The 72,089-nt window shown below is 36.5% G+C and overlaps 1 protein-coding gene across 7 annotated transcripts; it reads right to left on the bottom strand.

Moving 5' to 3' along the window:
* Window positions 1-20,705: 20,705 nt before the first annotated feature.
* CHIC1 (cysteine rich hydrophobic domain 1) lies at window positions 20,706-69,053 on the bottom strand. Of its 7 annotated transcripts, XM_086388934.1 has the most exons (8): window positions 67,264-69,053; window positions 53,289-53,343; window positions 47,447-47,602; window positions 41,313-41,345; window positions 28,800-28,856; window positions 28,500-28,559; window positions 28,342-28,390; window positions 26,498-27,189 (listed from the first exon to the last, which is right to left on the bottom strand). In XM_086388934.1, the coding sequence occupies exons 1-7, from the start codon at window positions 67,560-67,562 to the stop codon at window positions 28,364-28,366; spliced, it is 687 nt and encodes a 228-aa protein (XP_086245060.1). In that variant the 5' UTR covers window positions 67,563-69,053; the 3' UTR covers window positions 26,498-27,189; window positions 28,342-28,363. The 7 variants fall into 7 exon arrangements, with proteins under 7 accessions (XP_086245062.1, XP_086245059.1, XP_086245063.1 ...); XM_086388933.1 differs by lacking the exon at window positions 28,342-28,390 and having other exon boundaries at window positions 25,384-27,189; XM_086388937.1 differs by lacking the exon at window positions 41,313-41,345 and having other exon boundaries at window positions 25,384-27,189.
* Window positions 69,054-72,089: the final 3,036 nt, after the last annotated feature.

Genomic DNA, 72,089 nt, shown 5'->3' with positions numbered 1-72,089 from the left:
TGAGAGAGCTAACGTGAGATAGCAATGCAAAACATGGGCTAGCCAGAGAGAGGGGAAAAAAAATAAAAGAAAGAAAGAGGAGAGACAGAGAACTTTCCCACGAAAAGCACTAAGCTAAGGCACTGCCAGGCCCACTCACTGAACAAAGGACTGAGCAAATACCAGAGGAGAGCTAGCCTGCAGCGGACCGGCCCATCCCCCACCAGAGGCAGGGAGGCAGGCAGGTGACAGACAGAGCCAGAAGGCAAGGGGCAAACTCGGCCCCAGAGATGCCATCCTCTACCAAACTGCGAGCAGGCTCACAGTTGCTAACCAAGTCTTCCTGGGATAGAGGATGGTTGACACCTGCCACGGGGGTCGCAGCCAGAGATCAGCTCCCCAGAGGAGACACATGGCACACCTGAGATGGTGCTCCCACTGCACGCCCGGGACACTGAGCAGCTGGGGCAAGGGAGGTGATAAGACACACCACCCCACCTGGGGAGTGTGTGCTCACCAAGCACCTGGTCGCCTGAGCTGCTTGGACCTGAGAAGGGCACAAAATGCAGGCCCAACAGAGTCTGTGCTTTTGTGGGGTACTCGAGAACCTAAACCTGAGCGGTTTAGACCTGGGAAGTTCATGCAACCCAGGGCCTGCCTTAGACAGTTCTCTGCAGAGCAACCTGGAGACTGAGCAGCATAGATAGGGAAAGCACACACACCTATGAGCAGGGGCAAACCCAGTGTGGCCCAGATACTGCAAGCACTCCCCCCACATGCCAGTGATATTTGTTTGCAGTGTTCCTCCCTCCCCGCAGCACAATTGAACAAGTGAGCCTAAATAAATGACCACCTTCGCTCCCTTGTGTCAGGGGAGAAGTTAGATACTGAAGAGACTTGCAAACAGAGGAAGCCAAAATAAACAAAGAAGAGGGAACCGCTTTGGAAGTGACAGGTGTAATAGATTAAAACCCTGTAGTTAGCATTGGCTACATTGGAAGGGGCCTATAGACCTTGAGAAGAAGTATAAGGTGGAACAAGGAACTATCTGAAACTGAACTGACCCCACACTGCCCTCAACAGCTCCAGAGAAATTCCTAGATATATTTTACTATTATCATTTTTTAATTATAAAATTAAACAATTAAGTCCTTTATTACTCCTTTAATTTTCATTTTTAAAACCTATTACCTTGCAAAAAAAAGACCCTATTTTTAAAGCAAATTTCATATTTTTTATAACTTTTGTGATTTTGTTTTGTTAATATTGTATTTTTGAGAGTATAACCTCTACTCTAGATTTTTAATCTTTGCTTTTTGGTATTTGTAAACAATTCTGTACCTTTAAGAATCCAATCTTCAGTACCCATTTTTACTTAGGAGTGTGATTACTGGCTTAATTGCTCTCTCCCCTTTTGACTTTCCTTCCCCCCCCCCCCCCCCCAGGTCACTTCTATCTCCTTCCTCTCTCCCTTCCCTTCTCTACTTAACTCTGTGAATCTCTTTGGGTGTTCTGGGCTGTGGAGAACACTTAAGGAACTGATCTCAGGCTAGATTGGTCTCTCTCCTTTTGGCTCCCTCTACTCTCCTCCTGGTCACCTCTATATCATTCCTCCCTCTTCTCTTCTCTATGGAACTCCGTGAACCTCTCTGAGTGTTTCAGACTGTGGAGAGCAAATAGGGAATTGATTACTGGCTAGATTGTGCTCTCCCCTTTTGATTCCTCCTCTTCTCCTCTTGGTCACCTCTATCTCCCTCCTCACTTTTCTCTTCTCCATGTAACTCTGTGAACCTCTCTGGGTGTCCCCCACTGTGGAGAATCTTTCCACCATTAACCTAGATGTTTTATCATCGGTGCTGTATGGATGGAGAAGTCTTGAGACTACTGTAATAATAAGACTGAAAGCCACAGGCAGGAGGCTTAAATCCAAAACTTGAGAACACCAGAAAACTCCTCACTCCAGGGAACATTAATCAACAAGAGCTCATTGAATAGCCTCCATAGCTACACTGAAACCAAGCTCCACCAAAGAGCCAACAAGTTTCAGAGCAAGATATACCAAGATAATTCTCCAACAACACAGGGACATAACACTGAGCACAAAAATACAGGCGGCCAAAAGTCACACCAAACCCATAGACCTCTCAAAACTCACTACTGGACCCTTCATTGCACTCCAGAGAGAATAGTTCCAGCTCCACCCACCAGAATGTGGACGCAAGCTTCCCTAACCAGGAAACCTTGACAAGCCACTTGTCCAATCCAACTCACAGGGAGGAACCTCCTCTACAATAAAGAGGAACCACAAACTTCCAGCATACAGAAAGGCCACCCCAAACACAGCAACCTAAACAAGATGAAAAGGCAGAGAAATATTCAGCAGGTAAAGGAATATGGTAAAAGCCCACCAAACCATACAAAACAGGAAGAGATATGGAGTTTACCTGAAAAAGAATTTAGAACAATGGCAGTAAAAATGATCCAAAATCTTGAAAACAAAATGGAATTACAGATAAAGAGTCTGGAGACAAGGATTGAGAAGATGCAAGAAAAGTTTAACAAGGACATAGAAGATATAAAAAAGAGTCAATAAATAATGAATAATGCAATAACTGAGATCAAAAGCACTCTAGAAGGAACCAACAGTACAATAATGGAGGCAGAAGATAGGATAAGTGAGGTGGAAGAAGATAGAATGTGGAAATAAATGAAGCAGAGAGGAAAAAAGAAAAAAGAATTAAAAGAAATGAGGACAACCTTAGAGACCTCTGGGACAACGTTACCCCAACATTTGAATTATAGGAGTCCCAGAAGAAGAAGATAAAAAGAAAGGCCATGAGAAAATACTTGAGGAGATAATAGTAGAAAACTTCCCTAAAATGGAGAAGGAAATAGCCACCCAAGTCCAAGAAACCTAGAGAGTCCCAAACAGGATAAACCTAAGGTGAAACACCCCAAGACACATATTAATCAAATAAACAAAGATCAAACACAAAGAACAAATATTAAAAGAAGCAAGGGAAAAACAACAAATAACTCACAAGGGGATCTCCATAAGGATAACAACTGATCTTTCAATAGAAACTCTTCAGGTAAAAAGGAATGGCAGGACATACTTAAAGTGATGAAAGAGAAAAACCTACAACCCAGATTACTGTACCCAGCAAGGATCTCATTCAAATATGAAGGAGAAATCAAAAGTTTTACAGACAAGCAAAAGGTGAGAGAAATCAGCACCACCAAACCAGCTCTTCAACAAATGCTAAACGATCTTCTCTAGACAGGAAACAGAAAATGTTTATAAACTCAAACCCAAAACAATAAACTAAATGGCAATGGGACCATATTTATCAATAATTACCTTAAATGTAAATGGGTTGAATGCCCCAACCAAAAGACAAAGACTGGCTGAATGGGTAAAAAAAACAAGACTCCTATACATGCTGTCTACAAGAGACCCACCTCAAAGCTAGGGACACATTCAGACTAAAAGTGAAAGGCTAGAAAAAGATATATCACACAAAGAAAGAAAGAAAAGAAAGAAAGTGAAGTCACTCAGTCATGTCTGACTCCTTGCGACCCCATGGAGTGTAGCCCACCAGGCTCCTCCACTCATTGAATTTTCTAGGTAAGAGTACTGAAGTGGGTTGCCATTTCCTTCTCCAGGGGATTTTCCCAGTCCAGGGATCGAACCCAGGTCTCCCGCATTGTGGGCAGATCCTTTACGTCTGAGCCACCAGGGAATCCCATTATCATGCAAATGGAGACCAAAAGAAAGCAGAAGTAGCAATACTCATAATCAGAAAAAATAGACTTTGAAATAAAGGCCGTGAAAAGAGACAAAGAAGGACACTATATAATGATCAAAGGATCAATCCAAGAAGAAGATATAACAATTATAAATATATATGCACCCAACATAGGAGCACAGCAATATGTATGGCAAATGCTAACAAATATGAAAGGGGAAATTAACAGTAACACAATAATAGTGGGAGACTTTAATACCCCACTCACACCTATGGATACATCAACTAAACAGAAAATTAACAAGGAAACACAAACTTTAAATGATACAATCGACCAGTTAGACCTAATTGATATCTATAGGACATTTCACACTAAAACAATGAATTTCACCTTTTCCTCAAGTGCACACGAAACCTTCTCCAGGATAGATTACATCCTGGGCCATAAATCTAGTCTTGGTAAATTAAAAAAAAAAATTGAAATTATTCCAGCATCTTTTCTGAACACAATGAGGTAAGATTAGATGTCAACTACAGGAAAAAAAAACTATTAAAAATACAAACATATGGAGGCTAAACAATGCACTTCTGAATAACCAACAAAGCACAGAAGAAATAAAAAAGAAATCAAAATATGCATAGAAATGAATGAAAATGAAAACACAATAACCCCAAACCTATGGGATTCAGTAAAAACAGTACTAAGGGGAAGGTTCATAGCAATAGAAGCCTACCTCAAGAAACAGGAGAGAAATCAAATAAATAACCTAACTCTACACCTAAAGCAACTAGAAAAAGAAGAAATGCAGCATCCCAGGGTTAGTAGAAGGAAAGAAATCATAAAAATTAGGGCAGAAATAAATGCAAAAGAAACAAAGGAGACCATAGCCAAAATCAACAAAGCTAAAAGCTGGTTCTTTGAGAAGATAAATAAAATAGACAAACAATTAGCCAGACTAAACAAGAAAAAAAGGGAGAAGAATCAAATCAACAAAATTAGAAATGAAAATGGAGAAATCACAACAGATAACACAGAAATACAAAGGATCATAAGAGACTACTATCAGCAACTATATGCCAATAAAATGGACAACTTGGAAGGAATGGACAAGTTCTTAGAAAAGTATAACTTTCCAAAACTGAATGGCTGCTCTCAAAAAGTCTACAAATAATAAACATTGTAGAAGGTGTTGAGAAAAGGGAACCCTCTTACACTGTTGGTGGGAATGCAAACTAGTACAGCTACTATGGAGAACAGTGTGGAGATTCCTTAAAAAGCTGGAAATAGAACTGCCATATACCCAGCAATCCCACTGCTGGGCATACACACTGAGGAAACCAGAATTGAAAGAGACACATGTACCCCAGTGTTCATTGCAGCACTGTTTATAATAGCCAGGACATGGAAGCAACCTAGATGTCCATTGGCAGACGAATGGATAAGAAAGCTGTGGTACATATACACAATGGAGTATTACTCAGCTATTAAAAAGAATGCATTTGAATCAGTTCTAATGAGGCGGATGAAACTGGAGCCTAATATACAGAGTGAAGTAATCAGAAAGAAAACATCAATATAGTATATTAACACATATATATGGAATTTAGAAAGATGGTAATGATAACCCTATATGTGAGACAGCAAAAGAGACACAGATATAAAGAACAGACTTTTGAACTCTGTGGGAGAAGGCGAGGGTGTGATGATTTGAGAGAATAGCATTGAATCATGTATATACCATATGTGAAATAGATGACCAGTGCAAGTTTAATGCATGAAACAGGGCACTCAAAGCCAGTGCACTGGGACAACCCAGAGGGATGGGAAGGGGAGGGAGGTGGGAGGGAGGTTTGGGATGGGGGACACATGTACACCCATGGCTGATTAATGTCAATGTATGGCAAAAAAACACCAAAATATTGTAAAGTAATTAGCTTCCAATTAAAATAAATAAATTAATTTTTAAAAAAAGAAAAGACAGAGGAACCAGAGATCAAATTGCCAACATTTGTTGGATCATAGAAAAAGCAAGAGAATTCCAGAGAAACATCTACTTCTTCATTGACTATGCCATAGCCTTTGATAGTGTGGATCACAACAAAGTGTGGAAAATTTGTAACGAGATGGGGATATCAGACCACCTTACCTACACCCTGAGAAACCTGTATACAGGTCAAGAAGCAACAGTTAGAACTGGACATGGAACAACATACTGGTTCCAAATTGGGAAAGGAGTACATCAAGACTGTATATTGTCACCCTGATTATTTACCTTATATGCAGAGTGCATCATGTGAAATGCTGGGCTGGATGAAGCACAAGCTGGAATCAAGATTGCTGGGAGAAATATCAATAACCTCAGATATGCAGATGACACCACCTTTATGACAGAAAACAAAGAGTAACTGAAGAGCCTCTTGATAAAAGGTAAAAGAGGCAAGTGAAAAAGCTGGCTTAAAACTCAACAGTCAAAAAATGAAGATCATGGCATTCAGTCCCATCACTTAATAGATAGGAAAACAACGGAAGCAGTGACAGAGTTTATTTTCTTGGGCTCCAAAATCACTGCAGATGGTGAATGCCGCCATGACATTAAAAGATGCTTGCTCCTTGGAAGAAAAGTTATGACCAAACTAGATGGTGTATTAAAAAGCAGAGACATTACCTAGCCAAGAAAGGTACATATTGTCAAAACTATGTTTATTTCAGTAGTCAGGTATGGATGTGAGAGGTGGACCATAAAGAAGGCTAAGTGCCAAAGAACTGATGCTTTTGAACTGTGGCGTTGGAGAAGATTCTTGCAAGGAGATCAATCCAGTCAATCCTAAAGGATATCAGTCCTGAGTATTCATTGGAAGGACTGAGCCTGAAGCTGAAGCTCCAATACTATGGCTACCTGATGCGAAGAGCTGACTCTTTAGAAAAGACCCTGATGCTGAGAAAGATTGAAGGCAGGAGAAGGGGCCGACAGAGGATGAGATGGTTGGATGGCATCACCAACGCAATGGACATGAGTTTGAGCAAGCCCTGGGAGTTGGTGATGGACAGGGAAGTCTGGCGTGCTGCAGTCCATGAGGTCGCAAAGAGCTGGACACAATTGAGCGACTGAACTGAAATGACTTGACTTAGGTCTATTTAGCACCAAAGCTCATTATTTTCATAATTACACCACAGTGTCTACAAATAGTAAACTGTACTTGAAACTGCTCAGAATCATTAGAAATAAATGCAAACTGAATTATTAGATAAATTTCACTTGTCTTAAGTTACTAATAGTGATAAAGCTGCTTAATGCTGGTCAGGCATCCAAGAATCAGGAATATTTATGTATTGCTGATAGCTATATAATTAGTATAAATCTTCATAGAGAGCAATTTGGCGTTATGCATATGGAATTATACAGGAATCTAGAAAGATAGTGCCGATGGTCCTATGTGCAGACAGCAAAAGAGACACAGACATAAAGAACAGACGTTTAGACACAGTGGGAGCAGAGGGTGGGATGATTTAAGAGAATAGCACTGAAACATATACATAACAATATGTAAAATAGATAGCCAGTGGGAGTCTGATGTATGATGCAGGGAACCCCAAACTGATGCTCTGTGACAACCTGGAGGGATGAGATGGAGAGGGAAGTGGGAGAGGGGTACAGGAGAGATGAGAAACATGTGTGCCCATGGCGAATTCATGTCGATCTATGGCAGAAACCATCACAATATTTTAAAGTAATTATTCTTCAGTTAAAAAAAAAAAAAAAGAGTTATATGAATGTAAGCCTGCCTTTTAACCTAGCAATCTCACTTCTGGGATGTATCCTAAGAATATACTTTTATGTTAAAAGCTATTTGTATAATACTGCTGATATTTCTATTAGTGGAAAATTGGGAATTGTTCAAAAGCCTCCAATGAGGAAATGTTTAAATTCTATAATCATAGAATGTTGTCACTAGAATCTTTGAGACAATTTTATTCAAACACCATTTTTATGCTCCCCCACCTTATTTTTTAGATTAAGCAGCTGAACTCAAATAAACTCTGATATCAACCGGAGTGACTATTCTGTAGGCATTAAACATGACAAAGACCAAGAAGTATATAAAAAGATACAAATAAAATATTGTAGTCACAGCCTCCTATGAAAATGTAATTAAAAGGGGAAGAAAAAAGATAACCAGTGAAAAGTTAAATTTTTAGGCCCACTCCTTGACAGTCTGGTATCTCTAAATTATTGAAGTTTGCAATATCTGCCTGATTCACAGACCATTTTTCTATAGATGGAGGGAGAGAAAGGACATAGTCCTGTTCTTCACAATGCAAAGGTAATCCAAAGAAAATAGGATTTTAAAGGCAAGAATAATGTAGTAGTATTCATTTCCTCCTCCAGGGGATCTTCCTAACCCAGGGATTGAACTCGCATCTCCAGTGAATTTTGCATTGCAGGCAGAGGATTCTTTACCATTTCAGCCATCCAGGAAGCCCACAAAAGACATATAAGTGCTATAGGAAAAATTTAGAGAAGAGCTAACACCTATCCTACTCAAACTCTTCCAGAAAATTGCAGAGGAAGGCAAACTCCCAAACTCATTCTATGAGGTCACCATCACCCTAATACCAAAACCAGACAAAGTTGCCAAAAAAAAAAAAAAGAGAAAACTACAGGCCAATATCACTGATGAACATAGATGCAAAAATCCTCAACAAAATTCTAGCAAACAGAATCCAACAACATATTAAAAAGATCATACATCATGACCAAGTGGGCTTTATCCTAGAGATGCAAGGATTCTTCAATATTCACAAATCAATCAGTGTGATACACCACATTAACAAATTGAAAGATTAAAAACCATATGACTATCTCAATAGATGCAGAGAAAGCCTTTGACAAAATTCAGTGTCCATTTATGATAAAAACTCTCCAGAAAGAAGGCATACAAGGAACATAACTCAACATAATAAAAGCCATATATGACAAACCCGCAGCATACATCATCCTCAATGGTGAAAAACTGAAAGCATTTCCTCTAAATTCAGGAACAAGACAAGGGTGCCCACTCTCACCACTACTATTCAACATAGTTTTGGAAGTCCTAGCCACAGCAATCAGAGAAGAAAAAGAAAAAAAAGGAATCCAGATTGGAAAAGAAGAAGTAAAACTCTCACTGTTTGCAGATGACATGATCCTCTACATAGAAAGTCCTAAAGACACCACCAGAAAATTATTAGAGCTAATCAATGAATATAGTAAAGTTGCAGGATATAAAATTAATACACTGAAATCCCTTGCATTCCTATATGCTAACAATGAGAAAACAGAAAGGGAAATTAAGGAAACAATCCCATTCACCATTGCAATGGAAAGAATAAAATACTGAGAATATATCTACCTAAAGAAACAAAAGACCTATACATAGAAAACTATAAAACACCGATGAAAGAAATCAAAGATGACACAAATAGATGGAGAAATATACCATGTTTGTGGATCAGAAGAATCAATACAGTGAAAATGAGTATACTACCCAAAACAATCTATAGATTCAATGCAATCCCTATCAAGCTACCAATGCTATTTTTCACAGAACTAGAACAAACAATCTCACAATTTGTATGGAAACACAAAAAACCTCGAATAGCCAAGGTAATCTTGAGAAGGAAGAATGGAATTGGAGGAATCAATCTGCCTGACTTCAGACTACACTACAAAGCCACAATTATCAAGACAGTATGGTAGTGGCACAAAGTCAGAAATATAGATCAATGGAACAAAATAGAAAGCCCAGAGATAAATCCACACACATATGGACACCTTATCTTTGATAAAGGAAGCAAAAATATACAATGGAGAAAAGACTATCTCTTTAACAAGTGGTTCTGGGAAAACTTGTCAACTACCTGTAAAAGAATGAAACTAGAACACTTTCGAACACCATACACAAAAATAAGTTCAAAATGGATTCAGTTCAGTTCAGTCACTCAGTCATATCCAACTCTTTGTGACCCCACAGACTGCAGCACGCCAGGCCTTGCCATTCATCACCAACTCCTGGAGTTTACTCAAACTCATGTCCATTGAGTCCATGATGCCATTCAACCATCTCATCCTCTGTTGTCCCTTTCTCCTCCTGCCTTCAATCTTTCCCAGCATCAGGGTTTTTTTCAAATGAGTCAGCTCTTCACATTAGGTGGCCCAAGTATTGGACATCAGTTCTTCCAATGAACACTCAGGACTGACCTCCTTCAGGATGGACTGGTTGGATCTCCTTGCAGTCCAAGGGACTCTCAAGAGTCTTCTCCAACACCATAGTTCAAAAGCATCAATTCTTCGGTGTTCAGCTTTCTTCACAGTCCAACTCTCACATCCATACATGACCACAGGAAAAACCATAGCCTTGACTAGATGGACCTTTGTTGGCAAAGTGATGTCTCTGCTTTTTAATGCTGTCCAGATTGGTGATAACTTTCCTTCCAAGGAGTAAGTGTCTTTTAACTTCATGGCTGCAATCACCATCTGCCGTGATTTTGGAGCCCCGCCAAAATAAAGGCTGCCACTGTTTCCCCATCTATTTGCCATGAAGTGATGGGACTGGATGCCATGATCTTCTGAATGTTGAACATTAAGCCAACTTTTTCACTCTCCTCTTTCACTTTCATCAAGAGGCTCTTTAGTTCCTCTTCACTTTCTGCCATAAGGGTGGTGTCATCTGCATATCTGAGGTTATTGAGATTTCTCCCGGCACTCTTGATTCCAGCTTGTGCTTCTTCCAGCCCAGCGTTTCTCATGATGTACTCTGCATATAAGTTAAATCAGTAGGGTGACAATATACAGCCTTGACATACTCCTTTTTCTATTTGGAACCAGTCTGTTGTTCCATGTCCAGTTCTAACTGTTGCTTTCTGAGCTGCATACAGGTTTCTCAAGAGGCAGGTCAGGTGGTCTGGTATTCCCATTTCTTTCAGAATTTTCCACTGTTCATTGTAAGCCACACAGTCAAAGGCTTTGGCATAGTCAATAAAGCAGAAATAGATGTTTTTCTGGAATTCTCTTGCTTTTTCAGTGATCCAGTGGATGTTGGCAATTTGATCTGTGGTTCCTCTGCCTTTTCTATAACCAGGTTGAACATCTGGAAGTTCACGGTTCATGTATTGTTGAACCTGGCTTGGAGAATTTTGAGCATTACTTTACTAGCATGTGAGATGAGTGCAATTGTACAGTAGTTTGAGCATTCTTTGGCATTGCCTTTCTTTGGGATTGGAATGAAAACTGATCTTTTCCAGTCCCATGGCCCTCCTGAGTGCAGCACTTTCACAGAATCATCTTTTAGGATTTGAAACAGCTCAACTGGAATTCCATCACCTCTACTAGCTATTTTCATAGTGATGCTTCCTAAGGCCCATTTGACTTCCCATTCTAGGATGTCTGGCTCTAGGTGAGTGATCACACTATCATGATTATCTGGATTATGAAGATCTTTTTTTTGTACAGTTCTTTTGTCTATTCTTGCCATCTCTTCTTAATATCTTCTGCTTCTGTTAGGTCCATACCAGTTCTGTCCTTTATTGTGCCCATCTTTGCATGAAATGTTCCCTTGGTATCACTAATTTTCTTGAAGAGATATCTAGTCTTTCCCATTCTATTGGATTAATGATCTAAATATAAGTCCAGAAACTATAAAACTCTTAGCAGAAAACGTAGGCAGAACACTCTCTGACATAAATCACAGCAAGATCCTCCATAATCCACCTGCCAGAGTAATGGAAATAAAAACTAAAATAAACAAATGGGACCTAATTAAACTTAAAAGATTTTGCACAATGAAGGAAAGTGTAAGCAAGTTGAAAAGGCAGCCTTCAGAATGGGAGAAAATAATAGCAAATGAAACAACTGACAAAGAATAATCTCCAAAATATACAAGTAGCTCATGTAGCTCAATACCAGAAAAAAGAAAGACCCAAGCAAAAAGTGGGAAAAGAACTACACAAACATTTCTCCAAAGAAGACATACAGATGGCTAACAAACACATGGAAAGATGCTCAATAGCACTCATTATCAGAGAAATGCAAACCAAAACCACAATGAGGTACCATCTTATGCTGGTCAGAATGGCTGCCATCAAAAAGTCTACAAGGAATAATTGATGGCAAGCATCTGGAGAAAAGGGAACCCTCTTACACTGTTGGTGGGAATGTAGACTAGTGCAGCCACTATGGAGAACAGAGATAAGAATCCTTAAAAAACTGGAAATAGAACTGCCATATGACCCAGGAATCCCACTGCTGGTATACACACCAAGGAAAGCAGAATTGAAAGAGACACATGTACCTCCATGTTCACTGCAACACTGTTTACAATAGCTGGAACATGGAAGCAACCTAGATGTCCATCAGCAGATGGATAAGGAAATAGTGGTACATATACACAATAGAATATTACTCAGCTATAAAAAAGAATGTATTTGAGACAGTTCTAATGAGGTGGATGAAACTGGAGCCTAGTATACAGAGTGAAGTAAGCCAGAAAGAGAAACACCAATATAGTATATTAATGCACATATATATGGAATTTAGAAAGATGGTAACAACCACTTTATATGCAAGACAGCAAAAGAGACACGATGTAAAGAACAGACTTTTGGACTATATGGGAGACGGCGAGGGTGGGACCATGTGAGATAGCACTGAAAGATATATATTACTATATGTAAATAGATGACCAGTGCAAGTTTGATGCATGAAGCAGGGCACCCAAAGCTGGTGCTCTGGGACAACTCAGAGGGATAGGGTGGGGAGGGAGGTGGGAAGGGGTTTCAGGATGGTGGGACACATGTACACCCATGTCTAATGTCGATGTATGGTAAAAACCACCACAATATTGTAAAGTAACTAGCCTCCAATTAAAAAAAAAAAAAGAGCAATAAAGACTTCAACTCTGAGCTTCCAATTCAAGATAGTGGAGTAGAAGGACTTGTGCTAATCTCCTCCTGAGAACACCAAAATCTCAACTAACTGTTGAACAGCTGTTGACAGGAGGCTGCTGGAAACCACCAAAAAAAAAAAAAGCTAATCCAAGTCCAAAGACAAAAAAGAAACTCCAATGGGATGGTAGGAGGGGGTGCAGACATGATAAAATTAAAATCGGCTGCCAGGTGGGTGATCCACAGTCTGGAGAACAATAATACCAAGTAAGTTTTCCCACTGTTGTGAGGGTTCTGAACCCCCATGTCAGGCTTCCCAGCCTGGGAATCCAACAAAGGGACTGGGAATCCTCAGGAAATCTGACCTTGAAGACCAGACTTCCACACGCCTGGGGGAAGCAAGAGACTCCATTATTGGAGGGCACATACAAAATATTGTGCAAACCAGGACCCAGGGGAAAGGAGCAATGATCCCACAGGAGATTGACTTAGGCCTACCTGTGAGTGTTGGAGGGTCTCCTACAAAGGTGTGTGTTGGCAGGTATGATAGAGAAATCAAAAGTTTTCCAGGTAAGCAAAAGTTAAGAGAATTTAGCACAACAAACCAGCTTTACAAAAAATAATAAAGAAACTTCTCTAGGCAGAAAACACAGAAGGAAAGACCCACACAAAATAAATCCAGAACAACTAAGAAAATGGTAATAGGATCATCAGTTCAGTTCAGTTGCTCAGCTGTGTCCTGCTCATTGTGACCCCATGAATTGCAGAACACCAGGCCTCCATGTCCATCACCAACTCCCGGAGTTCACTCAGACTCACGTCCATCGAGTCAGTGATGCCATCCAGCCATCTCATCCTCTGTCGTCCCCTTCTCCTCCTGCCCCCAATCCCTCCCAGCATCAGAGTCTTTTCCAATGAGTCAACTCTTCGCATGAGGTGGCCAAAGTACTGGAGTTTCAGCTTCAGCATCAGTCCTTCCAAAGAAATCCCAGGGCTGATTTCCTTCAGAATGGACTGGTTGGATCTCCTTGCAGTCCAAGGGACTCTCAAGAGTCTTCTCCAATACCACAGTTCAAAAGCATCAATTCTTTGGCGCTCAGCTTTCTTCACAGTCCAACTCTCACATCCATACATGACCACTGGAAAAACCATAGCCTTGACTAGACGGACCTTTGTTGGCAAAGTAATGTCTCTGCTTTTCAATATGCTATCTAAGTTGGTCATAACTTTCCTTCCAAGGAGTAAGCGTCTTTTAATTTCATGGCTGCAGTCACCATCTGCAGTGATTTTGGAGCCCCCAAAAATAAAGTCTGACACTGTTTCCACTAGATAATTACCTTAACTGCAAATAGATCAAATGCCCCAACCAAAAGAAATAGACTGGCTGGACAGATGAAAACATGTGCATATATGCATGTCCACTTACCATGTTACTCTACTTAACCCCCCAAATTGTATGTAGTTATTTTATATTGTTAGGTTAATCATGTTTCCATTATAGTTTGCAAGTGTAATTATATTTTTTGTCTGGCTATTGACTGTGAAAACTGATAAACATCTTTTACTATTGTGATTATATAGCTATCATTTGCATAATACCATTGTAACATGATTGGTCAACCGAAAATAGAATTTTATGTTTTTCAATTTCTCCATCTCTTTTGGTTGCTGTTGTTCTTCTTTCTCAAGCCTTTATCAAGCATAGTAGAAAAGTTTTTGTGTATCCAAAATCACTGCAGATGGTGACTGCAGCCATGAAATGAAAAGACGTTTGCTCCTTGGAAGAAAAATTATGACCAACCTAGATAGCATATTGAAAAGCAGAGACATTACTTTGCCAACAAAGATCCATCTAGTCAAGGCTATGGTTTTTCCAGTGGTCATTTATGGGTGTGAGAGTTGGACTGTGAAGAAAGCTGAGCCCCGAAGAATTGATGCTTTTGAACTGTGGTGTTGGAGAAGACTCTTGAGAGTCCCTTGGCCTGCAAGGAGATCCAACCAGTCCATTCTAAAGGAGATCAGTCCTGGGTATTCTTTGGAAGGAATGATGCTGAAGCTGAAACTCCAGTACTTTGGCCACCTCATGTGAAAAGTTGACTCATTGGAAAAGACTCTGATGCTGGGAGGGATCGGGGGCAGGAGGAGAAGGGGACGAAAGAGGATGAGATGGCTGGATGGCATCACTGACTTGATGGACGTGAGTTTGAGTGAACTCTGGGAGATGGTGATGGACAGGGAGGCCTGGTGTGCTGCGATTCATGGGGTCGCAAAGAGTTGGACACGACTGAGCAACCAAACTGAACTGATATATATATATATATATATATATAGTATAATATATATATATATTTTAAAAATTTGTGAATTTTTGCCTAGCTAAAAAATTCATGACATTTTGATTCCACTTGTTTGTCTTAGTATGAATAAAATGCTAATTTCTAATCTATATTCACTGAAAACTTGATATAGTTTCATGTATTTTGGCATCTAGTATTACTGCTCAAAATCTAGAAAATTTATTATCTTAGTGATTTAAAAAAAATTGAATGAGGCTTGAAACTTCTAATCCAATTCTGAGAATATAAAGAAATGCTATGTTGTAAAATCAAAATCCAAAAATTAACAAGTGATACAGTATTATTAAGTACACATTTGTTCAAATTGCAAAAAATTTTGTTAATGTCCATTATTTATTTTCATACCTTATTCAAGATTCCATGTTGTATTTAATTACATTGAGTAGCTTCAGCTACATGCAACAAATTCTGGTAAATTTTTAAATTTTTATTCTATTACAAATATCTTCTAATTTTCTTTGTTATGTCTTCTTAGACACACCCATCATTTAAAAGTGGACATTTAATTTCCAATTATGGGATTTTGTTTAAAGTATCTTTAATATTAATTTCTCATTTAAATGCTTCTTCACAATCATCCTTTTTTTTTTTTCAGTCTAACTTTATTTGGGCTTTCAATGGCTAAATTGAAGATCTCTCTTGGTAAATGGTATATTGCACTTGAAAATGTGTGGGTTATTTTCAAATATCTTTTGATATTGATTTCTAACATAATTCCACAGTGATAAGAGAACAGACTGTATAATTTCAACATCTTTAGATCATTAAATTTTTGTATCTTTTTTTATTTCCTTAAATATATTCCAGTGTCTCCTAGTTTATAGTCTATCAGTTCAGTTCAGTTGCTCAGTCATGTCCGACTCTTTGCGACCCCATGAATTACAGCACGCCAGGCCTCCCTGTCCATCACCAACTCCTGGAGTTCACTCAAACTCACGTCCATCGAGTCGGTGATGCCATCCAGCCATCTCATCCTCTGTTGTCCCCTTCTCCTCCTGCCTCCAGTCCCTCCCAGCATCAGGGTCCTTTCCAATGAGTCAACTCTTCACATGAAGTGGCCAAAGTACTGGAGTTTCAGCTTTAGCATCATTCCTTCCAAAGAACACCCAGGACTGATCTCCTTTAGAATGGACTGGTTGGATCTCCTTGCAGGCCAAGGGACTCTCAAGAGTCTTCTCCAACACCACAGTTCAAAAGCATCAATTCTTCGGGGCTCAGCTTTCTTCACAGTCCAACTCTCACATCCACACATGACTACTGGAAAAACCATAGCCTTGACTAGATGGACCTTTCTTGGCAAAGTAATATCTCTGCTTTTGAATATGCTATCTAGGTTGGAACTTGAATAGAATTTGTATCCTACTGTTGCATGAAAATTGTATAAATCTTAATTATGGTGAATTGGTTCATAGTGCTTTTTAGGTCTACTATATCCTTCTACTTCTCTGTATATTCATTCTATTAATTTTTGAGAATTTGATATTGAAACTCCAACTAAAAACCTGAATTTACTTAAAAAATAATTGTAATATACAGTGGAACTATATGTAACTGTATTTTTCAAGTCTGTGTTATCATAATTTCATAATTAAAAAAAAAGACTTCAACCCTTTCATTCTATAATCCATTCATAAAAATATATCCAAAGGATCAGATTCAGGTAAAGATTTATGTATAAAGATACTCATGAAGTCATTATTTATAATACATAAACCACTGAAAACAGACTAAATACCAAAGTGAAATGAATAAATTATGGCATATTCAGACATTGTTCTGCTATTAGTTTCAAAGAGCATATATTGATATGGGGAAATATGAAAGTGTAAAAGCAATATACTTTGAAAAGTTTAATTATATACACATATACATAAAATTGTAGTATATAGTAAAATTATGGGAGATTTTATTTTTCTTCTTCATACTTCTATTTCATATATTTTCTAGTAGATGTAAGTATTTTTATAATAAAGAAAAACTAATCTTAATGGCCATATTTTCCATCCATCACACCCTAATACAGATCCCTATTTAAGCATAAACTGATTTATTTCTGGTTGCATTATCTGAACATATTGAATCTAATTTATTCTTGAAATGTTTTTCCAAATTAAAAAAATTAATATCATTTTGGTTCAACATAGTAAAAATGAGAAAAAATAATCAGTAGTCCTAGCTAAACAAAACACAGGACAGGTTTTATAGATTCTTACCTAGAGTTCTTAACATGGTGGTATCACCTTAGGCAATATTACTCTCGAGGATAACAAGGAAGGTGCTGTTTTGGGTGCATGGCAAAACTTTGTTGAAAGTTATGAAGTAAAGATCAGTTCTAACGTGTTGGTCCTACCTGCTTGTGGCTGTGTTTCTCCAGATGGGGTCTTTGATGCTATTGTTTGGAAGCCTGGTCAGTTTTATTAACACCGTCACTTCATCATCATAAACAGGCCCTCAAGGCAAAACAATTTTAAATACACCTATGTCACAAAATCATCTCATGGACACTCAGAATGTCAGATTTAAATGAGGCTGTAACAATTGTCTAGTTTATGGAATCATTAAATCAAGCGTCCATTATTACAAGGTAACATCAATGAATGCAGTACGTGAATGTGAACGTGAAGTCACTCAGTCGTGTCCGACTCTCTGCGACCCCATGGACTGTAGCCTACCAGGCTCCTCTGTCCATGGGATTTTCCAGGCAACAGTACTGGAGTGGATTGCCATTTCCTTCTCCAAGGGATCTTCCCAACCCAGGGATCGAACCCGAGTCTCCCGCATCGTAGACAGACGCTTTACCGTCTGAGCCACCAGGGAAGTCCAATGAATGCAGTAGGTGCCGACTAAAAAAATGCACAACCTAACAGTTGAGAATTGTTTTATTTGGTGGACAAAATTGAGGCCTTAACCCCTGAACACAGCCTCTCAGGTAGCTCTGAGGGACTGCTCTGAAAGGGAGCAGGAGTTTTGCAATAAAAATCAGGTAGTTTGAACTTTAAATTAAAAAATTAGTTAATTAAAGAAAACCAGACTTCTAAAGTTGATGAATTAGGTGCTTTTGTGTGTATGGACTCATCAAAATTACTCTTTTGATATGCACCTTAACTTGTAGAGCCAGTATCCTGCTGGCCCATTGTAAATCACCTCAGGATGCACAGTTGGGGGTGGCTGCAGTGGCTGCTGGCTTGCAGGTTGCAACATCCTCCTTTGTTTACTGATATGGCAGGTGACATTTTTCATCCACATAGGTCATTAGTAAGTAAACACTTCCCTTCCACAAATAAGGCACTCTCTCCATACCTCCAACCAAATGAATATTAAATAATACATGTAGCTACCGTGGTCTGCATCTTTTCCTCAATTTTGAAAGAGATACGTGTTCAAGAAATATATTGCTTCCTTTTCAACTACATCATAAGACAAACAAAATAATCTGAGTCTCAGGGGGACAAGAGGGAATAGTATTACACTGGAAAAACAGAAAATAAATACTCCAATCTCACACCAGTCAGAATGGCCATCATCAAAAAGTCTACAAAGAATAAATGCTGGAAAAGGTTTGGAGAAAAGGAAGCCCTCCTAAATTGTTGGCAGGAATGTAAACTGGTACAGCCACCATGGAGAACAGTATGGAGGTTCCTTAAAAAACTAGAGTTACCATATGATCCAGCAATCCCACTCCTGGGCATATACCCAAAGAACACTCTACTTAAAAAAGACACATGCACCTCAATGTTCATAGCAGTACTATTTACAATAGCCAAGACATGGAAGCAATTTAAGTATTAATTGATAGATGAATGGATAAAGATGTGGTAATATACATACAGTTATAAAAAGAATGAAATAATGCTATTTGGAGCAACATGGATGGATCTAGAGATTAACATACTAAGTAAGGTCAGACAAATATATCACTTATATGTGGAATCTAAAAAAATTACATAAATGAACTTATTTATAAAACAGAAACAGATTCACAGACATAGAAAACAAACTTATGGTTACCAAAGGAGAAAGCGGGGGGCGGGGGGGAGACATAAATTCAGAGCTTGAAATGAACATGTACCCACTATATATAAAACACCAAGTTCCTGCTGTATAGCACAGGGAATTATATCAATATCTTGTAATCTATAATGGAAAGAAATCTGAAAATGTATATGTAATAAAAGAACAAAAAGTATACACACATATAACTGAATCACTTTGCTGTACACCAGAAACTAATTCCACATTGTAAACCAACTATACTTCAATTAAAAATAAAAACCAAAACACAAATTGATAGCATTGCATTGTGTAAATGTACCAAAATTTACTTAGTTGGTCCCTCTTAATGGCTTTATTTTCCAAGTGTTCTGTTCTTATAATGAGTCATGCTGATGTCCATTTTCTTATTACACATATATTTGCACAAATGCTCCCCACACCCATTTGTTGTCATTGTCTTTGCTTGTGGTATGTATAAAGATCAATTTTGCTTCAACTGTATGTGGTCAAGTTTATCAAATATTAAAAAGAGACAAAAAGAAAAAATACTCCATCAAAAAGGGGCAGGTTGCTACTCAGCTCTTGCTGACTGTTTACATGTGGAATTTCTCACAAAGACAGAAATCTGGTTTTCTACATGAAATCACTTAATTGCTGGCAACTAATTCAAAATGTGTTAAAAAAAATTCTGCAGGTCAAAAAGACATGTATCTGAGAACTGGTTATAGTTTAGTTTGCAACCTTGCTCTAACCCAACTTCCTACCTTAGGGATGATGGATAAAATCAGACTAAATGACCTGATTTTTGCTAGAGGTCACTCGGGTGATAGAACAGGGATAACAACTCAGATTTATGGTAGTTACAACTGGAGAATTTTCTATCCCGCAGAGAATTTCCTACATTTAGGTAAGTGAAGTATCCCATAAACTGTTAAATATTATTTAATGGCAGATTTAAAGGCCTGGCTCTGCCCTCAACAATATAAAATGCAATGTAAAAGTATTTCTTACATAGCACATCCTATACCACATCCAAGAAATTATCAATGAAAAGTATAGATCTTTATCCACCCATATAGTAACATTTCAAAAAAGAATTTTAAAACAAAACATGAAACTTCTCTGTATGTTTTAGTGTGTCATCTTCAATTTAACATTTTGAAATTTACAGTCTTTGAAATGTTCAATACAATTGACAAAGATACTGGGAAACATTAAACAGTTTTTCTTGTTATGTTACATTTTGCCGTTTTGCTAAATTTGCAGGAGTTTGGAATAAGTTTTTAAAAATCTAGTATTATTGCATGTTAACCACCTTGAGTTAACACTTAGTGTCATATAGTCTGCTGACAAGAGTCAAAACTTTTGCCAAATAGCTTCACATTTCAACATTTCTTGTATTAAAACATTATGCTTAGTACGGTGGAAATCCACTTGTACTTTATTTTTATAATTCATAAGTAGGCATACAAGGTGAATGCAAAGTTGTTTAGAAACAAATTCCTACTTAGTCAAATGCCAAACCCTGGGCACAACAAAGGCCCACAAAACCAACAGAGAGCGTGAATTACAGTATTAGACATAACACTAGCAAATGTGGGAGGGGGCAATATGCAAGACAAACATTTTAAAAGGAATCCTTAGTTACCTTATAATGATGAAAGCAGGGACGGAAGAAGGAAGATGCACCAAAGAATACACAATTCATTAACAGAGATTTGCACTTTATTGTAATTTTGCATCCTGAGAGAATAAAATTTAATATCTGACAATTGAACAACAACAGAAGCAGCAGTGAAAGTTTCAGAGAGGCAGGTATCCTTCCTTTTGGCACAGGTATATAGGTTGAGTTTTTCCAGGAGAGTCACTCCGGAACTCAAGGGAGAAAAAAATGATTCATTCCACAGGCTATATAACAATACAAGATGCATGAAAGTTCTTGGCTTAAATGGACATATTCACTTTTACCCTTTTCTGGTAAAACTGTCTCAACAGGAATCCTCTGCCCCAAAGTAGAAATCCTAGGTTTTTCAGACAAATATTTTGATCAGTGCCCACCTTCTAGCAGGATTTCCTATTTTTGCAGCTGACTTACATTTGTACATGGTTAGTTCAAGGATGGCAAACTAGCTTGTAGATCATATAATTTCAAACATAGGTAACTGGTTTCAAAGTCCAGGCATTAAATCAATTTTATACTATTTGCTTACTATAAAATGAAAAATTAAAAAATTAAAGATCATAGCAAACAAAATAAGCAGGAATAAAAGAAACATTTGAGAAATTATTGCTTAAAGCAATAATTGACTTCATGTTGACTTTATACACAGAACTACTTTGAGACTCAGATATTGGTGTTTACTCCAGTGCTAGAAGACAACATTATAACACTTTCCACACTTGTAATCCTGTATGTGTGTATATGAATGATTTACACATATATACCCAGATAAATTAGCTCAATTATATCATCTTGAAACAAAAAAAAAAACTGAAGGCAAATTCTAACCTGAAGTTATATAGCCCAGTCTAGCTAAAACACACACACATACTTTAGCATTTCATTATTTAGGGACTAGGTAAGCAACCTGTGGAGGTCAAATAATTTCGGTTCCTTTATGAAAGTGGCTCCTAACATTTCTGCCATGAGGATTCCTTTATTATTCCTTCCCCATATTTTCAAGTATTTATTAAACTGCATATTACAATAGGCTTTCTCATTTAAAAAATAATTAAAAGCCTAACCACCATTCACAGTTTCTGATCAATATAGATAACCAGTATTAGAATTGAAGAAATATAAGCAAAATGTGTAAAAATTCTGTCTTAGTTGGCTTCTGCAGTAGAAATGTTATGGGTAAATGCATGATTTCTAGTATACTTTTTAAAATGCTGAAAAAGGTTCAGGATGACCCCACTGCTATTTTCATCTGCCCCAAGTTGAGAACCATTGGTTTATATCCACGTGCTTTTCCTCTCTCAATCAAGTATTATAACACAATATAACACAATTATAACACAATTATCCATATTAACACATAAGGGATTAGTAACAAAATTACTACCAAAACTAGATTAATTGTAATACTCTTTCTGTAAGGTTTGACTGAGAAAGAAAACATAACAACATAGATTTAAAGGACTCTATTTAGAAGTTACAAAATTATGATATGCAATATATCCTTCAGTCAATTTCAAAAGCACATTTACATATGAAAAAATCCTCAATTCCCCTGTGAGGTAGGTCCAGATTATTGTCCCCACTTCCACCATGAGGACATGAGGTATAGAGGAATTAAGCAGCAGAGCTAAGAATTAAACCAGAAGTGACTTGGGTTTGACTTCTATACTACTTTCCTTTCTAATATTACTAATTTGTTCCAACAGATGTTTTTGAGGATATGGAAATAATTAAGACACTGAAGCAGATATTGGATGGGATATAAAATTCTTTTTCACATCAATGTCAAGGTGGGTCTTACCATACCTCCACATCTGTTGCAGCCGTAATTCTTGCTCAGGTACCAACTGCATATATAGTCAGATTCCACATAGGTAAAGCCCACAGACCTCAGTCCTCAGTTTCTAGAGAAACTACAATCATTCTTATCAGCAGGGAGGTGCTGAGATCTCACAGGCATCAGGTTCTTTGAGTCTGTATGATATGAACACATACCAGCTAGGTGCCTGTTGGCAAATCAAACTTTTATTGTGTGCAAGGCACTGCGAGAATTTCCACAAAGGGTAGTAGATTTGAGAAAAATCATTTCTGAGATTTTGTAGAGTAAAAACTTTCTAAGGATTCCTAGTATCACAGAATGTCAGGTGACCTCTAATTTTCTGTCCAGCTCTAGGTTAAATCTCATGATTTTACAGATGAAGAGACTGACATGTAATGTAAGTGACTTGCCTGGAGCACATTAGATCATTTCCTCATATAGTATGAATCTGACAAAGTTCACAGAAAATGGAACATATTCTCAGGTTGCCATCATAAAAATGAAAAGGCTGGCTCAGAATCAGGAAAAGAGAAACTGGGGGCAATAATAGGAAGATGTGTATATATAATATACACACACATACATATATATATACCACATATTACATGGACAGGTATTATTAATAAAATCTATTCATTATTCATTTTCTAGGGAAAATTTTCCAACAGTTCATCATTTAAAGTAACCCAAAGGATTTGACAATTGTTACACAATGGATTAAAGTAGAATTTTATAAGCATAAGAGGACTTAATTTCAGTGAATTTGAGCATCTTATTATCAAATTAGCAAAAAGTATTCCCACTATGTGAAACTGCTCCAATTAAATGGGTATATACAAATTTCTATATATCCTCTCAGGTCAATATAGTCAATTCTAATAAAAAACTGTTTGGAGGCTTTAAGTAGTGAGGCCTGATTTTTTGAGTGGTAATTTATAAACAAAATTAAAATGGTAATGATTTTTAAAGAGATTTTACATAAAAAAACCCATTTGTTTGAAGACTTACAAATGTTATAGAACTTCACTCAAATTATGATAAAACAAGAATAAATTTCATTAAAATGGTAGAGTGTTAAATAGTAACAGTTTGATTAACTAATCAGACATTAGTGTTTATAGGTCATGATAACATGAACAGTATGTTAAATACTTCAGTAGGCTTTAGTAGAGCTTCAGTCAAAGACTACTGCTATTACAGGACCATGTTAAATTACATGTTTACTAGCATTAGAGTTATACTAGTTTTATAAGTGCCTGATACTTCTGTAATATTTTGTCACTAATATATCTCATGATTGGGGAAAACCCAGGAAATAGGCTTTAAATAAGAAATAGAAGAAATACAATATACTAGTAAAATATTCTTATATTATACTTAGCTGAAAAGGATGGTTTTAATGTAATGATTTACCAATTCATTTGTTCTGCTTCCTTCAACATAAAATGTTATCTTTATTCAAAGACGACAAGGCACTTCTCCATCTACTTCTAACATTTGACTACAATGGTTTCTTCCTAGATTAGTATAGAGGGTAGAAAGAATCAAGGAGTAGCTTAAAAATGTTAAAGCTTATTTCATTTTATACACAATTTATGGGGGTAGAGATGCATAATGGAAAGTCAGAGAAGGAACAGTTTTAACTTGTAACCTCAAAACTTTGTAAGATTTATATAGTTCAGCAGATACATGTTATTTTCTCTGGAAACATCCATAGCAGGTTTCACAAATGAATATTATATAACAAAGAAAACTCAAATTTGTTTCTTTAATCTAAAAACAACTGGCACAAAAATACTTCATTAACTTGATGTGCTCTATCCTGAGGATATAAGAAAAAAGTCAGTGAGTGAGAAATTAATGTCCACAGTGTACTCTGTCATTTCAGCATTCACTGCTGCCAATATCACTGAAAAGAAAACAAGTCTCTTAAAGGACTCAAAAATACTCAACTGCTAATTAGTCCCCTCCAAAGGAAAAGAGCTTGAAAAAGTAGTCATAGAAGAAAGAAAAAAATTGGGTATTTTCTGAGTAGTTCAAGAAAATAAGTCAATCAACATAATGAATAATAAGATAATAAATTTAAGAGTTACTAGAATAGGTTTTAAAATTAAGTTTACACATGCTGGTAAATTTTTTTATGATAAATACTACTGTAACTTGAATTATATACTCTGTTACCTCCAGATGCACTCTATTCCTGTCTCAATATTTGTTTTATAGAAACAATTCACCACTTCCTGCTGTTCTTTGAGCAAAACAAGTGTGATCTATACATGGCAGAAAAAGTTACTATGACCATCATATGGCCAAATTCTAAGTTTACAGGAAAAAAATGAGATTATAAGGGTTGACTCAAAGTAATTATTCTATCAGTGATAATTAGAAATTTTGTATTATGCTGAAATCAATTTTGGTATTAAACTGTCATAATTTGAAACCTAAACATGATATTAGCTGGAACATAAACCACAGATGCAATTTTTCCCCGTATTAATCTATAAAACAAGACATTTGGTATACATTTTCAGAGGTTTCCACTTTGTCTATAAAAATACACCTTCAATTTTGCAGCAGACAGACAAATGATATTTGCAGGCACACACAATATATTAAAAGTTAGAGATTCTGGGTGGTATGGGGGTAACAGGGTTCTACAGAGAGAGGTGGAAAAGTTGTTCATGCAATTATATTCACATATCAAAAATCTCTTTTTTCCCCTCTTCTTTTACTGGTCCAGGACTGTGGATTTCAAATTAGGCATAAATTTTAAAAGTGGCTTTAAAAGGCTTGACCTTGTATGAAAAAATGATTGCTTTCTTCATTGGGATTAATGTTTGCCTAAAAAAGTTAACTAATAGACTAAAATAATAAATAAAATATTATTCAGTCTCAGATACTTTTATTTTTAACACTAGGAATTACAAATAGTGTCTGCATACAGGCATAAATTTGCAGTTGAACTAATGCAATGTAAAGCTTTCATTATGTTAAAAACTCAAATTCTAGAAGAATTAAGAGTGCCTGCTCTTATTCCAATGTGAAGAGAAATAGAGAAATATGCACATACCAATGAAAAGGCTGCATGTGTGGCTACTTTAGAAACTATTTTAGTTAAATTCTTGTCTTTCCTCATTAATAGTATCCATACCTTTACAAAAGATCCCCAAAATGAGGATTAAGAATATTTAATCAATTACGAATCTGCCACTTTAGGTAGAGCTTTTCAATTAGCTCTCTCTTTCTCAAAGTGGATCATAACTCCAGATAGGGGTTAGCGGTGGCTTTCCTGGGGATGGGGTCTGCTGCTGCTGCTGCTAAGTCGCTTCAGTCCTGTCTGACTCTGTGTGACCCCACAGATGGTAGCCCACCGGGCTCCCCCATCCCTGGGATTCTCCAGGCAAGAATACTGGAGTGGGTTGCCATTTCCTTCTCCGATGCATGAAAGTGAAAAGTGAAAGTGAAGTTGCTCAGTCGTGTCTGACTCTTAGCGACCTCATGGACTGCACCCTACCAGGCTCCTCCGTCCATGGGATTTTCCAGGCAAGAGTACTGGAGTGGGGTGGGTGGGGTCTAGATACTTCCTAAAACACCTGAAACTTGAGACACTCCTTAAAAGGTCATAATCCTGTGTATTTCCAAGTGAAGAAAAGGATACATAAAGGGAGACAAATGAGGAGAGTGAGGCTGTGAAATGTGTCAGACGTCAAATGAATTCTTTTGTAAGTGGAAGACAAAATGGGATGTATTGAACTAAATGGAAAAAATAAGGTTCTTGGTTTCAGGTGCAATGCAGAAGATCTCAGACAATGATTTCAATTCTAATCTTCTCATTACAAAGGGCCATCCTGCCCACACCTGAAATTTTTAACATACTTATTATGGCTTTGCCATAACACAGCATGTTAACAATCTATACATTCGAAAGGATGCTTGCAAACTTCATTCACATTAAAATTTATGCAGAATTGTTGGCAACATATTAAGAATAACAGTACATTCTGTAAACCATGACATATCACATTTTTTTACTTTATGCAACGAAACAATATTTACAGGTCTTTAGGAGTTTAAATATTTTATCTACTAATGTAAGTGATAATTAAGCAAAGTGCAGGACAAAACCAGTGCTATTAACCGCATGTCCTTTAAAAGCAGGTAAGAGTAAAACCGTTTCTAAAAGCTACCAAAAGCTTATTTATGTATGTTCAGTAAGGGATTACAGAGCATTAAATAGCCTAGAAAAATGATGCATATTTAGAAACAGTAAGTATGAAAATTATAAGGCAGCATGCTCAGAACATGTTTTTGTTTTTTAAACACCTGCACTGATGTTATATTTAGTGGCAACTATATATATATATATATATACACACATATACACACACACACACACATATATATGTGTGTGTATTTATTTAAAAATTGACAGTGCAAAATACAAGCCTCATTTAACAACAACAAAAAGGATGTGCAAAATTTCTTCTTAAACCAACACAAATGAAGTGTGAGGAGAATATTCTACCATTATAAAGAATAAATTGAAAACAGCAAAGGAGACCATCTTCATTCCAAAATCATCTACAAGGCACTAAGGGTAGGAAATGACAGGTAAAACAGAAGTGACTGAATAAAATTCCTCAGTCAGGTCGGAATATGGGATATTTTGGTAAGAATTCTATTAGTATTACCTGTAAAATAAAAATAAATAAGAATATATTGACAAAATTTTCATTTACTGTAACTTATACATAACCCAAAAAGTCTATAATCATTTCTCACAGGACTATGTTTTGGTCTTATACTATAAAGCAAGTGAAATATATAAAACAGTTACAAAAGGAACTTACCACAAGTTATTGTTAGATTGGCAATTAAACTGAAAAACATAATTACTTGCTATAGCTCATAGTTTTTATTATCTGATTTACAGTAACCGTTTAGTTAACAGAAAAGCAAACCCTATTATATTTTAATGTCTTTTCCATTTTCCCTTGGTTCCCTTTTTTTGTAGCAAAGTGGAAGGGATTAAATGGGAAGGATACAAATTTTATTAGAATCTCTAACAAAAATTTATTAGGATTAGGATTAGAAAAAAATACCTTCACTTATATTACATTTATATATTTTTCAATTAAAACAGCTGATATTGGTTGAGTATTACTATCTTTTAGAAGCTTTTTTGTAAAAAATAGTGTTCAAATGGATTGATTAAAACATTTTAATTTAAAAAAGGTTTGGGAATAAAAACAATATATTTATAAAGTTACATAAAGTTACAATAATTTATACAAGGTTTTACCTACAGAGAATTTTAGATTTGTGGTCATTTGCACATTATCCTCAAGACTATTCAAAGTGGAGAAAGATACATAATAATCCTTACTTATGAAATAGAAATGGAATGTTTATTATTAAATATATATTACATGTCAGCAACTTAAAGTTTGGATAAATTTCATATTCTTTTGAATGTTAATGATATTCAATTTATCACATTGGCTATATGTGACTTTATGCATTGTGACTAAGATCGCAGATCTTTCAGTTTAAAAAAATTAGAATCTATAGTTTCTTCACTGAAAGCTATTAATAAATATCAGCTAAGGGAACAAAAAAAAGCCAGGAATATGAATCCAGAAGTCAATTCCTATTTTATGTAAGTTTTGACAAGATTACATTTAGGAATATTTGTTCATCTGCGCCCATCAACATGTGTTATGGTTTGCACCCACGTTAGAAGATTAAGGTTTTATCACGTTTTCATCTGAGCATAGTAGCTAAAGTTTCTCTAAGATATAAATAATTGTCAGCTTTCAAGATATTTTATGTTGGCTACAAACCTAAAAATGTGGAAGGAAATCTCTATGTTCCAAATGACAAAAGTTCAAGCTGAGAAGAAAAAAGGTAGAAAGAAGATGTGACAAATGATAAATACAGTAAAATGTAACATTCAGGATGGAATCCAAAAATATGCAATTAAAGATAACTGCATACTTACATACTCCATCATATTGCTAGTTTCACATTTCCTTTTAGTCAACTTCCAGTGCAAAGCAAGCTAAGAAGGTAAAGTTTGTTAAGAATTTTAACAACAATTTATATTAATTATTACCTACACATTAGAATAAACCACTGAACAACAATCCAGGAATAAGATACTTTTAAAAACACTTTGTAAAGAATAAATATTAAAAAGTGAGTATTCTCTAATCCATGCTTTTGTGGCTGAAAACTTTCCATTTTTTCAATTTATTAATGCAAATATGAATGGAATACTTATTTGCTTAAACTTTCTTACCTTGTGATACAATCTGTTATTTTCCCATTCTAACAACTTCTGAATTGATCTTCTGGTCTATGAGAAAGAATAAGACTTTGTTACAAGATGAAGAGCTTTGTAAACTATGTGTATATTCTTCTGCATACTTGTAAGATCCCATTATTTTCTCCTCTTGCCTTTTCTTTTCAAAACAAAATATGTACAAATTACTCTGTGTTGTGAGTCCATTAAATGGACTATATAAAAACATTACCAGTACTGCTAGTAGTCCATTTATGAACCTAAATCTAGACTTTCGTATATCTATTCACAAGGTTAGTTTTTTAATATACATATAATATGCCAAGCTAATCTGATTACTCATCAAATGTTTTCCTATCAGAGTTCTTAGCATAATACCTGACAAATAGTAGTCAAGGTCTACAAGTTGAGTAAAACAAACCAACACATATCAGAATTTACACTGAAAAGAAGTACAAAATCAGGCAGTTGAAAAATTTGTATTTAGAGGAAAAAGTAAAAACAAGAGAAGCAGTACTGTAGTAAACAGGAGGACAGAGGCTGAGTTTATCATTTGGAGTGCATGTATTTTGAAAGGAATAAGAAAAGTTTGCAAAATGTTCCAAAACATTAAAAGACTGTTAGGCATTTTTGATTTTTAACCAAACTTGGGTCTCCTGCATTGCAGGTGGATTCTTTACCATCTGAGCCATCAGGGAATCACAATAAATGGAGAGAGACTAAATATTTTCCTCCTAAGATTAGGAACAAAACAAGGATGTCTCCTCCCGCTAGTTTTATTCAACAGCATATAGATGTTATAGCCAGGGCAATTAGACAAAAATAATAAAGGCATCCAAATTGTAAAAGGAAACATGAAACCATCTTCATTTGCAGAGGACATGATCTTGTATAGAGAAAACCCTATGGAATCTAAAACATTACTTGAACTAATAAATAAGAATTCTGGCCCCCATGATCTTTACTTCCTGGAGTTACACCTGTGAATGTTATACTACATTGCAAAAGGGACATTGCAATTGTAATTAAAGTTATTAATCATTTGGCTTTAAAATAGGGAGATTATTCTAGATTATTTTGGCAGACCCAATGTAATTCCATGAGCCCATAAAAGCAGAGAATTTTTTCCAGCTGATGGAAGAATACCCAGAGGGGTCTGAAACACAAGAAGTACTCGAACCATCATTGCTGGCTTTAAGATGGAAAGGTCACATAGAAAGTCTAAGGAGGAGATGATTTCTGAAATCTGAAAGAGGCTGGGAGTAAATTCTTTCCCAGAATCTCCAGAAAGGCATGCAGCTTTGCCAACACCCTGATTTTGGCCTTATAAGATTCTAATAAAAAAAAAATGTGAAAGTGAAGTCACTCAGTTGTGTCCAACTCTTTGTGAATAAGAGAACCCAATTAAGCCACACTGTACCTAGACTTCTTACTGTGAATTAATAAAATAGTGTTAAGTCATTAAGTTTGTGGAAATTTGTTATGCTAGACAAAAAAGTAATACAAGGTTCTTACATATAAAAATCAATTATATTTCTATATACTATCAGTGAACAATCTGAAAAAGAAAGTAAAAGATTAATTCCATTCACAATAGATTTTTCTTTTTATATGTTAATCCCATACTCCTAATTTATCCCTATTCACAACAGATTTAAGTATAAAATATTTAGGAATAAATTTAACAAAAGAAGTATAAGATGTGTAAGGTGAAAACTAAAATACATTGCTAAAGGGAATTCCCTGGTGGTCCAGGGAGCCTGGGTTGGATCCCTGGTTGGGAAATTAAGATCCTGTAAGCTGCACAGTGTGGCCAAATAAAAACTCCAAAGAACAAAAAACACTGCTAAAATAAATTTCAAAAGAGGTAAATAAATGGAAAATATCCCATATATATATATTCATGAGTCAGTCCTCACATTGACATTCTGGGTGGGCTCTTACTAACTTGATGTTATATTTGACACATAAAAACTTTTAATTTGATTAAGTCAAATTTATCTTTTAAAGTAGTGTATGCACAAAACTAACTTAAAATGGATCAAAGACCAAGTCATAAGAAACATTAAAACAACTAGAAGAAAACACAGGAGTACATCTTTTAAATCTTGAGTTAGGCAAAGCCCTCTTAAGATATGATATAAAAGGCACAAGCAACACTATTTTAAAAGATAAATTTGACTTAATCAAATTAAAAGTTTTTATGTGTCAAATATAACATCAGGTTAGTAAGAGCCCACCCAGAATGTCAATGTGAGGACCTTAGGGAAATCTCTTTCCTGGAGAGACAACTATTAAGCTTATCAGTATTACCAAGTACAATCATTCAAATGTTCTAGAGATTGATCAAAGGGTTTACAACAGATTGAGAAGTAGTTATTCAACAAAATCTATGGGAAATAAGTAATAACTGTGGGAAGCCTTGGCATTGGAGCTAGACACTATACTCATATCTGCCTTGTGGAAGAACTGCTTCAGTGTAAGGCAGTTTCCACATCTCCCAGATACGTGGAGTAGAACAGTTCTTCTGGTTAGTTTGGGCAGACAATGAAAATAGGTAGATCCCATTTTCTATAGTTCTGTGCAATAAAAGGCCTAAATCAAGTGGGTGATGTCAGGAGAGCAGCACCTATTTCCCTACCCACAGCTTCTGAAAAATAGGCAGGATAGTTGGCAAAGAATGCAGTCCCTCTTTCTGGTACACATCTATGTTGTAGGTGAGCTGTTACAGTTGCTCTGACAACTGAGTGGCAGTTGCTATCTTCCCAGCGTCCTATGGCAGACATATTCTGGGTAGATATGAAAGATGGGGAATATTAGCAGACCCCACTCTCCCTGGCTTTAGGTTAAGAAAAAATCCACAACTAATATCATACTAAATGGTGAAAGATTGAAAGCTTTTCCTCTAAGACAGAAAGAAGACAATGATTGCCACTTTTATTCAACATATTACTGGAAATTCTAGACAGAGAAATTAAGCAAGAAAAGAAATAAAAGGCATCCAAATCAAAGAGGAAGAAATAAAATTATCTCTCTTTGAAGGTGACATTATATTATGTGTAGAAAACCTTAAAGAATCCACAAAAAACCCTGTTAGAGCTAGCTAACAAATTCAGGAACATTTCAGAATATGAAATCAACATGCAAAATTCAAATGCATTTCTATATAACAGCAGTAAACAATTCAAAAAAGGAATTAGGAAAACATAACATTTCTAATAATATCAAAAGAAGAAAATACTTAATAATTAATTTAAGCAAGGAGGCAAAAGACTTGTACATATAAAATTATAAAATGATACTAAAAGAAACTAAAGACTTAAATAAATGTAAAGAATCCCATGTTCATAAATTGGAAGACTTAATATTGTTAAGAAGACAATATTATCCAAAATGACCACAGATCCAATGCAATCCTTATTAGAATCCCAGTGACTTTTTATATAGAAATAGAAAATTTCGTCTTAAAATTCACATGGAACCCCAGAAGACTCTTATTAGCCAAAAAATCTTGAAAATGAGAAACAAATATAAAGGACTCACATTTCCTGATTTTAAAACTTATTACAAAGCAATAATAACCAAAAGAATATAGTACTGGCATAAAGATAGACATATAGACCAACGAAATAGAACAGAGAGCCTAGAAATAAACCCCTCAAATAAACAGTCAACAGATTTCTGACAAAAGTGACAACCGTTCAATGGGGAAAAAGGACTTTTAAATACTGCAAAAACTAGATATCCATATGTGAATGAATTAAGTTGAATTTTAAATTTATGCCATATGCAAAAATTAACTCAAAATGGATCAAAGAATTAAACATAGGAATGACAATCACAGAAGTCTTAGAAGAAAATACAGGAGACAATCTTCATGACACTGAATTTTGCAATTATTTCTTAGATATGACACTGAAGCACAGGCCAAAAGGATGGCAGAAAATATCTGCAAATTACATATCTATAGGGAATTAATAACAAGAATATATATGCCACAACTCAACAACAAATAACTAAACAAGCTAGTTACAAAATGGGCAAAGTACCTAATAGACAAATGGTCAATAAGCAAATGTAAAATGCTCAACACTACTAGTCATTAAGGAAATACAAATCAAAACCACAATGAGATATCACTTCACACTCATTATGGTGGCTATTATCAATAAAATGGAAAATAGTGAATGTTGGTGAAGATATGGAGAAACTGGAAACCTTGTGCACAGTTTACCAGAGTAGAAATGCAGAAGAGGAAAACTCTGTGGGAACTAGGACTAGGATAGCAATTTTTGTTGTTGTTGTTTGTTTGATATCAATGCCTGAACTTTAATTGATGAATTGTTGGAAGCTCAGTGGGGACAAGTTTGAGAGTTTGAAATTCCAAAGGGGTCCAGTCTTGGTGGAGACTCCCACACTTTTATGACTTTATTACCAGGAGACCTATCAGGTTCTCACAGTGATTGCAGAAAAATCCCCTCATCCTTCCAGCAGGAGAAAGGGAAGAACAGTCAGTCACATTTATATATGCCCATAACATTCTGTTCTTCTTAGCAAAGCCTGCTCTTCAGAGAAACTACTGTACCAGAGCCTAATCTACTAGGATATTACTAGAGCCTAACCAATCTCGGAGAAGGCAATACACAACTCTAGCATCCTCTAGCTTTCCTGTCCCACCTAAAGGGGAAAACAAAACAACAAAAAATCTGAGAAGCACTTCTGTAGGGTACAGCCGAGGAGCACAGTCTCAATAAAAAATTAAGCCTAGACAGAATACAATAGAACATGTCCAGTCCCCCAACACCTTGTTTAGTCGTTAAGTTGGTCCTACTCTTTGAAACCCCATGGACTGTAGCCTGCCAGGCTCCACTGTCCATGGGGTTTCCCAGGCAGAAATACTGAAGTGGGTTGCCATTTCCTTGTACTTGGGATCTTCCCAACCCAGGGACTGAACCTGCGTCTCCCTCATTGGCAGATGGATTCTTTACCACTGAGCCACCAGGGAAGCCTCCTTCCCCAGCACCTTACCACTAAATCAATAAGGCTTCTGTATTATAATACAAGGAATACAATTAAAAGAACTGTGCATCTCAGATGATATCTAAGAAGTCTGTAGGGAAATCCAAGGAAAATAGGCCAGACAAAAACAAGGACACTAAGAAATATTTAGCCTTCGATTTCTAATAGCTATGTGCACGTGTGCTCATTTGTGTCAAACTCTTCGCAACCTCACAGACTGTAGCTCTCCAGGCGCCAGTGTTCATAGAATTTTCCAGGTGAGAATACTGCAGTGTACTGCCATTTCCTACTCTAGGGGATCTTTCCGACCCAGGGATCAAACTTGTGTCTTCTGCATTGGCAGGCAGATTTTTTTTTATCATTGCACCACCTGAGAAGCCCTGTAACAGCTACAGTAAACAGTAACACAGTCAAACAAAAAAATAAAATCTCACTTTAAACGCCTATTTATCTCAGTTCCTTTTACCTAGGACATCATGTATAGCTTTCAAACAAAAGTCAGAAGTCATACTAAAAGACAAAAAGTTTGAAAAGACAGAGCAAGCATTAGAATCAGACTCAGAAATGGCAGAGATGTTGAAATGATCAGACTGGGAATATAAATCAACTATGAAAAATATACTACATGCTCTAATGAAAAAAGTAGGTAACATGAAAGAACAGATGGATAATGTTAGAAGAGAAATGGAAACTATAAGAAAAAAATCAAAAGGAAATGGCAGAGAGCCAAAATATCATAACAGAAATGAAGAATGCCTTTGATGGGCTCATCAATGATTGGAAATGGCTGAAGAAACCACCAAAGAAGATTGAAGGCATATCAGTAGAAACTTACAAAACTAGAAGAAAAAGAAAAGAAAAAAGAAAAACAAAACAGAATATCCAAAAACTATGGGACAATTACAAAAGGAGCAATAGACCCATAATAGAAACTCTACTTCTGTGCCACCAGGGAAGCCCTACATAATAGAAATATCAGAAGGTAAAGAGAAAAAAGAGGAGATGAAATAGTTAAAGCAATAATGACAATACAATTTCCCCAAATTAATGAAAGGCATCAAACTCATAGATAGAAAAAGCTCAGAATACAAAGCTGGATGGTGGTGGTAGTTTAGTCGCTAAGTTGTGTCCCGACTGTTGTGACCCCATGGACTGTAGCCTGCCGGGTTCCTTTGTCCATAGGATTCTCCAGGCGAGAATACTGGAGTGGGATGCCATTTCCTTCTCCAACAAAGCTAGATAAATACTCCAAAATCTACACCTAATCATCTCATATTCAAACTACAGAAAGTCAAGGAAAAATGTTCAAAGATGCCAGGGGAGAAAATACCTTACATATAAAGAAGCAAGGATAAGAGTCATATTAGCCACCTCCTTAGAAACTATTCAAGCAAAGAAAAAAGTGGAATGAAATGTTTAATGTTTTAAAATAAAATACTACCAATCTAGAATTCCATCTGTGCCCAGCAAAACTGTCCTTCAAAGATCAAAGGGAAATAAAGACTAAGACCAAAAATTAAGGGCCTCTGTTGCTACTAGACCCTCCTTGCCAGAAATGTTAAACTAAGTTTTATTTAGAAAGAAGTAAAGCCTGACGTGCTGCGATTCATGGGGTTGCAAAGAGTCGGACACGACTGAGCGACTGAAACTACTGAACTGAACTGAAAACACTACAACTAAGAAATCTGGATCTACATACAGAAAGAGTGTAGAGAAGAAACAAATGGATATAAAATAAAATCTTTTATTTCTTCTATTCTCAACTGATCTAATAGCAGTTTGTTAATAACAATAATGTATTCCATGATTATAGCTTATGGATAAGTAAAGTGAATGACAGCAATGTTATAAGGGATTGGAGGGAAGAGCTGGGAATATTCTGTAATAAGGTAATTGTTCTACCTGGGAAGTGGTACTGTGTTATTTGAAAGGGGACCTGGATTGGTTTTATATGTATATATATTGCAAACTCTCTTTAGTGAGCAACCACTAAAAAGATTAAAAAGTAGGATTAGTGATATAGTAAGGGAAGATAAATAATACTGTCATACAAAAATAATTAAGCAGAAGGCAAAAAGACTGCAAGATGAAAATATGAACAAAGAACAAGAGTAATGAATAGAAAACAGTAACAAACAAGGTAAATATTAGTCAAATTATAACAATAATCACTTTAAATATCAAAGGTTTAAATATATCAATTAAAAAACAGAGACTGTCAGAAGGGATCAAGAAATAAAACAACTAAGTGCTGTCTACAAGACAACCACTTTAAATATGAAGACATACAGAGACTATAAGTAAAAAGACGGAGAAAGATACACCATAGTAATACTAATCAAAGGAACGCTAGAGTCACTTTAGCAATTTTAAACAAAGCAGACTTCAGAGTAAAGAAAATATTCAGAAATAAAGAGATATTACATAATGAAAAAGGGTCAACTTTCTAAGACATAACAATTCTTAACTGAATTTAACTCAGAGGACCATTATATTACTACTGTGGGCAAGAATCCCTTAGAAGAAATGGACTAGCTATCATGGTCAACAAAAGAGCCTGAAATGAATTACTTGGATGCAATCTCAAAAATGACAGAATGATCTCTGTTTGTTTCCAAGGCAAACCATTCAATATCATGGTAATCCAAGTCTATGCCCCGGCCAGTAATGCTGAAGAAGCTGACGTTGAATGGTTCTATGAAGACCTACAAGACCTTCTAGAACTAACACCCAAAAAATATGTCTTTTTCATTATAGGGGACTGGAATGCAAAAGCAGGAAGTCAAGAAATACCTGGAGTAACAGGCAAATCTGGCCTTGGGAGTACAGAATGAAGCAGGGCAAAGGCTAATAGAGTTTTGCCAAGAGAATGCACTGGTCATAGCAAACACCCTCTTCCAACAACACAAAAGAAGATTCTACACATGGACATCACCAGATGGTCAATACCAAAATCAGATTGATTATATTCTTTGCAGCCAAAGATGGAGAAGCTCTACACATTCAGCAAAAACAAGACCGGGAGCTGACTGTGGCTCAGATCATGAACTCCTTACTGCCAAATTCAGACTTAAACTGAAGAAAGTAGGGAAAACCACTAGACCATTCAGGTATGACCTAAATCAAATCCCTTACAATTATACAGTGGAAGGGAGAAATAAATTCAAGGGATTAGATCTGATAGACAGAGTGCCTAATGAACTATGGACAGAGGTTCATGACATTGTACAGGAGACAGGGATCAAGACCATCCCCAAGAAAAGAAATAGAAAAAAGCAAAAAGGCTATCTGAGGAGGCCTTACAAATAGCTCAGAGAAGGCAATGGCACCCCACTCCAGTACTCTTGCCTGGAAAATCCCATGGACAGAGGAGCCTGCTAGGCTGTGGTCCATGGGGTTGCTGAGAGTTGGACACGATTGAGCGACTTCACTTTCACTTTTCACTTTCATGCACTGGAGAAGGAAATGGCAACCCACTCCAGTGTTCTTGCCTGGAGAATCCCAGGGATGGGGGAGCCTGGTGGGCTGCCGTCTATGGGGTTGGAAAGAGTCGGACATGACTGAAGTGACTTAGCATAGCATAGCATACAAATAGCTGTGAAAAGAAGAGAAGCAAAAAGCAAAGGAGAAAAGGAAAGATATACCCATTTGAATGCACAGTTCCAAAGAATAGCAAGGAGAGATAAGAAAGCCTTCCTCAGCAATCGATGCAAAGAAATAGAGGAAAACAACAGAATGGGAAAGATTAGAGATCTCTTCAAGAAAATTAGACATACCAAGGGAACATTTTATGCAAAGATGGGCTCAATAAAGGACAGAAATGGTATGGACCTAATAGAAGCAGAAGATATTAAGAAGAGGTGGCAAGAATACACAGAAGAACTATACAAAAATTATCTTCACGACCCAGATAATCACGATGGTATGATCACTCACCTACAGCCAGACATCCTGGAATGTGAAGTCAAGTGGGCCTTAGGAAGCATCACTACAAACAAAGCTAGTGGAGGTAATGGAATTCCAGTTGAGCTACTTCAAATCCTAAAAGATGATGCTGTGAAAGTGCTGCACTCAATATGCCAGCCTATTGGGAAAACTCAGCAGTGTTCCACAGGACTGGAAAAGGTCAGTTTTCATTCCAATCCCAAAGAAAGGCAATGCCAAAGAATGCTCAAACTACCACACAATTGCACTCATCTCACACACTAGTAAAGTAATGCTCAAAATTCTCCAAGCCAGGCTTCAACGTAAATGAAGCATGAAATTCCAGATGTTCAAGCTGGATTTAGAAAAGGCAATAGGAACCAGAGATCAAATTGGCAACATCCGCTGGATCACTGAAAAAGCAAGAGAGTTCCAGAAAAACATCCATTTCTGCTTTATTGACTATGCCAAAGCCTTTGACTATGTTGATCACAATAAGCTGTGGAAAATTCTGGAAAATATGGGTATATCAGACCACCTGACCTGCCTCTTGAGAAATCTATATGCAGGTCAGGAAGCAATAGTTAGAACTGGACTTGGAACACAGACTGGTTTGAAATAGGAAAAGGAGTACATCAAGGCTGTATACTGTCACCCTGCTTATTTAACTTATATGCAGAGTACATCATGAGAAACGCTGGGCTGGAGGAAGCACAAGCTGGAATCAAGATTGCTGGGAGAAATATCAATAACCTCAGATATACAGATGACACCACCCTTATGGCAGAAAGTGAAGAAGAACTAAAGAGCCTCTTGATGAAAGTGAAAGAGGAGAGTGAAAATGTTGGCTTAAAGCTCAACATTCAGAAAACTAAGATCATGGCATCCAGTCCCATCACTTCATGGCAAATAGATGGAGAAACAGTGGAAACAGTGGCAGACTTTATTTTTTTGGGCTCCAAAATCACTTCAGATGTTGATTGCAGCCATGAAATTAAAAGACACTTACTCCTTGGAAAAAAAGTTATGATCAACCTAGACAGCATATTAAAAAGTAGAGACATTACTTTGGCAACAAAGTTCCATCTAGTCAAGGCTATTGTTTTTCCAGTAGTCCTTGTATGGATGTGAGAGTTGGACTATAGAGAAATCTGAGTGCCAAAGAATTGATGCTTTTGAACTGTGGTGTTGGAAAAGACTCTTGAGAGTCCCTTGGACTGCAAGGACATCCAACCAGCCTATTCTAAAGGAAATCAGTCCTGAATATTCATTGAAGGACTGATGTTGAAGCTGAAACTCCAATACTTTGGCCACCTGATGCGAAGAACTGACTCATTTGAAAAGACCCTGATGCTGGGAAAGATTGAAGGCGGGAGGAGAAGGGGATGACAGAGGATGAGATGGTTAGATGGCATCACTGACTCAATGGGCATGAGTTTGAGTAAACTCCAGGAGTTGGTGATGGACAGGGAGGCCTGGTTGCTACAGTCTATGGGGTCGCAAAGAGTCTGACATGACTGAGTGACTGAAGTGATGCCTAACAAAAGAGCATCAAACTACATGAGGTAAAAACTGATGGAAATGCAAGGAGAAACAGAGGAGTCCCCTATGATAGTTGGCAAATTCAATAGCCCTCTATCAGAAACAGATCAAGTAGGCATAAAGTTGGTAAGGACACAGGTGAACTCAAGAGCACTACTGATCTACTGGATATATTTGACATCTACAGACTACTTTATCTAACAACAGCAAATGATAGATTATTCTCAAGCTGAGGTGGAACATATACCAAGACAGACCACATTGTGGGTCATAAAACACATCTTTAGAGATTTCAAAGAACAGAAATCATACAATATATGCTCTCAGACCACAAGAGAAAAATAGTGGAAAATCCACAAACACTTGGAGATTAAACAGCACGCTTCCAAGTAACACATGGCTAAGAAGACATCTCAAGAGAAATTTTAAAATATTTTGAACTAAATGTAAATGAAAACAAAACATCAAAATTTGTGGGATGCAGTAAAATCAGTAGCACTGAATGTATATATTAGTAAAGAAGAAATACCTTGAATCAACCATACATACTTACACCTTAGGGGAAAAAATAGCAAACCAAAGTAAGAAGAAAAGAAATAAAAATTAGAGTAAAAATCAATCAAACTCATAATAGGACTTCAATAGAGAAAAGCCAACAAATAAATAACTGGCTCTTTGAAAGATCAGTAAAATTAATGTGTCTAGGCAGGTTAACTACAAAAAAAAGAAAGGAGACAAAAATGTTACAAAGTTTCAGAAACAAAATACGGGTTATCACTACTGAAGCCATGGAGATCAAAAGGAAAATATAGGAACGTTATTAACAAATCTATGCCCATGAATCTGATAAGCTAGATGAAAAGGGTGGATTATGTGAATGACACTGTCTACTAAAGCCCATGTAAGGAGAAATAGACAATCTTGATAGGCTTATATCTATTAAAGAAACTGAGTCAATAATTAATAACCTCCCCAAATAGAAAACATCATGCCCAGATGGGTTCAAACATTTAAGGAAGAAATACCAGTGCTCTACTGTTGCAGCCTGGTGGAACAGAGACCAGACTCGAGGGTGTGGCAGACTGTGCCCTTGTGATCATCCAAGTATGCCGAACAGACATTCTTGGGGTGGGACCTGCTCTCTGCTCCACTTCACTGCATAACCCTGCATCCATCTCCATGGAAACAAAACAAGATATTCCTGATCAACAGCAGAGCCTGTGCTAATCAAACTCCCCAGTATAGCTATTCCCTAATGAGCTCATGTGACTTCTGCCAATAAAAGTGCAGGCTGAAAGGAGCCATTTTGTCTTCCTGCCATGGAGAGCAGGAGGGCCCCCTGATTCCTCATTTGTCAAATTATATGTGTCTGTCTTTTCATTATGTGCTCACCCCTGTTTTAGGTCTTTCTCACCTGTTGTGCTGGATGTGGCACTGTACAATCTCTTCCATAAAACAGAAACAGAGAGAATATTTCCTAATTCATTCTATGAGGCCAGTATTACAGAACCAGACAAAGGTATTATATGAAAAGAAAACTGCAGACCCAATATTTCTCATGAACATAGATGCAAAAACCTGTACAAAACATTAGCAAAGAAATACAATATACACTACAATAAGTGGGTTTATCTGGTTTATGTAAATCTGGTTCATCATTCAAAAATCAATTAATATGTAAGCCATCCCATTAACAGATTAAAAAATAAAAATCACATAATCACATCAACGGAGGCAGAAAAAATATTTGACAAAATACAACACTCATTTACGATAAAAATTCTTGGCAAACTAGGAAGACAGGAACTTCTTCAAGTTGATAAAGAACATCTTACCAAAAAACCTACAGTTAATATCATACATGATGATGAGAAACTCAAAGCTTTCCTATTAAGATCAGGAACAAGGCAAGGATATTCCCTCTCACCACTGCTTTTCAATATCATTCTAGAAGCCCTAGGTAACGCAATAAGATAAGAAAAAAAGGTATACATAATAAGAAAGAAGAAATAAAAATTATCTTACTTCATAGATGACATGATTGTCTATGTAGAAAACCTGAAAAATCAACAAAACTCCTTGAATTAATATGCAATTATAGAAAGGATGCAGGATACAAGATTAACATACCAAAGTATACTGGTATACATGATGGTACACATCTTTATACATCGTCAAAACCCATGGAATGTACAACATGAAGAGTGAACTCTTATGTAAACTATGGACTTTAGTTAGTAATAATGATGTGTCAATACTGGCTCATCAGTTTTAACAATTGTACTTCAATAGAGCAAGATGTTAATAACAGGGAAAATTGGGGGTTGAGTGAGGGAAGTATATGGGAACTTTGCTTTTTCTCAATTTTTTCTGTAAACCTCAAATTGTTCAAAGATAGTCTATTAATTAAGATATTATCTATAAAAAGTACTAATGAAATGATATTCTTGGATAAAAACTGAGAGAATCCACTGCCTACAGACCTACCATATAAGAAATACTGTGGGGAGTTCCTCAGGCTGAAACCACAGCACATCAGGTATTAGTATGAGTCCACATACAGAAAAAGGAAAACTGAGAAGCTCAATGAATTCCAAGTAGGATAAACTCAGAGACCAATACTTATAGAAACTTTATTCAAACCTTTGAAAGCCAAAAACAAAAAGAAAAATCTTGAAAGCAGCAATAGAGAAGCAACTTATGTATAAAGAGCTCTTCAGTCAGATTAACAGCCAATTTCACATCAGCAACCAAGAGGTTCAGAAGAGGTAGAATGACATTTTTAAAGCGCTAAAGGAAAAAAAAAATGTCATTCAAGAATTCTATACTTAACAAAACTATCCTTTCAAAAAAAGGAGAAATTATGATACTCCCAGATAAGCACCGAGGGAGTTCACTGCTATTAGAATTGCCTATAAGAAATGATCGGAGAAGGCAATGGCACCCCACTCCAGTACTCTTGCCTGGAAAATCCTATGGATGGAGGAGCCTGGTAGGCTGCAGTCCATGGGGTCGTTAAGAGTCAGGCATGACTGAGCGACTTCACTTTCACTTTTCACTTTCATGCATTGGAGAAGGAAATGGCAACCCACTCCAGTGTTCTTGCCTGGAGAATCCCAGGGACGGGGGAGCCTGGTAGGCTGCCGTCTCTGGGGTCACACAGAGTCGGACACGACTGAAGCGACTTAGCAGCAGCATAATAAATGATAAAAACTGTCCTTCAGACTGAAATGAAAGAACACTGGACAATAACTCAAGCTATATGATGAAATAAAGAACATTAGTAAAACTGAATAAATAAATACAAAAGCCAATATTGTTGTTTTTGTTTTGAAATTTATATTTTCATCCTATATGATTTAAAAGACAAATGTATAAAATGATAATTATAAATACATATTAAAAGATATATAATATATAAGATGCAATTTGTGATAATAACACATATGGGGAGGTATATGCATGGACAGAAGCAGAATCTGTGTATTACTGAAGTTAAAGTGGTATTAATTCAAACTAGTGTGTTATAAGTTTAAGATATTAGTTATAAACCCCAGGGTAACAAATAAGAAAATAGCTAAAAATACATACAAAAAAGGAAATGAGAAGGCACATGGCACACTATAAAAATTATTTAAATATAAAATAAGGAAGTAATGGAGTATAAAAAAAAAGATATGACACATGGAAAACAAAAGACAAAATGACAGAAGTCCTCCCTTATCTATTACAGATTGAATTATGTTCCCCCCAAATTCATATATTCAAGTGTCACAATCACCAGTACCTGGGAATGTGACTATATTTGGAGATGTGGGCTTTAAAGTGGTAATTAAGCTAAAATGAGATAATTAGTGTTTGTGTGTTTAGTCACTCAGTTGTGTCCGATTTTGCAATCCCATGGACTATAGCCCACCAAGCTCCTCTGTCCATGGGGATTCTCTAGGCAAGAATACTGGAGTGGGTTGCCATGCCCTCCTCCAGGGAATCTTCCCAACTCAGGGATTGAACCCAGGTCTCCCACACTGCAGGCATTTTCTTTACGATCTGAGCCACCAGGGAAACCCCAAAATTAGGGTTTGCCCTAATCCAATATGCTGCTGCTGCAATATGACTAGTGTCCTTATAAAAAGAGATTAGGACACAGATATGTATAGAGGGAACCAGGTGAAGGCACATGAAGACCCAGGGAAAAAAACAGCCATCTATAAGCCAAGGAGAGAAGATTCAGGAAAAAAAATAAAAAGCATCAGCTTTCCGAAAACCTTGACTTCAGACTTACAGCTTCTGGAACTTTGAGAAAATGCATTTCTGTTGTCTAAACCACCTAGTCTGTGGTACTTTATTAAGGCAGCCCTGGCAAACTAATATATTATCATTAATGACTCTAAATGCAAATAGATTAAACTCTCAATTAAAAGGGAGAGATCTACAGCATGGATATAAAAATATGATCCATGAGTCTACAGGAAACTCAGTTTAGATTCAAGACACAAGTAGGTTGAAAGTGAGAGGACAGAAAAAGACTTTCCACTGTAAATAGTAACCAAAAAAAAAAAAAAAAAAGGGCTAGGGTAGATAGTACTGGACAAAATAGATTTCAACTAAAAAAAAGTTACAAAGATGCTCAGTATATGTGTTAATATACTCAGGCTACTATGACAAAAGACCATATTCTAGGTGGCTTAAACAACAGCTCTAAAGTATGGGAAGTCTTAGATCAGAGTATCAACATGGTTGGTTGAATTCTTATGGGAGCACTCATCCTGGCTTATGAATAACTTCCTTTTTGCTGTATCCTCACACAGTAGAGAGATAGAGAACAGCTCTCTGATCTTTTCTTATAAGGGCATTAATACACCATGAGGACCCCATGTTCATGACTTTATCTAAATCTAATTACCTTCCAAGGGCCAAAGTACCAACCACCTGTAAATACCATTAGATTAAAGGGGAGGGCTGGAACATATGACTTTTGAGGGAACACAATTCCATAACAATATATAGTGATGAAAATAAAATCTTTCATTTCTTATACATGTTTTAATGCCATTCTCCCAAAAAAATAAAATAAAATAAAAAAAAGAAAAAAAATAATAAAATCTTTCAAGAGGAAATGACAATTATAAACATATATACAACTATCAACAGATCTGCAAAATACATGAAACAAAAACTGACAGAACTGAAGGGAGAAATAGACAATTTTACAATAATAGCTAGGACTTCAATACCCCACTTTCAATAGTGGATAGAACAATTATGCAGAAGATCAATACAAAAAGGCAGGACTTGAACAACACTGTGAAACAACTAGATCTAACAGGCATATATAGAACCTTCCACCCCACAACAATACAATTTTCTTCTTGAGTGTACATGGAGTATTCTCCAGGATAGGCTATATGTTATACCACTAAATAAGCCTCAATAAATTTAAAATGATTAAAATCATACAAAGTATCTTTTCTAATAACAATGGAATTAAATTAGAAATCATAAGGAAAACAACATTATTGGTTCATGTTGTAAGCCTGAGATAATAGTCCCTTCCCTCTGAACATCCCTCTCAATTTAGTAAATATTATAGCAAAAACAAAGGTAAATGTTAAAAGTAATTTCAAATTTAAGGATGGTAGTATGCTTAGGCCTGAAAATTGATGTAATATCACTGTGGTAAATACAAAAATGGTTAAGTGAAAACCTTCATTTCATATATCATGTAGCCATAGAATCCTATCAGAGCCAAGAGAGACTAGGAGCAGCTCAGGGCATTCTGGTTTGTATTTCTTTTCTTTCAACTAATTTGCTAGAAAAATAACCATGATGTATACTGGCAAAAAATAGTTTACAAGGCAGACTGTTTACATAGTTCTTTCTTGGAAACATTTTATAATCATTCATTTATACAGCAATGACCTTTGACACAGGGCAGATTAATTATATTATTTCCATTTTATTTTGTGGCTAAACACAGACATGACTTTCATGAAGCTAGATTCTCATTAGAAAGGCAAGAGCCGCTCTTAAATTGTTGCATTTTATTTTTTATTTCTCCATGTAGACAAAAAAAGCAGTGAGGTATCTTAAATCTCTTCATCTTCACAACCACCTTAAAGTAAGTAATATTATCTGGATTTTATAGGTGAAGAAGTTGAGGCTCCAAAAAGGACAGTGTCTTGTACAAGGTTACTAGAATATGCTTGCTGCTTCATTGTCTAGTGTGTTTAACAAGTTAGTATGTACAACATTGAGGGTCCTAACGATAAAGTGTACAGAGCAAGGCAGATAATGTAAATGCTGGGTAGTTCTGTGGTGAATCAGAGACCACATGTCCTATTTAAAGGAAGCAGCCACCACTCAGCAAGGGCCAACTGCTGAAATGTAGGCATGTGGGTCCCATATTGCCAGACTTTTAGATTTGACAAGAGACACTGGCTATTTCAAATTTTATTTATATATGGAATTTAGAAAGATGGTAACAATAACCCTGTGTACGAGACTGCAAAAGAGACACCGATGTATAGATCAGTCTTATGGACTCTGTGGGAGAGGGAGAGGGTGGGGAGATTTGGGAGAATAGCATTGAAACATTTATAATATCATGTATGAAACGAGTCGCCAGTCCAGGTTTGATACACAGTACTGGATGCTTGGGGCTGGTGCACTGGGACAACCCAGAGGGAGGGTAGGGGAGGGAGGAGGGAGGAGGGTTCAGGATGGGGAATGCGGGTATACCTGTGGCGGATTCATTTCGATATTTGGCAAAACTAATACAATATTGTAAAGTTTAAAAATAAAATAAAATTAAAAAAAAAGAAATATTCTAATTTTTAAATGCTAGCAATTGATTTAAATGTTTAAAGAACAGAGTGGGCTGGATTTAGCCCACAGGACTACAGTCTGCATATCTGTACTTAATAGACTGTAAAAATTGACAGATCAGTGATCTAAGAATATACTGATACCTTAATTTCAATATGAATACTTAATTAACCATAGAGGGCGTAGGGAGAAATCATAGCATCAGCGTTAATGTCAAATCAGTAGCGCTCATAGTGAAATCACATGACTGAATAAACTGCTTCTATTTCAGGCCTTGTGGTGGAGGTGTTAATAAACAGGCAACTATGTAAACAGGTCATCAGAAAAAAAGATCCTGGATAATATTAAAATCAAAAACTCTGTTCTTAAAGTAACTGAAATTGGCTATATCTGTGTGATGAAAAAAATCCCAGAATTTAACTTACAGAAAGCCATTTGAGAACACTGTTCATGCTTTGACAAACAATAAACTAAGCTCTATTTAAAATAAAGCTCTGACCTACTGGTAGTGACCAAAACGATTAATAAAATGTCCAATTTTCCATTCAAAAAATGATAGGGGTGGCAGCATTTTATTTTTTGAAGCAGACATTAAGAAGGGCAGGAGAAAGATGGAGAGGAAAATATGAGTACTTGGTGGGAATCTTTCTGGTTTTTATGAAACAACTGTACCATTAATTATACCCCATCAAGGTGCTGTGAATTTGAATATGCTTATTATTTAGAAGTTTAAGTGAATCATCAATGTTGTACAGGGAAAAGAATTGGAGGTAAATGAATTAATTTTCCTCATTGACTTGAATTAAAAAGTGTAAAGATATCTTTCCAGTGGGTAAAATATCATTCTGAAGATCAAAATAAAATTTTAAAGAAAATCAGATTAAGATAGTAGTCTTAAATCTATGCTGCAATGAGTAATGTCATGCCAGAACGTTGTTTCAACATGTTCAAAACTAACCAAGATTTCCCCCACCAACTTTGTAGATTACTTTCACTTCTTCAGATCAAGAAAAAACTCTCCCATACACTTGTGACTTGGAAATACTTTAAATCATAACTTCAGATTTTGTAAAAAGAATAAGTAGCCAAGTTACATTTACTTAAGTACTCCACTTACTTTGTACTTTTTTAAAATAATGACTGGAACCCATATTAAGTAATAAAATGTTGATAAAGATTGGACAAATGGCTCAATATCACTGGCCCTGAGTTTCTTTATGTCTAGAATGAGGACAGCATTGCTAGGAGAATTAAATCCTGTAAAGTACTTGGCACACAACAAGTGTTCAATAAATGTTAGCTCATTATTATTACACAATAAAATGGTTACTCACTCTTTTGTTGAGACAAATAACAGGCCACAGGCTGCAACCCAACGTGCAACAGCAGCAGAGACAACCACAGAGCAACCATTTCACATTGACTGGGAGAGCCTTTTTCAAACATGCATTCACACGGCCAATGCTGGTCTTAAATTCTTCTGGGGCCACCTACAACAAGGGCACAATCTTTAACACTTTGAGGGCAGCTTTCTACTATTTATCTCTAAACCTAAATAAAATGTTTGTCTTATTACAAACACTTTAAGGAATTAACATATTTATTTCCTCCCTATCTTTTCCTATAAATAGGTATTACACGCTCTTGGATGACATTAGAAAGCAAAACAATGTAATTTCATGTTTACAGAACTTATTCTGATGTTTGAAAACAATCTTCTGAAATTACCAATAATAAAATGACAACAGTAAAATTCGTAGTAAAGGATACCGTCACACAGTTTTCTTACCAGTTATTCTCATTATTATGGCAATATTATTTATAGTTTCCAGTCACTCTGACTAAAGGTTGAATAAGACTAGAAGCATAAAATAACAATAAAACCTCAATACTACTAGAGGAAATAGAATTAAATTTAGACCTCGGTAATATTCCTGGATTACTTTTAAAAAGGCAACTCTCAAATCTTTTCTCCCTGGTAAATTTGCAACATAACAACTTAAACACTTGCCATTGTTTGTAGGGAAAAGGTACATTAACAAAAGACAGTGAGAAATGATCACATTCAAAAAACACTTTAGCATAAAATGGATTCATAACTGCTGTAAATTTTAGAAGTTGAGAGATCCTTAAATATACAAATTTAATATTTTTAATTACTACCTCCATTCCTGGAAGTGGATGCTTATGGTTCTCTGTAAACAACGACAAAGTCAGTTCAAAGGCACGATCATGACAAGCATAATTAGATTTATACCGAAAATTCTGCTTGAAGATTATACAATTCAAAGGTATACTAAAAAGACTGCTTTCAGTGAAATCACATTTCTAGATCACAAAAATGATTCCCTTTCATTTAGAAAGCTGTCACACTGTAAAATCTATAAGAAAAAATTCTACCATCTGGCTATGCAGGCAAAAATTAGGAAATTGTTAAGAAAAATAAGTTGCTGTAAAATAAAAATCCCATTAGCATGTTTGGCATCAAAAATATAGAGCTCCACAAACCTTCTAAGTAAAAACTGTTCTACAGGAATCAAATTATTACATTTTTGTCTTTTAATAGACATGTCTTAGAATCAATAATACATACTGATTAATGGATGTTAGAAAGATACACGACCACAGAATTCAGTACCATCATGATTAAAACATTAAGTAATTATATTAGCTTTATTAGAATTGTTCATGCTACCTAATAATGCTACTTGCTTAACCTATAAATTTTCCTTTTCTCCTAATATGTTAATTAGTTATGAAATTGTAAGGCTCAAAATTATATTTACAAGAGGAAAGTAAATTTATTTCATTCTCCAATATGATTTAAAGACAATCACCGAGGAAAAAAGAGTTCCAAATAAATAACTAAATTTCTAGAGTCAATATGAAAATAAATTCAGGGAACTATGGCTGACAACTGGAAACAAAACACCAACAGGCTAAGCACATTAAGACAATAAATCAAGATCTAGATTCTTTCTTATTAGTTATAAAAAATTCTAGGTAAGTTCATTTAATTTTTGTGAGCTTTAGTCTCCCATCTGTAAAATGAGAAAAATAATATTTCTATTATATACCTCATGGGGAATGGAAATTATACCTTAGAAAGAACCTCCTGCCTAGAATGCTTTGAAAAAGGACGATAGTGAATCATATCTCTGATTAGATTTGGGGAAAAAAAGCAAGGCTTTTTTTTGCATGGAGTATCAACTGAAGGTTTGGATCAGGTAACTTAACAGTGTTAAACTCCACAGGTTTTCTACACATTCTATTCTACATAAAAGGATAATCTGCTACATTTTGAATGCAAATTTAATGGTTTTCAATTCTTTAGAGAAAAAAATGTTCTTTTTTAAAATCTAGGTACTAAGTTGCTATCTTCATTTACCTCTTAAACAGTGACATTCAGCTTCTTTTTTCCTAGTGAACCAGTGAGCAACCAAATGGAAGCTAAAATAAGGAAAATGTATTTATATATTTAGCTCTAATCTGTAATATACCATTATCAATTTTCTTTAAATTGTGTATCTAGAAACACTAATACATTTTTAAAATATGGCAAATTTTGATATACTCATATTAAATCTATCCATTTACAAATTTAAGTACCTGTAATTAGAATTTAAATTTTGTTTAAAAAGTAAAATTTTTATATATAACTTTTATTTAAAAGTGTGTAATGTAAGCACAGGTTAAAAAAAGTAAAGAATGAGGCTAAAGCCAGAAAAGAATCAATCCAAAAAGTAAAACTTGGTTTTTGTTTAAAACACTGTGAATGAAATAAATTGCATGCCAAGGTATGTAAAATTTGTTATAAGATTTATCTGTCATTACATGCTTCTGGAAATGAATTAATAAAACCATTTCTAAAATGTGGCAATTTTCCTTCTTCCCCACCAATATTTTCCATATGTAATACATAATATTCATAGCTTGTACTCTATCACTATGGACAAATTAAAAACTAAAACATTCAAGTTTCTAAAAATGACAATTCAAATTTTTTGAAGTCATAACATAAACATACCGAAAATAAAACTTTTACTAGAATTTCACACAATAAACTAAAATCTGCATTTTGACTTTAAAAGGAAGCCAGAATTGTCTTTGAAAAAAAAAATCTGTATTTGAATAACAGTAAAAGTCATAAAACAGAAATAAAGGCATAGGAAATGAGAACTGGTTAACTCCCAATTTTAAACAATGTGAAAGAAATGTTTAGTTAACTGTGTGGAATCAGAGTTAATAACATTTTACTCATTTACTTCCATATAATTTGAGTATCACTAGTAATGAAGGTTAGATGGAAGTCTTTTACTTTGTAGCTGAATGGCAGGTTGCAAAGAAACATTTAATTCCTCTTGACTTTCTTAGAAAAAAGAAAGTCACATCATGAAAGTGGGGGAAAGGGTCATAATATTTTATAACAGGATGCAAGAGACTTTGCAAACAGAAGAAAATCTAAGCAAAACCCAGCAGGACTGATTTGCCTCCTTCAGTCATGGGGAACACAACCCCATCAATCACTTGTCATACTGGATCACAATAGTAAAGGTGGATTTTATGGTTTACAATTCCCAACACTGCACGCTAATTTCCTTGTAACACCATTTAACTGTTTCAAGCTGAGGGCTGAAAGCTTTTATTTCTTTTCTGAAATTCTGTGGTTCTTTCATTTTCTGGTCACCAAAATTTGTATGTACACACCTGTTCCATACATCCTATCATGACAGGACTTATCTTAGTGAAAGATGGAAACAATCTTTGCTTAATTTAATGTAAAAGATTATCTTTTTATTTATATTAAAAGCACTAACACATAAGAAGCACAAAATTAATACTAAGCCATAGAGCTTAACAAAATGGCTTTTGAGATTTTTGGAATTCACCCTGCAATTTTGCTTAGTTTAGGCATAAAAGCTATTTAAGAATTCCATTCATGCTAGAATACTGGTTTTATAAAATACAGATTTAATTTTCTATTTTAGCTACTGCATTTATTCATTGTGAAATATATTTACACTGCTGCTCAGTCTGGAATTCAAACTTTTTTTCTTTAGCTTTTTCCTGAAACATGTAAATTTTTTTTTCTGCTTCTTCTTCATAGTTATCAGAGATGCATTTTGATAATCCAGAATAACCTTTACACGTGAAATAGTGCCTACTGGAGAAAAATAATCTCATGAAAGGGAAAATAAAGAGAAAACAAAGCCACCATATGATTTTTCAAAATCAGATTTTCAGAATTCCTTCAGCGTTTTCCATCATCAAACACTAAACTAGGATCACTGTATCATTTATGCCTCATTCAACATATGAAAAATTTTGTGCATTTAAATAATGTACACTAGAATAAATATCCAATCATTATGTGTTACAAAAATGGTCACCTGAAAAGAATGGATGTCTTTAAGAACAGTTCATATCCAGCTTAATATTCCTGGTGCTGCTGCTTAGTTACTTCAGTTGTGTCTGACTCTGTGCGACCCTATGGACTTCAGCTTGCCAGGCTTCTCTGTCCATGGGATTTGCTAGGCAAGAGTACTAGAGTGGGTTGCCATGCCCTCCTCCAGGGGATCTTTCAGACCCAGGGATCGAAACCAGGCCCAGGTTGCAGGCAGATTCTTTATCAATGAGCCACCAGGGAAGTCCAATATTCCTACTTCCCTAGTTTAAAGAACTGTACTATTCTTTGCGCTGGTGGAATTTCAGTTTTTAGAAGACTTGGAAAGGTGAAGAAATATTCTGAAGATTACTTGAGCATATAAAACTGGCCAATTTCAAAGATGGAAAGATGGATAAGTCTTATACCTGGAAACTCTATTCTCTGACTTTTTCAATTATTCAGTTTTTAGAATTACTTGGAATTGTAATTCAAACTCTTTCTAACTAAACCAATATTAAAACTGGATGCAACTGCTAAGACCACACATTTGGCAGCAACAAGGGAAATATAAAGAACAAGTTTTCCATTGGAGACATCTTAATTCACATTGTCTTTAATTTTAATATTGAATTTGCCATCTTTCTACAAACCAATTATTATTCAAGAGATTTTTTTTCCCATAGCTATTTTTCCTTGGAAAAAAAGTTTATCTAAAACAAATCTAAATCTGAACTGCTGCTTAAATTGGTGAACTATTCTATATGATCAGGACAGGAAGGTATAACATACTAGAAAATGAGGCCAAAATCTCAAACCAAAGGGCTCTTTGTAACCTAAAAAGATAAATGGCCACATATTTTCTAATGTTCACTTAGCCAGGGACTATCACTACTTGTTTATTACTGTATGGAATGATTTGACATCATATATCAGGAGAGAGAACAAATTATTGGTGGGACTGAGAACAAAAAATTACTCAGAAGAACAAGGTTAAAGTAGCAAAAGCAATTAAAATGGAAAGATGTTGAGTAGAGAAAACTGGAAAAACAATCAGGGTGAAACTAGGATATACTGATGAAGAATTGTCAATAACAATCACAAACTTACACTGTGAAACTAATAAGTACCTGACAATACACTAGGCGTTCTATATACTCTCTTTTGTCTTATCACAGCCTTTTCCTTTGGGCTCAGAAGTTAGCATTACTGTTGTAAGAGGATTTTCCAAACACTTTTGAATCCTAGAAGCTCTCTGAAGATTGAACCTCAATGCTAGAAGATACTACTGAGTGTAGAGGAACCAGGAAACAAAAAGGTTGGTAACAATTAACTGCAGTGAGTCTAATTATAGAAACTCAAACTGTCTAAAGTGCAGAAAATTTTGATTTTTTTTTTTATGTACTGGTATAACAAATCACATCACAGGATACTTTAAAATTCACAGAGTGATACAAAGTTGAACAATAATTTTGTTAACTCTAAAATCACTGGAAATTACTGATCTAAATTAAAACAATCATAGCTACCAGTGCTGAGAAAAAAAAGCAAAACTGGAAAAACTGAATAGATAAGTAAATGATAGCTGGCATTATTAGACAATGAACAAAATAACTGGTCATAGGCTAGTAGTCACGGAGACAGTTTTCAGTCACTAATGATACAGCCTAAAATTATCCTGGCCTCTTACTATTAGACTTCATTACAGTGCATCAAAGCACCTGTCATAACACTAAATCAGCCATACACCAATGCTTTTAGAATTGAAAAGTTCAATGCAAACTCTCACTTACCTTCCCTGTTAGAACTGAGGGAAATTCAGTATCAAACTTGTTGCTCAAGCCAAACCTTAAAAACAAAGAACAAAATACATTCTACCCAGCGTATTTAACTCTTTTCCTTAAAAAAGTTACAAAGCCATGCATTTTTCCTTTGATTCTGTGACCTAAAAGCATGTCCTATAAATAATTTTATATTTATAGAAAATAAGTGTTTGACTATTAATCCAAATTAAAAGTAAAAGGAACTTAAGGAGCCAATGTTAAAGTAGGATTCCAACAAGAGCCATGATATGAGATTAAAAAATAATACAGAAACACTGATATAGAGCTGGAAATATTATACTTTTTGATTGAAATATTTCTATTAAAACCCATTGTAGTTGATAACTGTTGGAACTGATGGGTTGTATGCGGGAGTGGATTATACTGTTTTCTTCTACTTCTGTCGATATTTCTGGTAAAACCCATTTTAGTTGATAACTGTTGGAACTGATGGGTTGTATGTGGGAGTGGATTATACTATTTTTTTCTACTTCTGTGGATATATAAAAATTTTCCTAATAAAAATTAATGCAGCTTTTGGAACTATAGAGCTTGATAACTTATGATCAGTGACTATTCAGATAATCAAAGGTTGATCCTTATGAATGGCTTTTATGTATATGCAACCAATTTTAAGAAGACAGATCCCAGCCTCAAAAGCTCTGACTTTCTTTAAGTACACTTAACTGAAATCTGTACTATGTCAAGATGATTTTTATAAGCCTTCCTTCACCTCCTTGTTGATTTCAGTAGGAACAACAAAAGTCACTTCCTGCACATTAGATGATATATCAGAGCGACTACAATTTATGTTAGTGTAAGCAAAAGGAAAAAAAAAAAACATCCAACAGTTAATAAGAACTCATTGTGAGGTAGACAATAATAGTAACAGTTATTAGTAACTATCTATTTACCATGAGTTAGACACTGTTATAGGTAAATATATTACCTCTAAACTTTACAACCCTGCAATAGAGGTATTGTTATCTCTGTTTTACAGAGAAGGAATCTGACAGAAAATTTTTATTTCAAAAAGTAATTAAATGATTTGCCCAAAGTTATTATAGTAAGAGATTGTGCTTATTTATTTATTTTGTATTCTCTTGTGCTCAGTCGCTCAGTCGTGTCCAACTCTTTGAGACCCTGTGGACTGTAGCCCACCAGGCTCCTCTGTTCATGGGGATTCTCCAGGCAAGAATACTGGAGTGGCTTGCCATTCCCTCCTCTGGGGGATCTTCCCAACCTAGGGATGGAACCCAGGTCTCCCACATTGCAGGCAGATTCTTGACCCTCTGAGCCACCAGGGAATAAGGACAACCAAAATTCAAATGCTAATCCTTAAATTCTTTCTGTTCTATATTAAGCTCCTGAAGAACAAAAACTATGGCTTATTTACTTTGCTATCTTCCATTATGCTTAGCAGCACAATGGAATCTAAGTGCTTAATAAAAGTTTGTTGAAAAATGAGCTACTGTGTGTACTGTTTGATTCTACTGATGTATGGCATTTCGGTCTTAGGGTCATTTTATAGACATCTTAAGAATCCAATGTCCTATTAAAACTCTGTGAGAATATCATAGTCTCCTTGTATTATTTATGCTAATAGCTCCTTTACAAGGACCCAAGTGAGTCTTAAACACAAAGACTCTATACTTAGTAGCTAGCAGCAAGGAACACATCCATACATAAATAAATTTTACTTTATATGTTTAAAATGTATTTTAAAACAAAAAATTCCAGTTTTTAAAAGAGTTGAGAAAATTAATTAGCAATTATAAAAAGACCATAACTTCATTAAAAATATCATTACTTCTCTAGGTGTCAGTACATGTAATGAAAACATAGTATTTTCAGGATAACATCCTCATAATAACATTTTCTTTAAGTCTTTACGTAGAGGAGTACAGTCAAACTTAAAACAGTACTCTTGTACATAAATTTTTATGACAACTTTCATGTGCTGTTAGAGAAATTGATAACTCTAGTATTATTTATATATTTGCAACTGTGTACTAAGTGATCAGTAAAACAGCAAATATTTAACAGAGCAAGAAACATTTCATTTAAATAATATTTAGCTAAACAGTGGCTTTATCACTAGTCAGGAAGGTGTAATTCAATTCATTATTCCACAGAATTCTTATTGTATAACAAAGAAACAGATATAGTTTTCATGAAAATAGACATGATACATTTGAAAGTAGAGTTCTATTTCCATTCTTTTACCTTGTCTTTTATTTTTCAAATCCAATTTTATTTATGTATTCATTTATGACCATGCCACCTGGATGTTAGTTTGACAGGGGATCAAACCCATACCCCCTGCAGTGGAAGTGTGGAGTCCTTTTCCTTCTTGTCTTTTAGATGCAATGTTTATAATTTGTTTCTACCCCTATTAGAGATTGCCGCCATTATAGATTTTTCCAAGTTGCCATTCTTTTATCATATACCAAATACATAGAGGATATAGACATATGTGTTCCTCAAAATGTATGGAATATTTCTATTATTAAAAAAATTAGCTTTGCTATTCTCTCTTTGCATTTATCATCAGACAAATGAACTCAGACAAAAGAACTTTTTGTCTCTGTTTCCATTTCCTTAATATTCCATCCTTTAATCTTTTGGTTTGTCTTTTGATATTATTTTACTGAAAATAATTCCTTATTTGGCAAATTTATTTAGAAAGACAAGTTCATCTTACTGCTAAGTCTCTTCAGTCATGTCCAACCCTGGGCGGCCCCATAGATGGCAGCCCACCAGGCTCCACCATCCCTGGGATTCTCCAGGCAAGAACACTGGAGTGGGTTGCCATTTCCTTCTCCAATGCATGAAAGTGAAAAGTGAAAGTGAAGTTGCTCAGTCACGTCCGACTCTTAGCGACCCCATGGACTGTAGCCTACCAGGCTCCTCCATCCATGGGATTTTCCAGGCAAAAGAGTACTGGAGTGGGGTGCCATTGGCTTCTCCGAAGTTCATCTTATTTATTGCTAAATTCAATACCCTCTTTTCAGAACTTCCCCTCCTGACTTTGCACTCTGTGATGCTGTTTACCACTCCCTTCTCAACACTCTCCCATTTGTTCACTCTCTCCTAATACTCTTATCTTTTCCCAAAATTTAGCTTTTAGTCATCTGCTTCTCTTTCTAAAGGAATTATAACAGTTCATCTATTTTAATAGCTTTGAAAAATCACTTCTATTCTGATGACCATCAAATCTATATCTCCAATTCTATATTTCCCAACATGCTCTAGACCCTCACCTCTAACTGCATACTAAAAATTTCCATTTGGAAATAATGCCTTTTGCAACAAGATGGATGAACTTAAAGGTTATTTACTAAGTGAAATAAGTCAGAAAGAGAAAGACAAATACCATATGATACCACTTATATGTGGAATCTAAAATATGACACAAACAAACTTATTTATGAAGCAGACACACAGACATAGAGAACAGACTTATGGTTGCCAAGGGGGAGGGGAGTGAGGGAGGGATGGAGTAGGAATTTGGGGTTAGCAGATGTAAACTAACATATATAGAATGGATTAACAAGATCCTAATATATAGCACTGCTGCTGCTGCTGCTGCTAAGTCGCTTCAGTCGTGTCCGACTCTGTGTGACCCCAGAGACAGCAGCCCACCAGGCTCCCCCGTCCCTGGGATTGTCCAGGCAAGAACACTGGAGTGGGTTGCCATTTCCTTCTCCAATGCATGAAAGTGAAAAGTGAAAGTGAAGTCGCTCAGTCGTGTCTGACTCTTCTCGACCCCATGGACTACAGCCCACCAGGCTCCTCCGTCCATGGGATTTGCCAGGCAAGAGTACTGGAGTGGGGTGCCATCACCTTCTCCGAATATATAGCACAGAGGACTATATTCAATATCCTGTGATAAACCACAGTGGAAAAGAATATGAAAAAGAATACATACATATGTAAATGAATCACTGTGCTGTACAGCAGAAATTAACACAACATTGTAAATAACTATACTTGAATACAATAAATTAAAACAACAACAAAAATAAAAACTTCCATTTGGATAGCTTTATACCTCATGTGAACACATGTAAAATTAAATGTTACCTTTTATTTGAAACTGGCTCCTTCCTTTCAAATCCTTCATCTCTTTCAATGGCGCATTGACTCTCTTTAACCTAGATCCTGGTATCATTTTTGTACCTTTTATCTCCTACTTTTCACACCTTGCTTATATCCAAGTGGTCCCAAATAATGTTATTTGTTCCTTTGAAATCATTCTTATAACATTTACTTCCTTTCCACTGCCACTGTTACATTGGCTCTTTGCTTATGAGGTTTCTCTTGCTTCCTCAGTTCAGTTCAGTTCAGTCTCTCAGTTGTGTCCGACTCTTTGCGACTCATGGACTATAGCACGCCAGGCTTCCCTGTCCATCACCAACTTCTGGAGCCCACTCAAACTCATGTCCATCGAGTCAGTGATGCCATCCAACCATCTCATCCTCTGTTATTCCCTTCTCCTCCTGCCTTCAATCTTTCCCAGCATCAGGGTCTTTCCCAATGAGTCAGTTCTTTGCATCAGGTGGCCAAAGTATTGGAGTTTCAGCTTTAGCATCCTCTTGCTGGTTTTGCTTCCTCTCCCTGGTTTAAATCCAGTGCAGTCTTTATGGCTCAAGCCAAGTTCCAACCCTTGCTGCAAGTCTTCATGGATTTCCCTTTCTCTGAAAACTGATAGCCAATTTTAATCTGTACTATACAATTCAAAAGTATTAAAGATATTTTCCTTTATTCTTTGCTGATCCACATGAGTTTCTTAAAGGCAAATTTCCTGTAACTTTGTAAAGCAAGACCTATACTTTGCTTTTTCTGTATTCTTCATAGTGTTTATCTCAGTGCTCAGGTTCTCAAAAAATTCTTTCTAAATTCACATTACAAATTTTCTTCTCTAATATAAAAAGAGATTGTTTTTTCTAACACATAAAAAGTATATTAGAAATGGTAAAGCAGGGAATTTCCAGGCAGTCCAGCGGTTAGGACTTCGTGCTTTCACTGAGGAGGGCCCAAGTTCAATCCCTGGCTGGGGAACTAAGACCCCACAAGCTGTGCAGCATGGTCAAAAAAATTCAAAAAATAGAAACGGTAAGGGAAGGGAAGGAAATGGTACGGAAGTCATTTTACTTCTTAAAATACTCCATTATGGCCTACATTTATCTACTTTAAAAGGTATAAAGGTAGGCAAACTAGGGCCAATATATTCTCATGCTACTGCTAAGTTGCTTCAGTCATGTCCGACTCTGTGCGACCCCTTAGATGGCAGCCCACCAGACTCCCCCGTCCCTGGGATTCTCCAGGCAAGAACACTGGAGTGGGTTGCCATTTCCTTCTCCAATGCATGAAAGTGAATAGTGAAAGTCAAGTCACTCGGTTGTGTCCTACTTTTAGCGACCCCATGGACTGCAGCCCACAAGGCTGCTCCGTCCATGGGATTTTCCAGGCAAGAATACTGGAGTGGGGTGACATTGCCTTCTCTGATATATTCTCATAATTTTGGCTAAAAGGCAGTAGCAATTGCATTCTTGCCTACCAGCGTTTTTTTCCCTTAACTTTTACATTAGATATTTATTAAGCACCTAAAATGAGGACTTAAATAATCTGTGGCACAACATTTTACTTAGTAGTTACTAGGAAAATGTTGAAATGGCTACTGCTAAATGATGAACATCTCAGCACCATTAAGTTAATAAGATCTGTGAGTTCACAGAGGTTAGACAAACTCATCTACCCATTAGTGAGTGATCAGTGAGAGACATGAGTAAAGATGTGGAGTTTGTCAGCATTAGACAGAAGAATTTGAGAACTGCTCACATTTTCATTTTATCAGGTTCATTAAATAAAGAGCATATTATGTGTTTGAAGCTGACCCACTGGTGGTTCTTAATGATTGTATTTGTCAAATGTCTGCAATGTCCCAAGTTTTAATTTCTTGGACAATTCTTTGCAGTAAAGGAAATTGAGGCAAAGAAATGTGGGTCCTCTAGTTGCTCTTCTGCTTTTCTTCCTCTTTACACCTTGCACTGTCTTTAATTCTTTTGAAAATGGCTGTACATCAGCCTCTGAAAATCCTGCACAAATTTTAAGTTTATATGTTAAGTTGTTTAAGAAAACAGATAAAATGTATTAAAATTCTGCCAAAGAAAAACACATTTCACTAGAAAACTTTGCACTTATAGTAACACTGTTTCTGAAGCATGTGCATTGAATTCTATTTACTACACCAAGAAAAAGGAAAGTCTATGACATATGATTAAAAGATATTTTGAAAAATTAAATTTCTCTAATCTTCCATATGGAAATATGTCTTGCTGCTTTGTAAAATGACAAATTACTATAGCTTCAGTATTCTCAAAGCCTAAAATCTTATAAAAGATTTACCTTATACAAACACAAATTAACAATGCTTCACTGTTATTTCTCAAAGACAGCTGTTTACAGAAAAGGCAACATTTGCATTGCTATTTAACTTTTTGCAGAAATGCACTGTTTGACAAATTTGGCTATCTTTTGAAATTCTATATGTAATAACTTCAGCTTTTTTAGATTAATTTTAATGAGAATTTTATATATCTGAGCATTGACAAACTCTCATCTCTACTACTATATACCTCTACTATAGAGGAACCAGAGATCAAATTGCCAACATCTGCTGGATCATGGAAAAAGCAAGAGAGTTCCAGAAAAACATCTATTTCTGCTTTATTGACTATGCCAAAGCCTTTGACTGTGTGGATTATAATAAACTGTGGAAAATTCTGAAAGAGATGGGACTACCAGACCACCTGATCTGTCTCTTGAGAAACCTGTATGCAGGTCAGGAAGCAACAGTTAGAACTGGACATGGAACAACAGACTGGTTCCAAGTAGGAAAAGAAGTACATCAAGGCTGTATATTGTCACCCTGTTTATTTAACTTATATGCAGAATACATCATGAGAAACGCTGGACTGGAAGAAACACAAACTGGAATCAAGATTGCCGGGATAAATATCAGTAACCTCAGATATGCAGATGACACCACCCTTATGGCAGAAAGTGAAGAGGAACTCAAAAGCCTCTTGATGAAAGTGAAAGTGGAGAGTGAAAAAGCTGGCTTAAAACTCAACATTCAAAAAACAAAGCTCATGGCATCCGGTCCCATCACTTCATGGGAAATAGATGGGGAAACAGTGGAAACAGTGTCAGACTTTATTTTTCTGGGCTCCAAAATCACTACAGATGGTGACTGCAGCCATGAAATTAAAAGAGGCTTACTCTTTGGAAGGAAAGTTATGACCAACCTAGATAGCATATTCAAACGCAGAGACATTACTTTGCCAACAAAGGTTCATCTAGTCAAGGCTATGGTTTTTCCAGTGGTCATGTATGGATGTGAGAGTTGGACTGTGAAGAAGGCTGAGCACTGAAGAATTGATGCTTTTGAACTGTGGTGATGGAGAAGCCTCTTGAGAGTCCCTTGGACTGCAAGGAGATCCAACCAGTCCATTCTGAAGGAGATCAGCCCTGGGTTTCTTTGGAAGGAATGATGCTAAAGCTGAAACTCCAGTACTTTGGCCACCTCATGTGAAGAGTTGACTCACTGGAAAAGACTCTGATGCTGGGAGGGATTGGGGGCAAGAGGAGAAGCGGATGACAGAGGATGAGATGGCTGGATGGCATCACTGACTTGATGGACGTGAGTCTCAGTGAACTCTGGGAGTTGGTGATGGACAGGGAGGCCTGGCGTGCTGCGATTCGTGGGGTCGCAAAGAGTCGGACATGACTGAGCGACTGATCTGATCTGATAGAGGGTAAATAATTATATACTTTAAGAAAAATAAGGAGTTTAATAATACCTAAAAATAAGAAAATAATCTCATGAGATAAAATTTTTCTTGTATTTCAATACACTGGATCCAAATATTTACCCTAAAAATATCAAGAAGAAAAATCATAGCTATTAAGCTATATCACTCAGATGTACAGTGTTTTTGAAACAACTCTTACAAGAGACATTTCATTATTTCTGTTTTCTAAAACCTTAAATCTGTGGGAGCTAATTTAGCCATGTATGTATTTTGGAAAAAGATCATTAAATATCCATTTATGATCATCATCATCTCAGATTTAGAACTACAATTATTGTGGTTAGGTTATTCGACTTCCCCAAAATTATAATTCATTGATAAGGTATTAAATAACTCTTGTTAAATATATTTAATATTAATTAGAGACTAAAGATCTCTTCAAAAAAATTAGAGATACCAAGGGAACATTTCGTGCAAAGATGGGCACAATAAAGGACAGAAATGTACGGACCTAAAAGAAGCAGAAGATATTAAGAAGAGGTGGCAAGAATACACAGAAGAACTATACAAAAAAGATTGTAATGACCCAGATAACCACGATGGTGTGATCATTCACCTAGACAGCCTGGAGTGAGCGGTCAAGTAGGCCTTAGGAAGCATCACTACGAGCAAAGCTAGTGGAGATGATGGAATTCCAGCTGAGCTATTTCAAACCCTAAAAAGATGACGCTGTGAAAGTGCTGCACTCAATATGCCAGCAAATTTGGAAAACTCAGCAGTGGCCACAGGACTGGAAAAGTCAGTTTTCATTCCAATCCCAAAGAAAGGCAATGCCAAAGAATGTTCAAACTACCGCACAAGTGCACTCATCATACACGCTAGCAAAGTAATGGTCAAAATTCTCCAAGTTAGACTTCAACAGTACATGAACTGAGAACTTCCAGATGTTCAAGCTGGATTTAGAAAAGGCAGAGGAACCAGAGATCAAATTGTCAATATCTGTTGGATCATAGAAAAACCAAGAGAATTCCAGAAAAACATCTACTTCTGCTTCATTGACTATGCTAAAACCTTTGACCACATGGATAACAACAAACTGTCGCTGCTAAGTCGCTTCAGTTGTGTCCGACTCTGTGCAACCCCATAGACGGCAGCCCACCAGGCTCCCCCGTCCCTGAGATTCTCCAGGCAAGAACACTGCAGTGGGTTACCATTTCCTTCTCTAATGCATGAAAGTGAAAAGTGAAAGTGAAGTCGCTCAGTTGTGTCCGACTCTTAGCGACCCCATGGACTGCAGCCCACCGGGCTCCTCCATCCATGGGATTTTCCAGGCAAGAGTGCTGGAGTGGGGTGCCATTGCCTTCTCCAACAAACTGTGGAAAATTCTTAAAGAGATGGGACTACCAGGCTACCTTACCTGCCTCCTGAGAAATCTGTATCATGTCAAGAAGCAACAGTTAGAAACGGACATGGAACAATGGACTGGTTACAAATTGGGAAAGGAGTATGTCAAGGCTGTATATTGTTACCCTGCTTATTTAACTTAAATGCAGAGTACATCATGAGAAACGCTGGACTGGAAGAAACACAAGCTGGAATCAAGATTGCTGGGAGAAATATCTGTAACTTCAGAAATGCAGATGACACCACCCTTATGGCAGAAAGTGAAGAGGAACTCAAAAGCCTCTTGATGAAAGTGAAAGTGGAGAGTGAAAAAGCTGGCTTAAAACTCAACATTCAAAAAACAAAGCTCATGGCATCCGGTCCCATCACTTAATGGCAAATAGATGGGGAAACAATGGGAACAGTGACAGATTTTATTTTCTTGGGCTCCAAAATCACTGCAGATGGTGACTGCAGCCATGAAATAAAAAGACGCTTGCTCCTTGGAAGAAAAGCTATGAGCATGCTATGAATAAGAAAATACAAGCAGTAAAGGGAAATGTCAGGAGATCAGGCTGATGGATAGGCAGGGTCTAGTCATATATTCCATGCTTTAAAGCTTAGACTTGATCCTACAGATGAAGAGAAAATGACAGAAGTCTTAAACAGGAAAGTGGTGTCTCCATTTAGCAGCAGACTGAGGGACGACTCGATGCACATGAGTTTGGGTGAACTCCAGGAGTTGGTGATGGACAGGGAGGCCTGGCGTGCTGCAATTCATGGGGTCGCAAAGAGTCAGAAACGACTGAGCGACTGAACTGAACTGAGGGATCGATGTGGAGGTGATTAGGATGAAGACAAGATGATGAGTAGAGTGGTGAAAGGGGCTTGAATCAGGGAAGTAAGTGGTGGTAGGGAGGAAAAGAAGAAAAATTTAAGCCATATATTGTTTATACTCACTGATTTCTTAGATGTGAGAAGACTGAATGGGGAAGATGAACCACTTGCCAGAGTTAACTGGGTTGGAGAACTCAGAAATAGAAGGAATTTTTTGAGGGGTTGGGATGGGGGTGTGAGGATATGTTGTAGGAGAGGGGAGGATGAGTTCTGTTTTGAACACGTTGAATTTAAGATGTCAGTGACTCATTAGGTGAGGAAGCCCAGATAAGAGTCTTAGCAGAGTCTGGTATAGCAATACATATTTGGGAGACATCAGATAACTGAAACCATGGGAATCAAGATGAGGCCACCTATCTAGAGTAAGGAATGAGAATAGTGGGATGAGAACAAAACTCTGGAGATCACTGGTATTCAAGGAGCAAAGGAGGAAGAAAAACCCATGAATGAGACAGTTCAGGAATAACCAGAAAAATAAAAGGAAACCAGGGAGAGTAAAGTGGCCAAGAAATTCCTAGGTTTGTTTGGCTGGTAAAATGTTTTGTTTTTTAACAGAATTTGAAACCCCTTAGGCAAAACACATACCTTCCAGTTCAACTAAGGCCCATCATTACTCAAGCTGCAACCATTTTCTGTGACCTGTCTTGCCTCTGAAGGCCTGTGTGTTTGTGACCCCTGGAGTAAAAGCCTCTAAGAGAGAGTCATTATAAGTCTCATATGCAATAGAGAGGACCAGAAAGATAGAAAATGGAAGATGCCCATTAATTTAGCAACAGAAGGTCATGATGATCTTATTGATGCCAGTTTGTCTGAGGTCATGGTGGCAAAATCCAGGTAACAGAAGGGTGAAGAGGAAATAGACATGGTGAATGTAGCTACTCTTAAGAAATCTGGAGAAAGAAAAGAGATTAGACAGTAGCTAATGGGGAACATAGGTCTAAGAAGGCTATTTTATTTTTAAAGAATTAGATTCTGAATACAGTTATAGGCTGAGCTAATAGAGGACAAGTGAGGTAATAGTATATAGAGAGGGGCTGCCTGGAAGGAGGTTGCAAAAGAAGGTTTTGGAAGGCATCAGTGGAGGGGTGAGCTCTGAACAAGTGGAGGGACTCCTTGACCTCTGAAAGTGGAGAAGGAAAGCATAAAATTCAAACCTAATTAAGATCCAATGCAGGTTTTTCAGCAGGAAAGTGACATTTTAAACTGTGTTTTAAGAAAATTAGTTTGGCATAAGCATCCAGATGGATTGGAGTGGGAAGACGCAGCAGACTGTGGCTGCAATTCAAGTAGAAGATGATGATGACCCAAACTAGCAAGGTGCCAGTAGAAATGGAGAAAAATGAATAGTCTAATAGACTTTTTAAAAGGCATGAAGACATAATTCTGGGACAGACTAGCAATGGACAATTGAAGGAGAAGGAAGAGTTAAAAATGACTCAATAACTTGAAATATTACCTGGGAAGATTGGAATGGTAGTATCAGAGTCAGAAATGGGGCAACTGGAATACACAGACAATGTAAGGAGAGAAAATATTAGGTTTAAGATATACTGAATCTGAAGTGATGGTTCTCAGATCTTAAACTTTGAAAAGAAACAACATCCTCTAAAGAACAAGTGACTACACAAAGAATGAAAAAAATAAGGATGGGAGAGAATAAGAAATATTTCATTCAGATAGGGCAACTAATACTCCCATGTCAGAAAAAATTAAACAAAGGCTGATATATTAGACATTTCAAAATTAAATTTACTATTTCCTAAGGACTTTACTTTATCTGTTGTAAGGAAGATTTTACTATCACAGAAAGACCAGTTTCTCAGATCCAGTAAAACTTTCTCCTAAACATTCAACCTTTTTTTTTTTTCTCCAAATCTCAGACATTTAACATCAAATGTTCTCTCTAGGTCAGAGAACATGTACAACGAAATACTTTTCCAAACTATGTACATTGGTTAGCAATTCAAGTACTGGTTTGCTGCTTTTCAGGTTTTGCCTTCAATTAATGCCAACAGTTACTAAGAGCACCACTATTTCACGCTCTTTATTCCATAATTATTAAGCTAGGAGGGACATTACACTTATCAAAAGGGCCTGAGCATGGCAAGTGTCATGGCAAGTGCTTTTAATTGAAAATAGATTTATAAGTTGTGTGAAGAGTAAAATGAAACCACAAATAAGTTTTGGAGAACTTAAATTCTGTTTTCTTGCTTGTTCTTTGTTTTCTGAATTTTAGAAAATAATGAGGGGAAGGAGTGTTGGAATATAAAATTACAGACTAGAATAAAAAGTCTTTTTCTGTTTAGTCATGTGAAATAATCTGCATGAAAGTAAACTTTGGTGCCAGAATCATAATCAATTTGAGTAATAGATTGTCTCCATAGTGATGAAAGGAATCTAAGTAAAACTGTGTAGTAAGCTGGCATCTGAACATTGTAGACTATCTGCAAAATTCTTGAACCAAAAAAATTGTGTTAAACTTGCCTAACCAAATGGCAGATCTAAAAATCTCCTCACATTCTTCCACAATTTCAAAATCTTTCTTGCAAAATCTTTTCATGCAAAGATCACAAAAGTATATTACAATCAAGATACTCAACATCTTAAAATTAAAAGCTAACATGATGGGGGGAGGTGGTGCATATTACATGATTTCAGATAATATGGACTCAATTTAAAGTCAATGTGGTAGGTGAGGCATTATCAAAATTATAGGCAGCATGACTTAATAGGAAAAAATAGTCCTGTTTTTTAAATGCAGTAAATGACAGCATATTTAAGATGATGAACATGATATAATACTCAAACTTTCAAGTATTTACAGTCCATTGCATTACATAAAAATGAGAAAGCACTCTTCAAAGCCCAGAAAACCACTACATTTTTCTTTGGCTTTGCAACTACTATGCTATGAGGGCCCTCTCCCTTTTATTTTCTCAAATATGATCCAAGATTTCAATTTTTAAAAACTCTGCATAAGTTTTCAAAAAATCATCCTCAGCTCCTAGGGGATTCATGTCCATACATATTTAATGTTTGCATATTTACTATTTGCACATACAAAATCTCCTGAAGGTATCTTAAATTATCTCAGAGGTGAAAGAGTTTAGAAACCATCTAACTCCAAACCCCTCATTTTATGGATAGAGATATTACGGCCCAGAAATACGAAGTAACCTGACCAAGGTCACAGGGCCAGTAAGAAGTAAAGCTGGGACTAACATACAAGAGCCCTCACTCTCAATCTATTGCTCTTTCAACGTTTCATAGCTGCCTCTCAACCTGAACATCTAATTGTGTGTTTTCAAGGAATGTCAGAGTGATCAACACATAGAAAGGATTATTGTATTCATTTACATAAGAATTAAACAGAAGAATGGATGCAAACGTAGGTGAGTGGATATTCTATAACGTTATTCACAAAATATATCCTGTTTCTGTTTTGAAGAGTCCAAGCCTCAGTCTTGTCACTTGTTACAGCAGTCACCGTTTTCCACTAGACACCAATCTTAACAGCAAAGAATCCGCTGGTACATCCTGCAGTTTAGACTATTCTCGCCAGCATACACAGAAGCAAGGAGACTCACCTCTACTCCAATCCCTCTGGCTCCGAACCCCAGACTTCCCTGTCTTATACTCACTCTTTACCTGGTGTTGGTGCATCGCATTTGCATTCTCCTCACTTCCTTTACACCTATCTCCCTCAGTTTCTCCATTTAGACTAGGTGTCCTTTTCTAACTGTATGCCTCAGTCACCCTCCCCCACACCACACGCCCCTCGATCGCCTTATTCCTCTGTCGCCAAATCTCAGCCTTTTCAAACCCCATAGCTCCCTCTGGCTTACACAGTGATGTGGCCGGCGCCCCGTACCAATACAGGGTCGGGGGCATATCTCCGTAGATGCTCTTCGCTCACTACCCGAGGCGGGGGCGGCGTTTCCTCCACCTGCTCCTCTTCTTCCTCCTCCTCCTCTTCGTTTTCTTCCTCCTCCTCCTCCTCATCTTCCTCGTCATCGTCAGGCCCTGATACCGACGACGACGACGACGGCGACGACGACGACGACGTTGCCGCTTCTTCTTCCTCCTCCTCCTCCAGTTCCGAGATGGTATCGAACTCCGCCATGTTGGGCAGCAAGATGCTCATCACGTGACCTCTCTATCGCCGCCACCCTCACGGAGAAGAGTGAACCTGCTGAGGTGCAGAAAGAGGAGGGAGAACTTAATGCAGGCAAACAGAAGGGGTGTAGGGACTGGATTTAAGGAGATGCGCCTGCGTGGTGGGGTGGACGTGGGGGTGGCGGGGGGAGGCGAGGGCACAAGGGAGAGAGGAGCAAAATCAGTGTACGCTTGCGCGGCTCCAAGGGAAAAGGGACGTTAGAGGTGAACTCCAGGGAATTATCGAGGTCCGGTATGCGGGTGCTGCTCTTAATACTGCTGTTTGGGCTTCTGCTGCTTGTCTCCCAGGGATGTATCTTCTGATTTTACTTCCTACTAATTAATAATGGTATTATTACCCGGTTTGCCTCCAGTGCAGAGAAAGGATATTCTATAAAAGTGAGGTTAGAACTTTGCATCATATATCTTAAAATATTCACCAATCCCTTACACTTGTTCAGCATTACAGTTTAAAAGACTTGCTGCAGAACTTTGCCACACCTTGGGAGGCATTTTTATTAACATTTTACTGAAAGGGAAACTTTCTATTACTTCTTCTACTATGTAATACTTATGGAGGACTTACTAAGTGTCAGGGACTGTGCTAAGTGCTCTGTGTACATGTCTCATTTAATACTAAACAACCCTATGAAATATGTACCATGATTTCATTTTATGCATGGGAAACCTAGATGCAGAGAGGAGAAGTAACTTGCCCAATGCTTCTGATTCCAGAAGCCCAGCACTCTTAACTAAAGGGCTATACTTCCTAAAGTTGTTTGGAAGAGCTTCATGGAGTGGTGCCTTTTGGGCGTCTTGAAAGATGTTTGAATTTTGAAATTTATTTCTTTTTCCGCGGGGAGGAGGGAAATGGGGGGAGTAAAGGGAGCGTTCCAACCCAAGGAAACATCGATAAACATCATCCATTTTCCAGACATTGGGCTAGACTCTAACATACAATATCTCAATTAACCCTTAAACAATACTGTGGGGGTAGGCATCATCATCATTATTTTATAGATGACAAAGCAGTCTCAGGAAGTTTAAATAATGTATTAAGGTCTCTGGTGACCTTTCGTCTAAGATTTTCTTTTTCAAACACCTCCTTCCTTACATCTGCTAAATGTTACAGAGATCACATATTTTGAGTTTCCAATACATGTCTCAAACTATTTCATATTTGGCAATAGCACAAAAATTCATGCCATAATTCAAGGATCGTTAAGACAAAGTAACACAGCTGCTAAGTGATAAAACAAATACTGTAATCCAGGTATTCTAATATCAGTTTCACTGCTCTTTCTGCTACAAGACGGCTGCATCCCAATTAGTTGATGAGACTGAAGAACTAGATGTAGCCAAGCCACACTTTAATGTATGGTGAGTATTATATTAACAGTATAGCAGTGAAAACAAAGCATTTAGGCTGTCTGAGTCAAATCATCATTATTATCAAGGAATTTGTGTTATTAAAATAAAAAAAAAACTTGTACTCAAAAACTTGATTATTTTGCAACTTTAAAAATAAGTTGCAACACTCTCAGCAAAAAAAATCTAGGTTTTTATAACAGAGAGAACTTTATCTACTAACCAGAAATTGTAATTAAAGATGGAATGTTAAAGAATTTTATAATAGACTTCTGTTAGGTCTGTTATCTTGGGCATTGATAATTTGTCATATGTCATTTATCAGAGCAAAATACCTTAGACTTAAGATCAAATCAATATTCTGCACCAGTTCTCTTTCAAAAAGCAAAAGACAAAAACAAAAAACCCCACAGGCAATATTTAAAAAAATTTCCAAACATCTTATATTATCCATGAAAGTCTACGAAGTCAATCTCTAGAGGGAAGTATTATGCTGATGACTACTTAACTGGTCAGTCGGTCAGTCAGTTCAGTCGCTCAGTCATGTCCGACTCTTTTAGTTTCTTCTTTTCACCACTCAGGATTAGACTAGGTAGGGATATTTGAAGGGAAAGGATTATAAGGAGTGTACTTGTGATAGGTATAAAATAGGTATTGGAACTATGGTGAAAGTGAAGAAATTAAGGCTGTGGGAGATGGGAGGGAAGGAGAGGAACAGTGAAATTCCATGGTCAAGATGCAAAGAAGCCCCTGACAGTCAGATGTCAAAAGAACAAAGCAGTTAAGAGAAGTGCTATGCTTTGAGAAACTCACAAGTATAGTTAAATTTGCGCATCTGTTTTTACTGTATATATGGTGGGCTGAAAAGGCATACATGATTTCAAGCTTAATTTGTTTTGCAGAACTGTAGAAGAATTTGGAATTGGTCAAGCTGAGAAAAACACATTTTTTTCAGCAAAACACAAGAACATGATTTTCAAATGATACTTTAGCTGCCATCAAGGATAGTAAAGCTAGGAGTGGATGGAGAAGAAAGTGCACAACTTCTGTCCAACGTGCTAAGCAGGGCATGGGGGTAATTGTCCCATCTGATGGCAGGGGACCTGAGGCAAGAGATCACAAGTTTAACTATTTGAGGGGGTGGATTTCAACCTTAAAACAGCTGAAACCAATTGCAACTTTTGAAAAACAACTTTCATCCTCCCTCCCTCCTTCTGTTCCTCCCTTCCTCTTTTTCTATTTAGATATTTATTTATTAAAGCATATGACTTGGTGATTTTAGTGAGTTTGCAGAGTTGTGCAACTATCACCACAAACTACTTTTAGAACATTTCTGTCACATTCAACAGAAATCACAGTCCCACTTTCAGTCATTCCTCACTCTACCCCAGCCCCAGGAAATAATTAATCTACTTTTTTTTTCTGTATAGATTTCTTTTCTGGGCATTTCAAATAAATTGGACCATACAATATGTGCTCTTTTGTGTCTAGCTTTTTTCACTTCAGTTCAGTTCAGTCGCTCAGTCATGTCTGACTCTGCGACCCCATGAATTGCAGCACGCCAGGCCTCCCTGTCCATCACCAACTCCCGGAGTTCACTCAGACTCACGTCCATCGAGTCAGTGATGCCATCCAGCCATCTCATCCTCTGTCATCCCCTTCTCCTGCCCCCAATCCCTCCCAGCATCACAGTCTTTTCCAATGAGTCAACTCTTCGCATGAGGTGGCCAAAGTATTAGAGTTTCAGCTTTAGCATCAGTCCTTCCAAAGAAATCCCAGGGCTGATCTCCTTCAGAATGGACTGGTTGGATCTCCTTGCACTTAGCATAATGTTTTTGAGGTTTGGTCATGTTGTGTCTTGTATGAATACTTCATTGCTTTTAATTGATGAATAGCATGCCTTTGTAAGGATATATCACATTTGGCTTATCCATTCACCAATTGTTGACATTTGGATTGCTTCTACCTTTGGATATTATGAAAATGCTGTTACGAAAATTCACATACAAGTCCTTGTATGAACATATGTTTTGATTTCTCCAGGGTGAATACCCATGGGTGCAATTGCTAGGACATATGGTAAGACTGTTTTGAATTTAAGAGAACTGACAAACTGTTTTCAAAGTTGCTTACTCAGTTTACATTCTCATCAGCAATGTATGAGGATTCCATTTTTCTCCACATCCTCTCCAACATTTGTTATTGTCTTTTCGGTTATAGCTATTCTTGTGGGTATGAAGTACTATTGCTTTGTAGTTTTACTTTGCATTTCCTGAATGACTAATAATGTTAAGCATATTTTCACGTGCTTGTTGTTCATTTACAAATGAACTTTCTTATACTTTCTTTGATAAAATGTCTATTCAAATTTTTTGGTCCATTTTAAAAAATAAACTTTAAGATAACTGGAGATTCATATACAATTGTAAAACATAATACAGAGAAGTCCTGTTTAATCCTTTACTTAGTACCCTGAATGGTAACAACTTCCATAACTATAGTACACTATCACAACCATGAAACTAACATTGACACAATCCACCATCTTACTCAGATTTCTAGTCATACATGTACTCATTTGTGTGTGTGTATTTAGTTCTATACAATTTTATCACAGATGTAGGTTCATTTAACCACCACCATAGTTGAGATACAGAAGAGTTACATCACCACAAGGATGCCAGTTGTTATCCTTTTATAATCACCTTCTCCCTTCTCATAACCATTAAGCTGTTTACCACCTTTAATTATTAGAGTTTCAAGAATATTATGTAAATTGTATTATACAGTGTGTGACCTTTGGGCCTTGGCCTTTTTCACTCATTATGCTTGTGAGAATCATCTAGGTTATTGAGTACATCAGTGGTTCATTCCTTTTTATTGCTGTGTACTATTCCACAGTATGACTGTACAGCAGTTTGTTTACTTATTCACCTACTATTGTTTCCCCACATTTTAAATATTATAAGTAAAACTACTATGAACATTTGTGTATAGCTTTTTCCTTCTTAAGACATTGGTTATTTGTTTACATATTATTGGGTTATTATTCTTTTTGATTTCTTTAGTTTAATTTGCTCTTTTCTTCTGTTTATTAAGATAGACATGTAGATTATTGATTTGAGACCCTTCATATGCATTATATTTA

The sequence above is a fragment of the Bos grunniens genome, chromosome X (genome assembly GCF_055505025.1).
Source record: "Bos grunniens cultivar Pamir isolate PY7600 chromosome X, Bosgru_T2T1.0, whole genome shotgun sequence".
NCBI lineage: Eukaryota > Metazoa > Chordata > Mammalia > Artiodactyla > Bovidae > Bos > Bos grunniens.
Note: the sequence above shows the minus strand (reverse complement) of the source record. Positions and strands in the feature narration are given on the sequence as shown.

Bases quoted from the DNA above. Each gene is read 5' to 3' on its own strand.
- CHIC1 (XM_086388933.1), bottom strand. From the start codon at position 67,562: ATGAGCATCTTGCTGCCCAACATGGCGGAGTTCGATACCATCTCGGAA. The intron at 28,857-41,312 runs GTAAGATAATTT...TCTTTCTCATAG, and splicing joins ACAATCATGTCATCTATGAA to ACCAGAAGATCAATTCAGAA. The intron at 28,560-28,799 runs GTAAGAAAGTTT...TTACCTTCTTAG, and splicing joins ATAACAGATTGTATCACAAG to CTTGCTTTGCACTGGAAGTT.